This window comes from Nicotiana sylvestris, chromosome 5 (genome assembly GCF_000393655.2).
Source record: "Nicotiana sylvestris chromosome 5, ASM39365v2, whole genome shotgun sequence".
Lineage (NCBI taxonomy): Eukaryota > Viridiplantae > Streptophyta > Magnoliopsida > Solanales > Solanaceae > Nicotiana > Nicotiana sylvestris.
Genome location: NC_091061.1, coordinates 181143471 through 181214782, shown reverse-complemented (window position 1 = coordinate 181214782; position 71312 = coordinate 181143471). Strand labels below are relative to the sequence as shown.

The 71312-nt window shown below is 36.1% G+C and overlaps 7 protein-coding genes across 9 annotated transcripts; 3 read left to right on the top strand and 4 right to left on the bottom strand.

Moving 5' to 3' along the window:
- The first annotated feature begins 29786 nt into the window (after positions 1–29786).
- Positions 29787–31620, top strand: LOC104217809 (acyl-CoA--sterol O-acyltransferase 1-like). Its single transcript, XM_009768141.1, has one exon. It carries the CDS (start codon positions 29891–29893, stop codon positions 31430–31432), a length of 1542 nt encoding a protein of 513 aa, XP_009766443.1. The 5' UTR covers positions 29787–29890; the 3' UTR covers positions 31433–31620.
- Positions 31621–33347: 1727 nt separating this feature from the next.
- LOC104217810 (acyl-CoA--sterol O-acyltransferase 1-like) lies at positions 33348–34620 on the top strand. Its single transcript, XM_009768143.2, has one exon. It carries the CDS (start codon positions 33378–33380, stop codon positions 34446–34448), a length of 1071 nt encoding a protein of 356 aa, XP_009766445.1. The 5' UTR covers positions 33348–33377; the 3' UTR covers positions 34449–34620.
- Positions 34621–36403: 1783 nt separating this feature from the next.
- Positions 36404–37611, bottom strand: LOC104217811 (acyl-CoA--sterol O-acyltransferase 1-like). The gene has a single exon (XM_009768144.1). The coding sequence runs from the start codon at positions 37575–37577 to the stop codon at positions 36519–36521; it is 1059 nt and encodes a 352-aa protein (XP_009766446.1). The 5' UTR covers positions 37578–37611; the 3' UTR covers positions 36404–36518.
- A 3900-nt stretch (positions 37612–41511) lies between these two features.
- Positions 41512–46869, bottom strand: LOC104217812 (mannan endo-1,4-beta-mannosidase 6-like). The gene is made up of 5 exons (XM_009768145.2): positions 46421–46869; positions 43826–44023; positions 42794–42916; positions 42350–42561; positions 41512–42219 (listed from the first exon to the last, which is right to left on the bottom strand). The coding sequence occupies exons 1-5, from the start codon at positions 46829–46831 to the stop codon at positions 41805–41807; spliced, it is 1359 nt and encodes a 452-aa protein (XP_009766447.1). The 5' UTR covers positions 46832–46869; the 3' UTR covers positions 41512–41804.
- A 6333-nt stretch (positions 46870–53202) lies between these two features.
- On the top strand, positions 53203–55726 carry LOC104210485 (acyl carrier protein 3, mitochondrial). 3 transcript variants are annotated; one of them, XM_070145727.1, is made up of 5 exons: positions 53215–53323; positions 54129–54573; positions 54684–54878; positions 54968–55181; positions 55308–55726. In XM_070145727.1, exons 3-5 carry the CDS (start codon positions 54862–54864, stop codon positions 55497–55499), a joined length of 423 nt encoding a protein of 140 aa, XP_070001828.1. In that variant the 5' UTR covers positions 53215–53323; positions 54129–54573; positions 54684–54861; the 3' UTR covers positions 55500–55726. The 3 variants fall into 3 exon arrangements, with proteins under 3 accessions (XP_009757695.1, XP_070001828.1, XP_070001827.1); XM_070145726.1 differs by having other exon boundaries at positions 54129–54878; XM_009759393.2 differs by lacking the exons at positions 54129–54573; positions 54684–54878 and having other exon boundaries at positions 53203–53323.
- On the bottom strand, positions 55693–59154 carry LOC104210486 (uncharacterized). The gene is made up of 2 exons (XM_009759394.2): positions 58811–59154; positions 55693–56361 (listed from the first exon to the last, which is right to left on the bottom strand). The coding sequence occupies exons 1-2, from the start codon at positions 59112–59114 to the stop codon at positions 56021–56023; spliced, it is 645 nt and encodes a 214-aa protein (XP_009757696.1). The 5' UTR covers positions 59115–59154; the 3' UTR covers positions 55693–56020.
- A 2981-nt stretch (positions 59155–62135) lies between these two features.
- LOC104210487 (fumarylacetoacetase) lies at positions 62136–68100 on the bottom strand. Its single transcript, XM_009759395.2, has 14 exons — positions 67800–68100; positions 66750–66828; positions 66324–66382; positions 66115–66239; positions 65861–65935; positions 65243–65318; positions 64986–65085; positions 64842–64901; positions 64639–64709; positions 64486–64548; positions 64077–64141; positions 63552–63648; positions 63279–63404; positions 62136–62443 (listed from the first exon to the last, which is right to left on the bottom strand). The coding sequence occupies exons 1-14, from the start codon at positions 68001–68003 to the stop codon at positions 62381–62383; spliced, it is 1263 nt and encodes a 420-aa protein (XP_009757697.1). The 5' UTR covers positions 68004–68100; the 3' UTR covers positions 62136–62380.
- Between the last annotated feature and the right edge of the window lie 3212 nt (positions 68101–71312).

Genomic DNA, 71312 nt, shown 5'->3' with positions numbered 1-71312 from the left:
GGTTTTCTTCAATTTAAACTCCTTTCTTTTCCTTCTTTTAATTTCTAAATAAAATTCCTAACTAAATTGTAAAATCAAAATAAAACTATACAAATATTAATTAATACTTAAACAATAATTATCACACACATTAATCATTTAATTAAAATAAAATCACTTAATGACAACAAATAGAATAAAAGATGCATATTTTTTGTGATTTTTCCGTTTAAAACCAAATTATGGTTTGATTAATTCCTAATGGTAGAACGATATCCTAAACTCACACGCGACATATATTTTTATTCGACAAAACTAAACAATCACAAACAAAACTACGAATAACTGCCAAAAGTGCCACGTAAACTCCAAAAAATTGTACAACAAAACCATTTGTTTTATTTTTCGATTTCTTTTGGAGTAATTGTCGTGTAAACAAAAATCACGTGCTCACAATGTCTGGTTAGGAGCCCCGAGGGTTCGGGTGTGTTTCGGATGTGTTTCGGAAGGTTTTAAAGACTTAAAAAGTTGCAGGTTTTCAGTTGTTGGCTTTCTGATATGTCCTTCTTCGCGTTCGCGGGAGGACCCTCGCGAACACGATCTGTTAATTTTGCTGAAGGAAGTTTCTTCTACGCGAACGCGTAGCCCAGGTTGCGAACGCGAGGCATTGGGGTGTATTCCCTTCACGAACACGGTCCTGGCCATGCGAACGAGAAGGCTAATTGAGCCTGGGCAAGGGGTGGGGCATTTGACCTACACGAACGCGATCCATTGCACGCGAACGCGAGGCTCGAGGAGTTTCTTCTCCGCGAACACGAGCCACCTTTCGCGAACGCGAAGGCCTAGCAGGCCTAACCCATCGCTAACGCGATAGACTTGTCGTGAACGCGAAGAGTAATTTCGCCCAGTTATTTTAAAAGTTGAGAAACAGTATCATTATGGGACTTAACCCAAATTTCATAACTTCTTCTTCTCCACACCTCTTGGGACGATTTTTGAAGAGCTTCTTCACCATAACCTCTTAGGTAAGTAATTTTTGACTTGTTTCCTTCCATTTTTATCATCAACCATTAGATTTCTAGGCTTAAATCATGTGATTAAGGGTAGAAAACTAGGGATTTGGGTAGAGTTAGAGCTTTTTGATTATTTGGGAATTTGACCTCGTTTTAGGTTCGGATTTCAAAACAATTTGTGTATTTGGGTTCGTGGGTGATCGGGTTTTTGTCTGAACCTCGTGTTTTGACCAAGCGGGTCCGGGGTCGATTTTTGGATTTTGGGAAAGAATAATTAGAAAGCTATAATTAAGTATTGGAATTGGATTGTTTAGCATTTATTGATGTTATTAAGTCGATTATGTATAGATACAATTGATTTGGAGCCGAATTTGAAAGGAAAGGCAGTGTTTAGGCTTGAGTTGGCCGGGGAAGTTCGAGGTAAGTGTTGGGTCTAACCTTAGCTTGAGGGATTAGGAGTTGTGTCCTATTTGCTATTTGCTTCTTGTTGAGTATGACGTATAGGCATGATGACGAGTATCAATACGTTGGTGTCAAGCATGACCGTGAGTCTTAAATTGATATTTGTTGTGTTCTTAAGTGATTCTACGGATGCTTAATTGGTGATTCCCGATATTGAGCAAGGATTTAGTTTGTTTTCGTGGAAATCGCCGATGATTTAGTATTGGTGTTAACTGAGATGAGTAGGAGTTGAGTTAAGATTTGGTTATAGCTGATTCTCCCTTGCCGGGACGTATATACTTTCACTATTGAATTCCCTTACCGGGATAGTGTAGTTTATTGTTGATCCCTTGCCGGGACTCGTGGTACAATTGAGTTTAAGGTATATAAATATATTGGATCGGGTTGCACGCCGCAATAACGTTATATATATTGGATCGGATCGCATGCCGCAACAACGTGATAGATATTGGATCGGGTTGCAAGCCGCAACAATGTTATATATATTGGATCGGGTAACACACCGCAACAACGTTATATATATTGGATCGGGTTGCGTGCCTCAACAATGTTATATATATTGGATCGGGTTTCACGCCGCAACAATGTTATATATATTGGATCGGGTTGCACGCTGCAACAATTTTATATATATTGGATCGGGTTGCGCGCCGCAACGGTGTCATTATTACTTGTCGTAGATTTTGAGTTGTTTCTCTCATATTTCTCTTTATTTCTGCTGGATTTGATGTGTCCCCCCCCCCCACGAAGCATGCACCCCCTCCCATTTAAACTGTTTTTACCTGTTTATTTTCCGTTGTATATTATATAATTGCACAGGTTTTATCTGGAGTCTGGTCCTAGCCTCGTCACTACCTCGTCGGGGTTAGGCCAGACACTTACCAGCACATGGGGTCGGTTGTGCTAATGCTACACTCTGCACATTGTGCAGATATAGGAGCAGCACCAGGACAGTATCACTTGGGGAGCCAGCCTTCAGTCCACAGATCCCGAGGTAGTCCTGCAGGCGTCTGCTGGACCGACGTCTCTTCTATCTGCTTATCTGTTCTATTTTCATTTGTATTCGTGACAGACTGTATTTCTTTTCTTCAGACATTTGTATGTAGTATTCATAGACAGTCCGTGAATGTTGTGACACTGGTTTCTGGGTAGAGACACATGTTGGCATTTCCACATTTATTTTGGGTATTATATTAATCTAAGTCTTCCGCTTAATTTCATCTTCCGCTATTATTTAAATGTTGCTCACCTGTTATTACAAGTTGTTAACAAGGATTAAAACGAAAGAGTTAGAATTTCTAAATTTCGTGGTTTGCCTAGCTTCTACGAGTAGGCGCCATCACGACTCCCGATAGTGAAAAATTCGGGTCGTGACATATATATATATATATATATATATATATATATATATATATATATATATATATATATATATATATAAATGTCGTCCGTATCTTACCAACTTATGAATTACCTTTTTGTTTTTTGTAGTATATATTAAATTACTGGTATCCAAGCTGAACCAGCAGTGAGCTAAAAATTACCAATTTTTAGAGCTAGAATTTCAGCTTCAGTGTGACAATCAATAAATATTTTTTTATATAACTAATTTATCCTATCTATCTCCTAATAAAATAATAATATTTCTTTTCTTTTGGCAGCAGTATTCTACAACAACTTACAACATATCCTAAACCCAACATCATTCTAAAGTTACAAAAATACTAAGAATCCAGGTAAGTGACTTTTGCATACGTTTTCTTCATCATTTGTTTCCAGCTTCTTCGTCGTCTTGTCTCCACTTAGGTTCTTTTTTTTTCTTTGTACTTATAGGCTTTACTCTTAATTATTTATACACTGCTTTAAATGTCATGTATTTATCTTCTTCTTTTTCAGTTGATTGCACCTCTTATAATAATATCGGTCATATTAATTGCGTTCCAAATCTCAAAAAGAATCAAAGAAGACATGTCTGCTCTTCCTGTGACCACTAAAGAAGCCCAAGAGTCACATAATGCGATGGCTCCTTACAAACATCATCTTTGCTTGGAACCCAAGAATCCAATTGAACGTTTCCATAAAAAAAAACCCTAAAATAGGTGTGGCTTTTTATTAGCCGGTGTTCCTTTTTGCTCCAACTCAATTCTTTATGTTTATGTTAGATTCAGTTGAAAATGTCATGCAACTTGTATGTTATGCATGATAATGAAACACAGCTACATGAAACTGTCACGACCCTAAATCCGGACCCGATCGTGATGACGTCTCTCGTGAAGACAAGTCCAGCCAACGCTTCCCATATCCAATTATTAACAGTTAAAACATAAGAAATAAATCTAAATCATGATAAGATAATCCAACATTAACAGGTAATAGCATAATTTGCGGAAAATAACACAACACAGCCCGATACCTGGGTGTCACTAGTCATGAGCATCTAACAAACGGAATACTCCAATATTTATATAACTACAGAGTTTAATACAGAAACTAAGAACATGAAGAAGTAAGATAGGGAAGAGCTCTGGGCTGCGAACGCCACCAGCAACCTAGAGACTCCTCGGGTCCGCCTGAGCCGGAAATGATCAGCACTCGGGAGCGGGACCAGATACGCCTGAATCTGCACACAGGGTGCAGAGAGTAAAGTGAGTACTCCAACTCAGTGAGTAATAACAGGAAATCACGTAAGGCACAAAAACATGCTATAATAAAGCAGTAAAACCATTAAAACAATAAACCACTGAAAGATAGGTAAAAATCCTTCAACTCAAATTTAACTTCATGAAAAACCTTTTTCAACAATTAAGCAGGTAATTTGACAGTCAATTATGAAAAATAAACATATAAAAATTCGCCCCTCGAGCACAGTATCAACAAATCCGCCCCTCGGGCAACATCTCAGAACAATACCAGCCCCTCGGGCAATCACATAGAACAATACCAACCCCTCGGGCTCAATCTCACATCACAATGGATACCCCCGCACATTGGGGGTGTACAGACTCCTAGAGGGGCCCTTTATGGCCCAAGCGCAATATCAAGCCACCTCGTGGCATCATCACTAGGCCCTCGGCCTCATATCAATCAAGCAACCTCGTGGCGTACATATCTCAGGCCCTCGGCCTCATATCAATCAAGCCACCTTGTGGCGTACATATCTCAGGCCCTCAGCCTCATAATCAGTATCAAACGTTTCCTCACAACATAGGCCCTCGGCCTTACTCAGTCAAAATCCTCACAAGCCACTCGGACAATAGTAAAACATGATTCTCAACCCAAAAATATCGTTTAAAAGATCATGTAAGTGTTAAAACAGAGTAAACATGGCTGAGTACGAAAACAGGAAAATATAACATGACTGAGTTCAAGTATAAAGTCAAAACGATAAGGAAATACTGGTAAAAATCCCCGAATAATTCAAATAATTGGCACAAGGCCCAAATATGGCATTCAACCCAAATCATGATGATAGCAAATAGGTTTCAGTTAAATACACGGTAAAATAGTCATTCGGGACGGACCAAGTCACAATTCCTAATAGTGCACGACCCCACGCTCGTCATCAAGCATGTGCGTCACCTCAATATAGCGTTACGATGTACCATCCGGGATCTCAAACCATTAGAACATCATTTACAATGATTACTCACCTCTATCCGGTCCGAACTCTATCCCGCGATGCCCTTGCCTCTCGAATCGGCCTCCGAATGCTCCAAATCTAACCAAAATCAGTACAAAACCATCAAAATATGCTAAGGGAACAAAGCTCACTCGAAAATATCCAATTTACATCAAAAATTTCGAAATTGGTCAAACCCGACCCCCGGGCCCATATCTCAGAATTCGACAAAATTTACAAAACTAGAATCCTCATACTCTCACGAGTCTAACCATACCAAAATTATCCAATTCCGATACCATTTGGTCCTTCAAATCATCATTTTACATTTTTGAAAGGTTTCACAAATTTTCTTTCCAAATTTCATCCAAAATCATGAATCAAATGATGAATTCAATGATAGATTCATGTACTCTAGCCAAATCCAAGTTAGAATTACTTACCCCGATGAATTTCTTGAAAAACCTTCGAAAAATCGCCAAAATCCGAACTCTTTAGGTTAAAATATGAAATAAAACCCTAAACCTCGTATTTATAGAGCACCTCCCGGATTTCCACCACTGCTGACCGTACAAAATCGAGTGCGGATCGCGGTGGAGCACTGCTGACCGCACAAAAACCAGTGCTGACCGCGGTGGATTTGACTGCAGTGACAGACTTTGGTATTTTGCCCATAACATTCGCTACAGATATCCAAATGCCTATTATAATATATTTCTAAAAACTAGATTCAAAGATCTACAATTTGTTTTATGAATCATCTCAAAATTCTTTTTAGATCAAAAGATATAAGCTTCCGAAGTCAGACTAGTGAAACCTTCCTCACCGCGGACCGCACAAAATCGAGTGTGGCTGCAAAGCCCCCACCGCAGCTGCAAAATCCCTTGCGGACCGCACTGGTGTCTGCAACCTCTCTGAACCTGCAACAACTATGTTTTTAGGCCTAAAACATCTCAGAACCTACCCGAAACTCACCCGAGCCCCGGGACTTCAAACCAAATGTACCAACACATCCCATAACATCATTCAAACTTGTTTAAATCTTTGGAACACTCACAACAATATGAAAACACCAATTTAACATAGGATTCAAGCCTAAGAACTCCAAAAACTCTTAAATTATGTTTTCGATTAAAAAGTCTATCAAATCTCGTCTGAATGACCTGAAATTATGCAAGCACGTCACATTCAACGCTAGGGAGCCACTCCAACTTTCGGACTTCTATTCCGACCCTTAGATCAAAATCTCACTATCGGACCGGAAACTTCAAAAATTCAACTTTCAGCATTTCAAGTCTAAATAAGCTACGGACCTCCAAAATACAATCCGAACACGCTCCTAAGTCCCAAATCACCTAACGGAGCTAACCAAATCATAAGAATTCTGATCCGAGATCATATACAAACAAGTCAAATCTTGGTCAAACCTTTCAAATTTCAAGCTTCAAACTAAGAACTGTTCTTTCAAATTCATTCTGATTACCCTGAAAATCAAAACCAACGATTTACATAAGTCATAATACAACACACGGGGCAAGTCATGCCCGAGAACTGGCGAGCGAAGTGCAAAAACTTAAAACGATCGGTCGGGTCGTTCGGGTCGTTACAGGAACATAATAGGGTGGCTGACGTGCTAGCAAAGGAAGGAACAAAAACCAATTTTTTTAGAAGAACAAAAATACTGAAAGTTCCTCCAGTATTTGCAAATGGAATTTTTTGGATAGATATCCTAGGAACTGTAGTACCTAAAACTATTTTGGATTGTAATAGTGAGAGTTCGGAACAATATATGTGGAAGAATACCAATACCGCCTAACAATCATAAGTCTGCTTACTAACTATTAAAATAAGCTAATCCCTTTCCCAAAAAAAAAAAGATAGACTTATTTTTTGGATTTTTAATATGAAACGTATTTGTCTTTTTGATGTTATACAGTTATATGATATACTAGTCTTGAGGTCGCACGTTGCGCGTGTACTTGGTCTCAATGAGTAATTTTTTTTAAGGAATTACATAAATATTTTATTAAAATACTTTTACTTATTTACTTTCAACATACAAATTTTGAAGTCGTCCGTATCTTACCAACTTATTAATTTATCTTTTCATTTTTTGTACTATTATTTGCAACAACTTTAAAAATTGATACAATAACTAAAACGTAATATCGTAATGGATTATAGGTAAAAATTACTAAGAATAGTACCGCCGAAGTTAAAATTAAATGATGCAATAAATCAATGGAAGAAGAAGAAGCAAGAAACCTGTTGAATAGTGGAGGTGGAGTGTCGAGCTTCATTGAGGTTCTAGGACAGTAAGGGAGAGCTTTTGTAATTCAAAGGGAGCAGAGAAAACAGAATTTGGAAAGTCAAATAAGATTAAATAAAACAAACAAGTCAAAAATAATTAAGAAAGAAAAACAAAGGGACAATTTAAGACTTAAAATTAACGTTAAGAGCAATTGTGGTTCACATGTGGAATTGAAGGGCCCACGCTGCCATCTTTTCATTTTCATGTAATGCATTTTGTTACATGAAACCAATAATTTTGGTGTATATATATACTGGCTATGATACCAATATTTTTTATGCAACCAACCTAATTTATTTTATTGGCTGATCTTGCATTATGATTGGATAAGCCACCAAATTTATTTTGTTATATTTTATTTGTATGGTCAACTCAGCCGCCCAGTTTAATTTTTGCACTCTAAGAGGTCATTTGGTAGAGTGTGTTAGAGAAAATAATGCATGCATTAACTTTGTATATTAGTAATAGGCAAAATACATAAGTTATCACCTGAACTATAGGCCAAATTCCTGTTACACACTTTCTGATGATAAAAATTATATTACACACTCACCCTTCAAAAGTGTATCTATGACACACCACTTTGTTTAGTTGGCACTCGCGTGTTATACACAGAAAAAGGGCAAGTGAACTCAAAAAATTACTTAAAATTTTAAAATAAAAATAGAAAACTTAAAACTTTAACTAGGTTTTGAACTCATAAGAACTCAACAGTGAAAGTTCAGAATGCCTCCTTCAATCCGTCCATTCAAATGTTTTTAAGCTCAAGAAATTAGTTCTTAATCAATTCCAAGCAGTAAACAATCCACTTAAAGTGTTAGATCTCAAATTCGCATCAACCTAGAACCCAGTAACTATTTTAACATTCTATTCACCAGTGAAGTCTTTAAAATCAGCAGTTGATTTCGAAATTCAACCCAAACTATTGTTACCCAATGATGTCAACTACAAATTCGAGTTAGAAATCGAAGTTTATCTGTGGCTCGAACAATGAAACCCGAATCTCAAGTTTATTACATTAAAATCAATATTTTTTAAATCAATATTTCTTTTTAAAAAGTGTGGCATCGTCAGGATCGAAAATTGAATTGCAATCACTGTTTGGGAAAGATTTGGGTGGAGTAATGTTCAAACCATCATTGCCGGCAAAACTTCAAAGGTTGAAGTCGAAAAATTACATTTGAATATGAAATTTCATGTTCAAATTCAAGTGAGTGCTATAGGTCCTTGATGGATGTACTTTTACAAAGCTGAATTTGATGTTTGGAATGAACTGAAAATTGAAATTGATTAGGGGTGGCTTTGAATTAAAAAAAGTAACTAAAAGGGAGCTAAATCCTAAAAAAAAGTTACAGACCTAAGAAGGAAGAAGACGAGGGTAGATTTGCAATTCCAAATATTAAAATTTTTATGTTAAGCACACGTGTCACAACCTTATTGGTGTGTGAGTTAGAGATGTTTTATGAGACTGGTCAACTACAAAAGTAGTGTGTCATAGGCACACTTTTGAAAGGTTGAGCGCGCAAAATAATATTTCTCGTCATAAAGTGTGTAACAGGGATTTGGTCCATAGTTCAGGTGGCAATCTATATATTTTGCCTTAGTAATGCTTTGTTTGGTACACTTTTTCAACCTATGTATAACTAATACAAGCATTAGATATACACTCTATTTGGTATTATCATATGTATAGCTAATGTATAGAAAACCATGGCATTAGCTATACAAAGGCTATTAATGCATGCATTAGCATGACTAAAGACAAAATTATCCTTAAAGTCCCTTAAGTTAAAGAATATGGAGGGCATTTTTGTAAACAATTAAATTTCGTAAAAATTATGCAATGCATTTTAATTTTTAATACAGCACACCAAACAATGCATAAGAAATAATCTCTGTATAACTAATGTTTGCATTACTAACTCATGCATTACTAACCCCTGCATTACTAATGCACCTTATTTAGCATTATTCTTATACGCCCTACCAAATGACCCCTAACTGTATCTTCTGCATGTTTAATTATCTTATTGTTACTTGCTTCCTGTCCTTGCTCTTATTTAAGACATAATAGCCTAGTAGACTCTTGTACTTGTTCTGGTTTGTCATCCTTATTCTTGTACTCAACGAAGCTTTATCTAGACATTTCTACTTAATTAAACCATATATTTTACACCCCTCCGATACTACGTATTCCTCACTCGCTCTTACATGCACGACATATCATATCCACATCAAATAATAAATATCACGTCAGAAAAGGAAAATCAGAGGCTGAAAAATCTCCTTCACCTGTTTTTGCTATCTGTTTTCCTTCAAACCACCCTTTTTCACCTTCTTCTATTGCTCAACTATAACCTTCAAAACCGTGGGTCATCACTTATTTTGAAAGTAAATTCTGTGTTACGAGGCCTTAAAAACCTCTTTCTATCTTACCTCGATTTGTGTGCATGGTCCGAGTGTAAATCCAGAAAGCTTTTATATGAAAATTTGATAAAAATGCTAATTTTGCCTTTAAAATTAAATTTAAGTTGAGTTCGGTCAATATTTTGGGTAAACGGACTTGGACCCGTGATTTAACGGTCCCGGAGGGTCCATAGGAAAATATGGGACTTGGACGTATGCCTGGAATTGAATTCTGAGGTCCCAAGTACAGGTCTTATATGGTATTTAAGTTGATCCTGTAAAATTTGGTAAGAAATGGACTTCATATGACGAGAATCGAACCCTCGGTTGTGAAAATTTGAACTTAAGAGTTACTGAAATTTTTCTTTGATTTTGATGCTAAACTCGTAGTTCGAGGCATTATTTTGCGATTTGATCGCACAAGTAAGTCCGTATGATATTTTTAGGGTTATGTGCATGTTTGGTTTGGAGCCCCAAGGGCTCGGGTGTGTTTCAGATAGGCCACGAGATGTTTTTACACTTAGAAAAGTTGCAGGTTCTGCTGTATCTGGTGTCTCATGCACCATGCGTCACGATTGTGTAGTCACTCTCGCGATTGCGAAAGGGAAACTGGGATTGAGAGTGGATTTGTTCTATGTGAACGCGTAACCTGGATCGTGAACGCGGAGCATTAGGGGGGCTTCTCTATGCGAACGCGACCTGTGGCATGCGAAATCGTAAAATAAATTGGAGGTGGGCTAGGATTCATCATTTCTTCTATGCAAAGCGTACCGTGGTCCCCGAATGCGAAGGTCAGGGGGCTTACCCTTCGTGAACGCGTAGGATAACTCGCGATCGCGTAAGCCTAAGGAAGGCGGCCCTTCACGAATGCGGCAGGCCTTTTGCGAACGTGAAGAAGGCCTGCCCAGTCTTCTTAAAACAGTAGTAAAAACGGGAATTAGCCCACATTTTCATATTTTCAAAACTAGAGGGCATTGAGGTGATTTTCAAGAAGCAAGTTCTTCCCTAAAGTATTGGTATATTATTCTAAAGTTTTTTCTTTCGATTTCCCTTGGCATTTCATCAATCTTCATAAAATAATCTAGGGTTTTTATGGTAGAAATTGAAAATTTGGGTAGGGTTAGGGCTTTTTGAATAATTGGAATTCAGACCTCGTTTTGGGGTCGGATTTCAAAACTAATTGCATATTCGAGCTCGTGGGCTCGTGGATGATCGGGTTTTGGTTCGAACCTCGAGTTTTGAGCAAGCGGGCTCGGGGTCGATTTTGACTTTTGGGGGAAAATGATAGAAAACCTATAATTAGGCATTGGGTATGAATTCCTTAGCATTTATTAATGTTGTTAAATTAATTTGGGTTAGATACAAGTAAATTGGAGGCGAATTCTAAAGGGAATGTGGAGTTTGAGGCTTGAGTTGGCCATGGAAGTTCGAGGTAAGTGTTTAATCTAACCTTAACTTGAGGGAATAGGTATTGTGCCTTATTTTCTATGTGCTAGTGTAGTGTACGACGTATATGTGTGGAGATGAGTATCTATACGTTGGTGTCAAGTATGTCCGTGAGTCTTAAATTGTGATCCTTGTGTTTCTTAATAAGTGCTACCAATGCCTTAATTGTTGATTATCCATGTTGAGCAAGACTTATGATTATCTTCTTGGTATTTGTTTATTGTTGAGCATTGGCTTCAGTTGAGGTTCATTTGTGAAGTTAATTGTTGGTACAAGTTTGGTTATAGCTGATTCCCTTGTCGGGACGTATTTAATTCTTATTGTTGATTCCCTTGTCGGGATGTATTTATTCTTATTATTGATTCCCTTGCCGTGATGTTGTTGTTGCTATTATTTGGGTGAGGAAAGAGAGATAAAGCATGAAGGGTGATGCCGTGCACATTCATACTTATGCATATGGTAAGGAAAGAGTGATAAAGCACAAAGGGTGATGCAATGTACATTTACATTGATATTGATGCATATGGTGAGGAAAAGAGATAAAGCACGTAGGGTGATGCCATGCACATTTCTAATATTTATATGGTGAGGAATAGAGATAAAACACGAAGGGTGATGTCGTGCATATTTTCGTTACTTGATTGCATTGGTGAGAATTGAGAGTAAAAACACGAAGGGTGATGTTGTGCACTTATTGCCTGTTTGTTATGATTTCTTGTTGTTATCGGTTCTAGTGCTTTAATTGTTGTATTCCGTTATTACTGTGATTCTTTATGTTGGTATTCCCCCATAGCATGATACCCCTCCCCATTACTTTTGAATTACTGTTTAACTGCAGGTTATGTTGTTTGTTGTATCCTAGCCTCGCCACTACTTCGCCGAGGTTAGGCTCGACACTTACTCAGTAAATGGGGTCGGTTGTACAGATGCTACACTTTGTACTCTTTTGTGCAGATCCCGGTACTGGAGCATACTGACCTTAGCCAGGGGTTGCTGCCTTTAGTCCATCGGAGACCCTAGGTAGTCCGCAGGCCTTTGCGTCCCCTTCCTATCTTCTTTCATTATGTTCTTTTCTATTCAGAGACAGATATGTATTTATTTTGCTCAGACCTTATTTGTAATATTCTTAGATAGTCCGTGAGATTGTGACACCAGTTCTGGGTGTTTATGTTTATGAATTCGTATTGGTATTAGCTTAATCGTTAAATTTCGATCTTCCGCATTATTATTTTCGTTGTTTATAATATGTTAACTCGCAATTGTTAAGAGATTAAAAATAAAAAAGGTAAATTAATCGGAATTGTTGGCTTGCCTAACTTTCACTAGTATGCGCCATCACGACTCCCGAGGGTGAAAAATCCATGTCGTGACAAAAAATACACTTCATTCATTCACACTCTTGAAAAAATTGGGGATTCTTCAATGGTTAAAAAGAATAAAAATCTGAATTTATGTCATCTTTTTTCAGCAACCAAAATCCTACTTAAATCTTTTTCCACTTTTTGCAACCAATAAACCAAGAAAAATACAATCTTTATAAATAATTTTGAACATAAACAAATTGAATCGAAGTGAAAATCTTGGAGAAGAAAATCGAAAACTTTATAGTGACGGTTTGTGAAAGATGAAATCTCAAGTGGGGGTTTCTCTCCTCTGTTCCGCTAATTTTCCTTTGGTGGGTGATAAGAAGAAAAAGCTAAGGGGCAAGTGGTGAATGTCGCCGGAGACCAGTGATGATTTCCACCGAGTGATCTCTCAATTCGATGGAATATTTGGGAATGGATGTTTTTTGCTTGGGATTTATCTTAGTAAAAGAGAAAGAGCAGTAAGAATAGTGGAGAGGAGTTGGAGGAAATACAATGTCTAACCTTTTTCGATCTATCTAGCGGCGGTGTAGTAGCTGCCTCAGGCAATGAAAGATCTCCTTTACCATTTATGAGTCAATGGATGAAGGAGAGTAAGTAAACGATTTTTAGTGGTGCAAATATAGTGTTAGATTTGGCGAGGTGAGATTTTCCTTAAGATTTTCGGTAGGGGATTTAGGAGTGGAGACATCAACGGGGAAGAAGAGAAAACGATGTACAAATATTTTTGTTTTTCATTTTTTTCCTCCTTATTTTAGTCTCTTTTTAATCTAGTCTATGAATTCATGCGCTTTGTACCTGTAAATTACACACATTTTGTCCAACTCTCCCCTTACATTACCAGATATGCTCAATCAACAATCAAAACCTAAAACATAGGTTTTAATCAAGCAAGAATGTCTAAATGAAACTCCATAGAGTATAGGGACCAGGATAACAAACTCGAACAATTACAAAGGTCTACTAAGCTATTCTGACTTTATAAAACTTATCCTTTAAGTGCCTCAATTTTCAAAAAAAAATTCCTAAACTTCTTTCAAGAGATTTGATCTTGCCTCTGAAAGACTGCTTTTCATAAAGGTTCTCAATCCAGAGTATAGCATCCTTAAGACCCAGAGAAGAATGAAAATCTTCTATTATCTCTGTTATATAATCAAATCCATACGGTTGAACCAAGCGGCCAAACCTCTCCTTATCGCCAAGTTCAGCTGAGTAGGTTTTGATAGCGCATCCTTGACAGAAATCACCTTCCCTAAAATTTACGCATAACGGACAATAAGGAGAAGGTGTGGGATCTGCTATTGTTTGCACAAATTGTGGGATCTAAGGTTTAGGGTTTGGGGGAAGAGATATAATGATCTATATATATAGGTTCAGATTTAAGGCTGAGCCGAAATTTGGAATGAGCTCATATTAGAAACTTATTTACCAATGTTCTCTATGTTTTGTGGTTTTTAATAAGTATCTAGATTTTTCTTACAAATTATGTAGATTACTCCTTAAAAGACTCCCAGCCCATTATTAGTGCCTTTAATTAAGGGATTCAATTATATACTTTCCTTTTTTTTCCCTTTCCTCTTCTCTCTCCTTTTTTTTACAATAAAATTTCTTAATCTACGTCCAGAATCTCAATCTTCTCTCTTCCCACCATTGCCGATAATTTTATATTATTAAATCATCAATTTGCATCGTTTTTTGCTGGAAGATCGGACAACACTGAAAATGAAGAAATATTAAAAAATTGTATGATAAATGTATAATAATTGTATTTAAATTGTATCAGATACATCAATACGTAAAACGTAATTGTATCATAATTGTATATAACTTGTAGATGGTACATTAATATCCAAAATAATACCTAATATAATACTAATAATTTAATATATAATTATCATATATCTGTGATACAAACTGTGAAATTCATCACGATCTCACAACTGCTCATAATTCAAATACAAATTTGATACAGTCTTGAAAGAATTCTTACACAATTCTGATACAACTATGATACAACTTAAACCGGCTCTAAACTTAAACTGATACAATATCGAATTATACTTGTATTAATATTGTATCATGCATTGTTTTAGGTACAAATTGTGTTACAGTTGTGATACAATTCTAAATTATGATACAACTTTAATCTTCATCTTTTTCAATTTTCAATTTAAGACATCCAGCTAGAACCAACTCTAAACTTAAATTATAACACAATATTGTATTTTAAAAGTATTAGTATTGTATCAGAATTGTTTTAGGTATTGATGTATCAAATACAACTCAGATACAATTATGATACCTTTATCATACAATCGTAATACAATTCCGAAACTTCATCTTCCTTGAGTTTCATTATGAAATTCAACCTAAAACCAACTTTAATGTAGAGTGAAGCTTACCCACTGATAACTAGGGGTTTTGATGCATTTTATACTCCTTCTTGCTTATGTTTTGATTAGGAATTTATACAAAATAGTCCCAAAAGGCTCAGAAGTTCTGCTTGATTGCAGGTTTGATCAACAAAGTGACAAGATGTCAAAGATCAGCTCAAAAAGGAGTGAAACTTGCACAAGTACCAAAACAAGACAAAGCTCAGGCAAAACATGCTCAATGTGGCCGCACGCCATTCTGTGCGGTTCGCATGAGTGAGGTTCAGAGAACATGACATTCAGGCAAATAGGCAATGCGGCCGCACTAGGTTTTGTGCGGTCCGCACTGGGATCAATGCGGCCGCACTCGATTTAGTGCGGTCCACAATGAGAAAGATTAGAGAGTTGCCAATTCCATTTTCAAGTCAATGCGGTCCGCGCTCCATTTCATGTGGACCGCACCAAAAGCCTCCGCGACCGCACTCCATTATGTGCGGTCCGCATTGCCAGAGTTCAAAGACATGAATTTTCATGTTCAGAGCCTTAGTGTGGCCGCACTCCATTATGTGCGGTCCGCATTTCCAGAGTTCAAAGACATGAATTTTCAAGTTCAGAGCCTTAGTGTGGCCGCACACCATTTTGTGCGGTCCGCACTAGCCCCGCAGGGGCATTTTTGTCCAAATTTTTTAGCTAAGTATAAATAGCTTCTTTTCCCATTTTTAGGTCATCGGATAGTTTTAGAAAAGAGCTGCGCTCGTGGGTTCGATACTTTTAGCTATTTTGGGCAATTTTATCTACATTTCAACATTGAATCTTATTGTTTATCTTAGTAATTAGTTAATATGAGTTGCTCTTCATATCTTTCTTGCTTTTCTTCTTTAATTAGGAGTAGCTAGATCCATAAGCTAGGGTTATAGCTCAACCCTAGTATGAGTAATTAATGGGTCTTGTATTTTAGGATTAGATTGACTATGGGTGTTTGATATTTGGGCCAATTTCATATTTTATGGCTGAATTAGTAGTTGCAAACACTAATTTGTGTTTAGTTGACTTGAGCTCTTCTTGAGAAAGAGAGCCAAAGTCTCCGAAATAGGTCCAACAAGGAATTGGGGCATACTCAAGAGATTGACAGCCCCAATTAAAGGGTTAAACCTCGAGAGAGTAATAGCTGACTTGAACCTTGATTGTTTGTGCAAATTTGCATACCCAATTGGTCTTGAGAAAGTCAATTCGGGCAAAATCACTCAAACCACCGAGGGGTGTAGAGTGGGTAAAATCGTGCAACGGTTATATCATATTCCCCAAAATATGTCAATCATGACTTAGACTCAAGTATCCGTCAATTGACTACCTAAGCGAAAGTCACTACCCTAGTGCCTTGTAAACCATTTGAACAACTTTTAGTTTAACTCTTAGTTTAATCTAATTTCATTTACCATTGTAGTTTGATAAAAGTAGAAGTAAAACAAAAACCCCAAAAATGTATAGAAGTGCAATTTGGAACACATGCGCAACTCTAAACTAGATAGATACCCGATTTCAAATTCTAGCTCTCTGTGGAAATCAGACCCTAAATTGGGTAAAAGCTCTTCGACCCTCTCTCGCTACTTAATAGTAGTGCAGAGTAGGCCTCGATCACTTTTTGGCACCGTTGCCGGGGAGCTAACGGTTTTGGCTATTTATTTAGCTAGTTTTGTGTATTGTTCTTCTTTCCTTTTTTGTTACTAATTCGTTTGTATGACAGCTGAGGTACGAAATGGCAACGAACAACGCAAATGACCCTCTTGGAAATGTGACTACAGGGGAGGAGGTAGATGATGTAGGAGATGATGAGGTGACTCTTGTACCTCAAGGACAACGTAGAGGATGCCAAGATAATGCTAATATTAATAACAATATTTCATACCCTCCTCTGCCACCTCCAAGAGTGGCTCCTAGTGCTTTCAAACCAAGGTTATGCAAGTGCTATTGTCCCACTCTAAATCCGGGCGGGCAATTTTCAAATAACCAATGTGATGTTGACCTTACTAGAGCAACACGGGTACTTCACGGGCGCTGCAAATCAAAATGCTTACAAACATCTCAAGGGGTTCGTGGATACATGTTGGGGGAGCAAGCAGACTAATATGTCCGAGGATGCTCTTAAGTTGAGACTCTCCCTATTCTCACTTAGAGAGAAGGCATTAGATTGGCTCGAGCGACTTCCCAACCATTCCATCACTACTTGGGATGAGTTGGCGGACAAGTTCATTGCAAAATTCTTCTCACCGGGGCATATGGCGGCACTGCAAGATGAGATATTAGCTTTCAAGCAAGAGCCCACGGAACCTTTGCATGAGATTTGGGAGCGTTATAGAACAATGGTGAAGGAATGCCCCAACAATGATATGACTGAGGCGATGATCCAACAAACCTTCTACCGGGGCATTAATACAACAAACCAATGCATAGTGAACAAACTTGCTGGGGGAAACTTCATGAAGTTGTCGTATGATGAGGCTTGTGACATTCTTGACGAGATGGTTGACACTTCTTCCGCTTGGCAAAGTAGAGCCAATGTGCCCCAAGGTGACCCCACGGTTATTCATTTGCACAAGGAGTTACATGATCATGGGCAGGCTATAGCTAAGTTGACAACCACGATGAACCAACTAGCGAAGTTATAGTTGCAATACGTTCAAAATTCTCGCCAAGTGAATGTCATGGAGGGTGTCAACATGCTTGTCAACAAAAGAAGACAAAGAGGGCAACAAAATCAAGGGAATTCAGAGCAATTTGATAATGATTGTGGTGGATTTCAAAATGATGGTTATGATGAACAAAGTGAAGAGGTGCAATACGTGAATGATTATCAAGGCCAAATAGGCAATTCTTCCAACCAACAAAAATGGAGACCCTAAGGCAATTGGGGCAATTAACAACAAGGCAATGATAATTGAGGGAACAACAACCAAAACAACAACTGGGGCAATCAGAACAACAATCAAAACAACTAAGAAAATTAGAATGGTAATAACAACAATTGGGTGGTAATAACAATCAAGGTGGATGGAACAACGGAAACCAAGGAAATCGAGGGCAAGGCTTTCAAAGGCCCCCAATGTACCAATAACCGAACAATATACCTTCATTTCCATCTCAAGGTCCTAGTTCTTCTAGCAATGATATGGGTAGAATTGAAATGATATTCGAACAGATAATGAAGAAGAATTCGGATTCTGATGTGTAGTTGGCTTCCCACAATACCTCAATCAGAAACTTGGAGGTGCAATTAGGCCAAATCTCACAGTCTTTAAATACTCGCCCTAAGGGTGCTCTACTAAGTGATACGGTAGTGAACCCGAAGGGTGGGAGCAATCATGTTATGGCAGTAACAACAAGAAGTGGGAGAGGCGGTGATGTGCATGCCTCCAACCAAAAGCAAATTGTGGATGATGATGTTGAGTTGCAAGAAAATGAAGTTCCTTTGGTGGTTGAAAATGTGATTGATGAAAATGTGAACGAAGAAGTGAGGATTGATATTCAAGATGTCGAGGTGGAAACTCAAAATGATGTGGACCCGTCTAGGGACCACATAATAGACATGCCAAAGTCGGTTGTGCCTAAAGCCAAGGCTCCTTTGACAAGGCCACCTCCGCCTTATCCTCAAAGGCTCGCAAAGCAGAAAAATGAAAATTAGTTTAAGAAGTTCATTGACATGATGAATAACTTATCTATCAATGTGCCTTTGGTGGAGGCTCTTGAACAAATGTCGGGCTATGCTAAATTCATGAAGGACTTGGTAACAAAGAAATAGTCTATGAATTGTGAAACTATAAAGATGACTCACCAAGTTAGTGCAATAGTGCATTCAATGGCCTCGAAGCTTAAAGATCTCGGTGCTTTCACCATTCCTTGCACCATTGGGAGTGCGGATTTTGCTAAAGCTCTATGTGATTTAGGGGCTAGTATCAATTTGATGCCCTATTCCGTTTTCAGGACTTTGGGTATTGGGCAGCCGAGGCCGACTTCCATGAGATTACAAATGGCAGATAGAAAGATGAAGAAACCATTGGGTATTATTGACGATGTGCTTGTTCAGGTGGACAAATTTATCTTGCCATCTGACTTTGTAATCTTGGATTGTGAGGTATATTATGAAGTTCCTATCATTTTGGGGAGACCTTTCCTTGCTACGGGGAAGACTTAGTTGATGTGGAAGCAGGGGAACTCACCTTCCGGGTGGGTGACGAGAAAGTGGTCTTTCATGTGTGTAAATCAATGAAGCAGCCCAACACTACCGAGGTGTGCTCTTTTGCGAACCTCGTTACAGTAGTGATAATTGATGACACTAGTGCAATGATCAGTGTGGAGGACCCATTGGAGGCCGTATTATTTAATCTTGATGTTAATGAGGATGCAAACCGAGTGGAGTGCGTGAATGTTTTACATGGAATGGGATCTTGCTCTTATGAGCCTAGGAAATTATCTTTGGACCTCAAGAATAGAAAGACTCCACCAACAAAACCTTTAATTGAGGAGCCTCCGATGTTGGAGTTGAAACCTCTGCCTCCACACCTCATAAATGCGTTCTTAGGCTCAAATTCTACTTTGCCAGTTATTCTTTCTTCTTGCCTTACTAACATGCAGGTTGATGCCACATTGGCAGTGCTTCAAAAGCGGAAAAAGGCAATTGGATGGACTTTAGCTGATATTCGGGGAATAAGCCCTGCATTATGTATGCACAAGATTATTCTGGAAGATGATGTAAAGCCATCCTTGGAGAAACAAAGGAGGCTGAACGAGGCAATGCAAGAAGTTGTGAAAAAAGAGGTGATCAAGTGGTTGGATGTCGGGGTTGTGTACCCCATCTCTGATAGCTCTTGGACTTCACCGGTGCAATGTGTACCGAAGAAGGGTGGCATGACCGTGGTTACAAATTCACAAAATGAGTTGATTCCTATAAGAACTGTTACCGGTTGGAGGGTATGCATGGACTACTGCGGGTTGAATAAAGTGACCCACAAGGATCACTTTCCTTTGCCTTTTCTTGATCAGATGTTGGATCGACTTGCTGGGCGTACCTTCTACTGTTTCTTGGATGGGTATTCTGGGCACAACCAAATCTTGATTACTTCGGAAGATCAGGAGAAGACCACATTCACTTGTCCATATGGCACCTTTGCCTTTTCTAGGATGCCTTTTGGGTTGTGTAATGCACTGGCTACATTTCAGCGATGTATGATGGTCATTTTTACCGATATGGTGGAAGAAATTTTGGAGGTGTTCATGGACGACTTTAATGTTGTAGGGGATTCATTTGATGGGTGCTTGAAGAATCTTGATAGAGTTTTGGCCCACTGTGAAAAAACCAATCTTGTCTTTAATTGGGAGAAATGTCACTTTATGGCGGAAGAAGGAATAGTTCTTGGGCATAAAATTTCGAAGCATGGTATTGAGGTAGATAAAGCAAAGATCGATGTAATTTCAAGGCTCCCTCCCCCTACATCTGTCAAGGAAGTTCGAAGTTTTCTTGGGTATGCGGGGTTCTACTGGAGATATATCAAAGACTTTTTTAAGGTAGTGAATCCCTTGTGCAAGTTGTTGGAAAAAGATGCTAAATTCGTCTTTGATGAAAAGTGTATGCAAGCCTTTGAACTTCTCAAGCATAAGTTGACCACCACTCCTATCATTACCGTGCCTAATTGGAGCTTACCCTTTGAGCTCATGTGTGATGCGAGCGATGTTGCGGGTGGGGCGGTTTTGGGTCAAAGAGTGAACAAAATGTTTCATCCGGTGTATTATGCGAGCAAGACAATGAACGATGCTCAAGTGAACTACACGGTGACCGAGAAAGAACTTTTGGCTATTATGTTCGCAAAGGAAAAATTCTGGTTGTATCTTATGGGTGCTAAAGTTATTATTCATACCGACCATGCCGTGATGGAAGCTGCCCAAATCTAGACTGATGTGATGGGTCTTGTTACTTCAAGAGTTTGATTTAGAGATTGTGGACCGGAAAGGTAGTGAGAACCAAGTTGCGGACCATTTGTCCTGCTTGGAGGAGGAGGGGAGGCCTCGTGATGGCCTAGAGATCAATGATTCATTTCCCGACGAACAACTCCTTTCGGTGTCGATGAATGATATGCCATAGTTTGCCGATGTTGCTAATTTCCTTGTGACTGGTATAATCCCATGTGAGCTCTCTTCTAACCAAAGGAAGAAGATCAAGTGGGATAGTTTGGATTTCTACTGGGATGAGCAATACTTGTTCAAGATTTGCACGGATGGTGTGATCCGAAGGTGTGTCCCGGAGGAAGAGCAATTGAGTATTTTGGAGGCTTGTCATTCCTCTCCCTATGGTAGCAATCATGGCGGGGCGAGGACGGCTTCCAAAGTTCTTAGTTGTGGGTTTTATTGGTGAACTTTGTACAAAGATGCAAGTGAACTTGTGAAGAGGTGTGATGAATGTCAAAGAGCGGGTGGAATTTCGAAGAAAGATGAGATGCCTCTCAATACCATTCTTGAGGTTGATATTTTTGATGTGTGAGGCATTGACTTTATGGGCCCATTTGTTAGCTCGTGTGGGAACACATACATTCTTGTGGCGGTGGACTATGTTTCAAAGTGGGTTGAAGCCGTGGCTTTACCCAACAATGAGGCCCAGAGTGTTGTTACATTTCTCAAGAAGAGCATCTTTACAAGGTTTGGTACTCCTCGTGCAATCATAAGTGATGAGGGGTCTCATTTTTGCAATAGAGCTTTTGACACTTTGCTTTCAAAGTATGGTGTCAATCACAAAGTTTCTACTCCCTATCATCCTCAATCAAGTGGTCAAGTTGAAGTCTCCAACAGGGAAATCAAAAGCATATTGTCAAAGACGATCAATACAAATAGGACCGATTGGTCAAAGAAGTTGGATGACGCTCTATGGGCTTATAGGACTGCTTACAAGACTCTGATTGGTATGTCTCCGTATAGGTTGGTGTTTGGGAAAGCTTCCTATCTACCGGTTGAGTTAGAGCACAAGGCCATGTGGTCTTTAAGGAAGCTAAATCTTGAATGGGATGTCGCAGCCAATCTTCGTGTAGAGCAGCTTAATGAACTTGATGAATTCCGATTCCATGCCTACTCTAGTTCGTCCTTGTACAGGGATAAAATGAAGTACCTTCATGATAAATATGCTCGTAGCAAGGAGTTCAAAGTGGCGATTTGGTTCTCATGTTCAACTCCCGGCTACATCTGTTTCCGGGAAAGCTCAAGTCAAAATGGAGTAGACCTTTGGAAGTGGTGTGTGTGACCCCATTTGGTGCTCTTGATTTAAAGAACAGAAATGGTGAAGTTTTCAAAGTGAATGGGCATAGGGTCAAGCACTACTTGGGAAAAATTGATGACAGCCACGTGGTGGCACTTCTTCATCTCAAATGATGTGATGGTAACCTGCATCGTGCCGCGACGTTAAATCAGACGCTTCTTGGGAGGCAACCCATGTGTTTTTCTTCTTGTTTTTATTTGATTTTCATTGTAGTATATGATTGATTTTTGAGCTAACTGGTTGTGAGATGCTACAGGGTTGCGTTGATGCAGTGCAGGACATAGTGGAAAAAGTGTTTAGGTCTCTGAAGTTGTCAATGCGGCCGCACTACATTCAGTGCAGACCGCACTGATGAATGGTGAAATGCCTAACTCTCTGAAGTTTGCCACTGCGGCCGCACTACATTTTGTGCGGTCCGTGGTGGACCACTGCGGCCGCATGACATTTTGTGCGGACCGCAATAGGTTGCCTTATCAATCTTCAAAAGTGTTGTGTGATGCAGACCGCAGTCCATTTTTTGCGTTCCGTATTGGGGTAGGCGAGATGGGCCTCGGGACTTTTTTTATAAATAGTACCTGAGGCCCAACGTTTGAACTTTTCGATCCTCTGACTCTCAAACCTCATAAAAACACTATTTATCATATCTTTTACTCGTAACTAGCTGCTAGGACTCATTAATCATCTGTTAATCTCACATCTGGTAACTCTACTTCTTTTTAATTGCTTTAATTTCGTTATTTTCTTTTCCTTTTTGTTTTACTTATCTATTACTCTTTCTTCCTTTAATTTCTTCCATTGGTTAGGTTAGGGTAGTTAATTTCTTGATTAAAGTAGACTTAGATAGTTAAATACACTGGTCAAACATGTAGGGACACTACTTAGGTGAAAGATTGGGCTTGAATCAAATTATTTTGAACCCTAATTTAGTGCCGCAACTGGGCACTCAGTGCGGATCGCGTTCGATTCTGTGCACTGCGGTCCGCAATAACATTTTGTGTGGACTGCATTATTGAAAGTCCTGAAAGCTGAACTTTAGGGACTGCGGCCGCAATACATTTAGTGCGGATCGCACTGATCCCTGTGCGGCCGCACTACATTTTGTGCAGACCGCACTGCCTGGATACAAGGAGTGGGTCGTCTGAACCCCACCTCTGTGCGGACCGCATTGCTATTTTGTGCGGTCTGCACTAATCTCTATCTAGCCGCACACCATTTTGTGCAGTCCGTACTGCATATCTTTTACAACTGTCTGCAATTCTTTCTGCAACTCTGTTTTTAATTATTTCTAATGATACTAACAAGCTTATTGGATTGTGTTTGCAGAAAATGGTGAAACAACGAGGTAAAGGCTCTAAACAATCAGGCAGAGGAGAATCCTCCCGGGTAGGGAAACAGAAAATGGTAAGATTGACTGTTCAAGCCCAACAAAACATTAAAAATATGAGGAAGATGATTAAAGTTGCTGATAGGGCCATTGATATGTCTGGGAGTGAGTACGAGCCCTCTCGGGAGATATCTTCAGACTCAATCCCAGAGTACATCCCTGACTGGCCGGAGAGAAATAGACTAAAAGGCATTCCTCCCACTTCCCCCACTGCCCAAGCGTCAGTAAATGTATCTTTTGGGTCGTCTGAGGGCTCAACTAAAGGCGATGGAGATGAATACTCCACCTCTCCCACAGCTTCATTATCCGAAGAGGGTGCAGTAGGAGATGAGGAGGAAGTAGGAGGAGAAAAAGTAGTTGGAGAAGGGGGTGAACCTCAAGTGGGGGGTGTTGCTAGAACGAGGAAACTGGAGGCGTGGCAAGACCGATTTGTGAATGAGGTAGCGTATCATAAATTCCGGGAATGGTGGCCGGTGAGGAAGTTGATCCCGTAGAGGAGTTTTGTGGATAGAGACTTGCTATCTCACAACCCCAATGTGAGGAGGTAGTTTAGGGAGAGAATTAACTGGGAATATTTTTTGGGTGAATGTGTAGATTCCAACGAGCACTTGGTCAAGGAATTCTACACCAATGTTGCCCATATAAAAAAGGGCACAAAAGTGACCAAGGTGCAAAATCTGAAGGTGTTGTTTGATGATAAAACAATAAATGACTACCTTAGCTTTGATGAGGAGGATGAGACCCTATATATGGCGAAGATGGAAAGGGGAGAGGAGGTCCGTCCCTGGTTGGCACAGTATCTATCAATCCCATGTACCACCCCCGATTAGTTGAATGCAGGCGTCAAGATTCTGAGAAGAAGTTTGAACTTCGAGTCAAGGGGGTGGGAAACACTTGTGTGCAGCAGACTGGACCCCACTACACATGACAACTCCCTCCCTCTACACCGGTCAGTTTTGGTGGTTTCAATCATGGCGGGGTACCCGATAAATGTGGAAAATGTCATGTCTAGGGTAATCACACTTGTGGGCAGTGAGAATGACAGACACTACCCTTTCCCCAGCTTATTCTCTATGTACTTCCGGGAACTCAAAGTTAAAAAGAGGTCGTTTGATATAAAGGTCAAGGCGAAGGCCCCATTCTCGTGGTATAGCATGTAGGGGGTGACAACCCAAAGAGCAAGAACTTCAAGGGAACAACTACTGCTCCAACTGGCCAGTCTGAAGAGCCAGTTGTGATAGTGACTCCTGCTCAACCTGCCTCCACCTCCATAGACATTCCTCCTGGCCCATCCACTTCAGCTGACCCAGAGATACCCTCTTCCCGAGTGTATCCAGTAACTGCACACCGACTGAGCCAAGCTTTCCTCAGTATCAACAATTGGATGCAGACAGCGTCATCCAAGTGTTTATCCTTACTACTATAGTTGAGGCTCAGTCGACACCTCTGCCTCCACAGGTCCCACAATCCATAGAGGATGCCCTCAAGGAGATTCTGGCCAACCAAAAGAAAATCCTCGACACTCAGAAGGTGCTCACAGATGCAGTTGATTCACACAGCAAGGCTCTCAAGGAGCTTGCTAAGGAGCACAAGAAGTTGAGGAAGAGGCGGGCTTCCAATGAGTCCGTAAAGGCGTTGAGGGTTGATGTTGACAGGATGAAGGCAGATCATCTGCCTTTGGACTTATTGCTACAGGACCCAGTACCATCAGCTCATCCCCAGCCCGAGCAGTCCTAGAGGCCTCCCAAGAGGAAAAGGATGATTCCCAGAGCGAACGATGCAGTCATTCAGTTGGCAGACCCACCGGAGGCCTCCTCCAGTCAGCCACAAGATGCACCTCAGGAGCCTATCCAGGTCTAGGCCCAAGTCCCAACAGCAGAGCTGCAGGCCATAGGGAACCAGTCTGAGGTTCCCGAGCATAGTGAGGACCCAGGGACCACTCAGGAGCCCATGCAGGCAGATGGTCCATAGGGAGTCTATATATCATTTTCCCTTTTCTTTTTGGTTCTTATTTAGTTTAGTTGGCATTGAGGACAATGTCAGCTTTCATTTGAGAGGGTATGCCCTACTTTTATGGATTTGAATTATTGTAAATATTTGACAGTTTTTAGGCTTTCTTTATTTTTCATTTTTGGTTTGTATATAATTTTAATATTTCGTTGCATTTTGCGTACTTTTATTTTACTTTAGGTCTGTATATAAAGTTATGTTACATTGTACATATTCATCTCATCTATTGTATATTCGATAAATTCCCTCTTGTATATATTTATTTTACTTTCCGCAATTTTTCGTTCTTAGCTTCTTATTTATGTTCGTAACTTCTTGTTTTGAAAGTTTGCAATAAGCCTTTGATTTTTTAATGTCACGGTTCTTTCTAAAAGTGGAGTCTATGTGAACCGGGTGGCTCTTCCTAATGATGGATGGCGTGACAACCTTCTTAAGGGTTTGAGTCTATTTTTCTTTTTGTTTTTAGTAGTTAGTAGTTAGTGGTTAAGGGTGCCTCAAGCAAAGCTTCACTTGAGCCTAGAACATTTGCCTTTGATCTTATGGTCAAAAATAAATTGTTGTGTTTAGGATGGTGAAAGTCGTGACTTGGAGACTCTTGTGTTGACCAATAATCATTAAGTGGTTTTTCGGGACCATTGTGTGCTCAAATCTTATCTAAAGTTGTTGTGGGCCCCCGACTTTATATCTTTAGCGATCTCATAGCTTGTGGTAAGAAATTGCATAGCAAGTCCAAGTCCCGATCCATTTGTCTAGAACTTGCCCTGAATGTTTGTTGAGGCGAAATCCTAAGTTAATTTTGACTTGAGACATGATTATAGGCTCTCCTTGTTCCAAATGATTGCTTGAACACTTTCATAACCTACCAATGAGAAGATCCTTAGTCAACCCTTTTGAGCCTTAGACCTTTTTCCTTCAAGAACCATGATACAAGCCTATACCCGTTCTAAAAAAACCCTCTCTTGACACCCGATCTTTCCTGTAGCACATGGAAAAAGTATAAGTTTGGGGGGAGAGGCGAGGATTGCAACAAAGTGCTAAAAAGGCACAAAAATGAAGAAAAAGAAAGGCAATGAAAAAAAAAAAAGACAAAAAGAATGTTCAAGGTAAAAATAAATAAAAAAAGGATTCAAGAAAAACAAAGAATGAAAGGTGTGGAAAGTTAAAAAAAAGTAGAAAAGATTTGAAATGTATAAGAAAGAGTGACAGTGTGTCTCTCTAACCCCTTAGAAAGAAGCGAAATGACTCCAACAGTCAAGAGAATGTGTGCCAAATGAAACAAAAGAAGTGCTTAGGGGAAGATGGAACCTACTTAGACCAAACATTTCCTACCCTGAACCAAAAGCCTTCACCATGTCTCCACAAAAGCTCTATATGATCTTGAGTTGAATGTAGCTTACATTAGTGGTGACTCACATAAGGGGCAAGCATATGGTACTTAGAGTCGGACTTGTGACTTTTTCTTGAGAGAGATGAGCAAACTTCCATTGACCTCGTTCTGAGTGCTACTATTATAAAGATGAGGGTTGTTTAGGGAGAGTTGATGATTTGTGAGTTTGGGTTCCACAATGACCAAAGTAATAGAAAGAGTTCTTTGATATGTTGAGTCAACTCTTGATGCTCTTGTGTCACACTTAATCCATGGTGTTTCGAAGAGTAAATGTTGTTAATGATTCAATTGTATTGAGGGCAATTGTTAGTCCCAAATTGATGTTAGATAGGTCCAACAAGGAATTAGGGCGTACTCAAGAGATTGACAGCCCCAATTAAAGGGTTAAACCTCCAGAGAGTAATACTTGACTTGAACCTTGATTGTTTGTGCAAATTTGCATACACAATTAGTCTTGAGAAAGTCAATTCGGGCAAAATCACTCTTACCACCGAGAGGTGTAGAGTGGGTAAAATCGTGCAACGGTTATATCATACTCCCCAAACATGTCAATCATGCCTTAGACTCAAGTATCTGTCAATTGACCACCTAGGCGAAAGTCACTACCCTAGTGCCTTGTAAACCATTTGAACAACCCGTTTTAGTTTAACTCTTAGTTTAATCTAATTTCATTTACCATTGTAGTTTGATAAAAGTAGAAGTAAAACAAAAACCTCAAAAATGTATAGAAGTGTAGTTTGGAACACATACGCAACTCTAAACTAGATAGAACCCGACTAACTCTTTGTGAAAATCGATCCCGACCCTAAATTGGGTAAAAGCTCTTCGACCCTCTCTCGCTACTTAATAGTAGTGCAGAGTAGGCCTCGATCACCCACAACTTGATTGTAGAGAAAATCTTTGAATTTCTTCTGTATTATATAAATAAGAAAGAGATTTTGGACGATTAAAGAGAGAAATCGTATATCAACAGCTTTGGAAGAGAAAAGAATCTGCAATTTTGGGAGATAACAATGGAAGAGGAGTGAGTAAGCGAGATTTTTGGGTTAGAACGATTATGGTTATCAATGGGTTTCTTACTATGGGTAAGTACAAAGAGATGTGATGATTTTGGGGTTTAGTGGGTTTCTTACGTTGATGATTTTGGGTAAGTACAAAGACAGATATAGTTTTTCTTGGAAAAAGGAAGAGTATCTTAAATGTAGGGGATTATGTGTAATTGATACCCAATATTTAAGGTATGTTTCATTTTCTCCTTTTTATGGTTTTGTATAAAACTAGTAAATATAGGTATATAAAGTAATTAATAAGGAATCTAAATAAATGTAGTAAATAGGTTTCTATTATAGTATAACTAGGTAAAAATCAAACCTGAGTAGGGGTGTTCGAAACCGATCCGAAACCGAAAACTAAACCGAACCGAAGCTTAATAGCTTACTGGTAACGGCTTAACGGGCGGGGAACGGATTAAATTTTTTTTATTAACGGCTTATCGGTTTGGGGGCGAATTATTCAATTTTCTTAACGGCTAATCCGTTAACCCGTTAAGAATATATATATATAAACCAAGGAGTTTAAACGGGCAACTAACAACATGATGTAATCACAAATCATAATACCGTCAAATTGATATCAATTGTGCGTTCTCATATTTAAAGCAATCATGTTATTGGTCAGCGCTTTATTTTTCAAATAGCAACTCTTTTGAAAGAAAGTGAAATTCAACGGAAGAAAATCTAATGGGTTAAAGCATTTCTTATGGTTTTTCTGAGAATGGTGAAGTGGTCTTATGGTTAAGAATAGAAAACATTGATATTGCAACCATTTTGGGTTTTCGAAAGGGGGTGGGTGTGGAGATTGAACTCTCTTCCTGCACTTCTCTATTATCCCTGATATTACGAATAGAAAGCTACAGAGTTTGATTCCCAAGATGGTCACTGATGTCCCGTATAACTTGCATAATTCTTGATCTTTGAGCGAAAAAGTTAACTAAAGGAAACCCCATCTTCACCGTAGATCAAACCAGCCATGCTATCATCTGAACCTTATTTGCAGAAGCCAACATATAGTGATACAAAAATTATGGAGATGAACAAGTATTTGCCATGTCGGAAATTCTTGCTGGTTAGCAATATCCTTTTAAATCAAGTTTTAAGTTAACAAAAATAATCATTGGCATGCCAATGTCTGAGGCTCGTGAATGTATAAATGATATATATATGAATTTCTAGGCCGATAAACCGCCCGATAAGAGCTAAACCGATACCAATCCGCCCGATACCTTATCGGGTCGCTAGCGAATTAATACATTTAAAAGCCGATAACTGATAAGCCAAACCGTTAATAGTAAATAACCGTCCAATCCGCCCCAATAAGCAGCCCTAAACCTGAGGCCCAAAGGCAAGCACATATCTATTATTTATTTTGTTATTTTCTTTTATTTAATATTATATTTTTATTTTCTATATTGGGGACATTATTTGAAATTTCTGAATATAGAAACCGTAACAATTAGCTTTCTGATTCAATAAACATAAAGCCACAAAATTTGACTAGTTAAATTTGATGTTAACATAACATAGGTTGGTCGGGAAAAAATAATTCCAAAGAAGTCTGCCATACATTGAAAATTATTATAATACGCAACACTTCCAATTACACGTGTCAAAATTCGATTGGCTTACTTAAATATATTCTAATTTGTGGACTGATTAAAGGAAGTTAGAGCAGAAAATTTTATCTTATGTCTCCTTCTGCTTTTGTTCTCTTCCTTTGTTGTTCTTCTTCTTTTGAGGAATAAAAGGAGGGAAAAAAGTAAATAAACAAAAGAACAGAGTTGTCATATGGAGGGAAATATAAGTAATGTGATCAAATATTGGATTGAAGGAGAAATTGAAACTTTTATTAAGGTATGGTTATCAATTTATGCATCACTATGTTACTGTTATTTAGTTACTAAAATTATTCCAAAAGGTTTATTTAGGCTCTTATCTTTTCTCCCTATGATTTGTATTTTCCTATATCTCCCTCTCAAAATTAACTCTGTTCATCTCTGTGGTAACACTGCTTTTTTCATTTCTTGGCTTTGTAATTTTAAGCTTCTTCTCCTTGCTTTTGACCAAGGTCCACTTTTTGATTCTTCACTTTCTATCACTAAATTTCTAATCCTTGCTTGCCTCCCCATCAAGATTCAGCAAAAATCCCTAGAAAAAACTGAATTTTATGTGCAAAATGGGGTTAATAGAGGTAAACTTCATCAAAATGGCCATTTTCGTAAAACCCCATCAACAAAGTCAGCTGAAAAAGTTTCTGGTGTACAAACAAGAAAGGATTTTTGCAAAAATGACCATTTTCAAGAAACCCCATCAACAAAGTCAGCTGAAAAAATTTCTGGTATACAAACAAGAAAGGGTTTTCACAAAAATGGGCATTTTCAAGAAACCCCATCAACAAATTCAGCTGAAAAAATTTCTAGTGTACAAACAAGAAAGGATTTTGACAAAAATGGCCATTTTCAAGAAACACCAGCTCTCAACTCAGCTGCTAAAAGTGAAAATAACCCTTTTCAAGATGGTCATTTTCATGAAACCCCATCTCAAAAATCAGCTGAAAAATGTATTGGTGTTCAAAATGGGAAGTATAGTCATCAAAATGGCCATTTGCAAAAAAAGCCATTTCCGTCTTCTGGAAGATCCAAGTCAGTTCTGAATTATGGCATAAAGGCACTTCTTTTTGCCTTAATTATTATAGTGTATGACTACAGTGACTACATACATCCCTATATCATTTTGGTTATTTATTGCTTCCACATATACCTTTGCTTAGAAATCATTCTAGCCATTGTTTCGGGCTTGGCCCGTGGGCTTCTCGGGCTTGAGCTCGAACCACAGTTCAATGAACCATATTTATCTACCTCACTACAAGATTTTTGGGGCCGGCGTTGGAATCTCATTGTCACTACTATCCTTCGCCCCACGGTATACAATCCATCTTTAACCCTCTCCACAAACATTTTGGGCCGGAAGTGGGCCCCACTTCCCGCCGTGATGATAACGTTCGTTGTATCGGGCCTAATGCACGAGCTGATATTTTACTATTTGGGCCGGGTTAGGCCCACTTGGGAAATCACCTGGTTCTTTTTGCTACATGGAATGTGTTTAAACATTGAGATTTGTGTTAAGAAGGTGATTAGTGACAGGTTTAAGCTGCCAAAGATTATTGGGACGATCTGGACCGTTGGATTTGTTATGATCACGGGTTTCTGGCTGTTCTTTCCTCAGTTGTTAAGGTGTAATTCTGATGTTCGAGCATTTAAGGAGTACGAAGCTATTGGTGCATTTTTTAAGGATGTTACAAAGGCTGTGAATTTAACATTTTTGAGATAATCCCTCAACCAGGGGCGGATTTAGGGGGCGCAAGGGTGTTCGCCGAAAAATTATATTGTATATATAAGGCAAAATCTGTTTTTTATTTCTATATATTAAGTTTTTTGAACACCTATAACACAATCCAAAATTGTAGTTTAGTGGTCAAGGGGTTCAAAATTTATATAAGGTCATGAGTTCAATTCCCACTAGCTATAATTTTTTTTTGAACCCCCTTCGTGGAGATCCTGCCTCCGCCACTGCCCTCAACACAAATTCACTTACATTTCATGTATTGTGTTATGTCAAAAGTAAACTAGAAAGAGGAAAGCATAATGTCCCTTAAATGATGTTTACTTTGGAAGAATCCTGGGTATACAAAAATCCTTGGTAGGGAGCGCTTCCCCCGAATAAGGCCCTATGTGACGCGAATCCGGATATAGTCGGGCTCCAATGCGGATATTAGACACTAGGTGAGAAACCAAAAAAAAAAAAAAATTGTATCTTTCGTAGTTTCATTCCTTATTGTATTTGCCAATATTGAATTGTATATTACCTTTACCTCAAAAATTAAAATATTGAATTTTGGATGAACTTTCAAATATATCTTTTGAAGTTGTGGTGAGAAGATGTATTTGAAAGAGACCCTTCACCCACGCACAAAAGCAATATAATTACTTTAATATTCTATTTTTGTAATATAAAAAAATACTGCTATCCTGACATATAAAACTGTTTTTTTTTTTTTAAATAATATCCAGTTTAAGCTGGAAAACAAAGAAACACATTTTAATTTGGCCAAATACATACGTGTCTAGTTAAATTGTTGCAATTTATTATTTTGATACCTAGACTAATATTTATTTCCATAGACACTCCAACATCATTAAAATTGTGCCTATTAAATACAAATTAATGACAAAGCACATTATACGAATTTACACTTTTTTGGGGGGCTTGAAATGATGAAAAGGTTGTATTTCCCTTAATGGTGTTGGAGTATCTAATAAAGGAATATCCTAATTTAGGTGTCAAAATGAAAAATATTGTCAACTTTAAGGGATCGTGTATGTATTTGCCTGTTAATTTATTACTTTCTTCGGTTCAAAATAAGTGATTTTTAGTTGTTTTCACACACATTAAAGAATTCACCTTTTAGCATTAATTAACAATAAACTTGATCAAATTAACCTTTATTATCTCTTCACATACACACTCCTAACATATACTCCAACATTAATTATTCCAAGGGCAATGCAGGAAAAAAATAATTAATTCATTCTTAAAATCTGAAAAAATCACTTATTTTGGACCACAAGAAAAAAGCAAATAAGACAAGACACCTACTACAAGATATTATAATACACACTAAGATTGTACAAAATTTTGTATTATCAATGTATACAAATTATATTGATAGAAGATTATTTGAATTGTTAGTGTAAAAATACTAGATCTGCTTTATATATACCAGATCTCCTTGATCATGTGCCATATATCTGTCCTAATTATTAAATATATCTCAGATGAAGACTAATCTAATTATGTGAACCCTCCCCAACCCCACTTCAAGATGTCCCCTAGGTCAATCATCATTACATGTATTTTTATTCTTCTATCAGAAATAATACAGGGGATTTTAAGGATCCGTTTGTCCATAAAAAAAATTAAAAAAATATGTTTGTCCATGAAATTTTGCAAGTTTTTTAAAATTTTTGGAAAATAAAGTTTTCAAAAATCAAAAAGTGTTTTTGATCACTTTTTTCAAATAATTTTTAAAACTTTTTTTCCCACTCACAAAACTACAATATTTTTTCAAGTGAAATATATGTTTAAAAATAAATTTAAATTTCAAATACCATTTTTCAACTTAGCTCCAAATATTTTTTTTTAAAATACAATTTTTATGTCCAAACGCCTACTTAAATCCAGCCATCTTCCCAAAATAAGAAGAAACAGAAGAGAAATGGAAGGGGAGATCCACAATTTCATGGTGATATGGGCTATTGTTTTAACATCTTTATGTTACTCTCACACAATTGCCAAATTCTTTCCCAAAGGCAAATCAAGATTTCTTGCTATAATTCCCATTGTTTGTCTATTTTTCACTCTTCCTCTCTATCTTACCTCTATTAATCTTGGTTCTACTACTTCATTTTTCATTGCATGGTTAGCCAATTTCAAGCTTCTTCTTTTTGCTTTTGGTAAAGGTCCTTTGTCATCAACTCCACCTTTGCCACTTTCAACATTCATTCCTTTGGCTTGTTTGCCTATTAAATTTCAATCATCATCAACTAAAACCATCCAAAAGAACACAAAATCAAGTTTAAATCTTGTTACCAAAATTGCACTTCTAGCCATTTTGATTAAGGTGTATAACTATAAAGACCATTTGCATCCAAAAATCATTCTCTTCTTCTATTGCCTACACATTTACTTCGTGCTAGAGATCATGTTGACCACGGTTAGCACCATGGTTCGAGTCGTGAGTCGAGTTGAGCTCGAGCCACCCTTTGATGAGCCTTACAAGACTAGCTCACTTCAAGATTTCTGGGGTAAGAGGTGGAACCTCATGGTAACCAATATACTTCGTCCGGCCGTTTACGATCCTGTCCGGTTTATAATGTCAGATCGGATCCCGAGGAAGTGGGCCCCAATTCCTGCCAAGTGGGCCCCACTTCCTGCCGTGCTCGCGACGTTTTTCGTGTCCGGGCTAATGCATGAGCTGATTTTTTACTACATATCAAGACTAAATCCTAGTTGGGAAGTCACATGCTTCTTTATCATTCATGGAGTGGCTTTAACTCTTGAAATTATGATCAAGAAATTGTTGAATGGCAAATTTTTGGTTCCTAGGATTATCTCAGGCCCATTAGCATTGGGATTTATAATTTTGACCAGCTTTTGGTTGTTCTTTCCACCTTTATTAAGGGGTAAACCAGATGTTAAAGGATGTACTGAATCTCTTGCTTTCTTAGAATTTATTAGGTATGGTAAATTAGTTAATCCTTCCAATATCACATGTCCATTCTTGTAAGATTAGGTTAGTTTGGTCATTTAGTGATAAATTGTTTATACTAAGTGGGTGTTTGGACATAAGAATTGTAAAATTTCAAAAAAAAAAAAAGTGAAAAAAATTGTCAGTGAAGATGGTATTTGAAAAATATAGTTGTTTTTGGACATAAATACAATTTTGGGCTATTTTTGAAGTTTTGTGAGTGATTTGAAGTGAAAGATCTGAACAATTTAGAGTTTTCCAAATTTTCAAAAACTTCCGAAATTCATCTTTAAGTGAAAATGGAAAATTTCATGGCCAAACACTGATTTTGGAAAAAATAAAATTAAAAATTAAAAAAATGAAAAATTGTGTTTGGCCAAATGGCTCCTAAATGTCTGTCAACATCATGGGAAAGAGTAGCGTGTAACTTAAATAATTTATAATTAAAAGAAAAAGAAAAACGAAAAAAAAAAGTCTCTTAACCTTGGCTTACTTTAGAAGAATAATGCGAATTTGACTTTGACGGGGTCAAAATCAAGAGCATAAGATGTGCGTTATAATATATTTTCCATGTGTCATTATTTGAATAAATTATTTAAAATACATAATATATGAACATTCTCCTTTTATAATAAATGTATTATTGTCACTATAGGTTGGTGGTTCAATTAGTCTTCTCTTTTTTGTATTATCCCTGGATGATGTATTAAATCCTATAAATGCAAATAATTAAACATATTTGAATTTTGAAGGAATATTTATTTGATCATAGTTTTAAATGTGTTATATGTGTTATGAATTCATAAGCGGTCATAGTTAAGACTTATTGTTATACTGTTACTTTTCAAGAACGACATATGATAAGATGGACGAGATCCATTTACATTTAATCGAAGACTTACGGTCAATTATTTGCAATGTGAAGAGAGGTAAATCTAGAATTTTAAAGCAATTTAATAAAATGTTGTAACAAGTTATTAATCTTATCTTGGAGTTACTTATAGTTGAATTTTAAATATTTGATTTAAGAAATCAGATCTCCTTGATCATAAGTTATCATGTCCGTATACATTGTATGTTAGCTTTTGACAAAGACAAAATTAGTGGGCGTTTGCAAAAAAAAAAAAAAAAAAAAAAAAAAAAAAGTGAAATTTTTTTCGGTATTTGAGAATTTGAGTTGTATTTGGACATGAATATAATTTTGAGTTGTTTTTTAATTTTAGTGAGTGATCTAAGTGAAAATTTTGAAAAATAGTTTTTTTGGAGTTTTTAAGTTTTCGAAAAATTCCAAAATTCATCTTCAAGTGGCCAAACACAGATTTCGAGAAAAAAAATGAAATTCTTAAAAAAAAAAATGAAAAAAATCTTATGTCCAAACGGGCTCTTAGTTTTATCACGAAAGTGATCTTAAAATTCAATGACAGTAGTAGTACAAGACACATAGATGTTTGAACAGTAGGAAATTTCACATGGCATACAAATTAATTATATCATAACTCACAGGGGCGGATTTAGGGGGGCGCAAGAGGTTCACCTGAACCCCCTTCGCCGAAAAAATACACTGTATATATAAGGCAAAATTTATTTTTTACCTCTATATATTAAGTTTTGAACCCCCTTAACACAATCCAAAAGTGTAGTTTAGTGGTCAAGGGGTTCAAAATCTACATAAGGTCATGAGTTTAATTCCCACTAGATACAATTTTTTTTTTGAACCCCCTTCGTGGAGATCCTGCCTCCGCCACCGATAACTCATTCAACCTTGGTATTAAAGGAGAAGAACAATTGTACATGTGAAAATTAGCTAGACAAGGTCCATTGTGAATAAAAATCTGATAAATTAACTTGAATAGTCATCCGTTCAAACAACAACAACAATAACGACCCAGTAAAATATCACAAGTAGGGATTGGGGAGAGTAGTATGTACGCAGACCTTACCCCTACCCCGAGGGAATAGCCAGGATGTTTCTGATAGACTCTCGGCTCAAAAAAAACGAGAAGAGACAAATTTATATATACATTATTTGTGTATAATGTACATCTATTAGCTAGGGGCTGTAAATATTATTGGTCGAGCGGTCAAATATGTAAAAAAAAATTCAAGATCTTACAAGAGTGGACATGTGATATTAGTTGGACTAACTAGTTTGCCATGCTTGAGGAATTCTAAGAAAGCTAGAGATTCAGTACATGCTTTAAGCTCTGTTTCACCCCTCAAAAATGGTGGAAAGAACAACCAAAAGCTGGTGAAAATTATAAAAGCTAGTGCTAATGGTCCTGAGATAATTCTAGGAATCCAAATTCTGCCATTCAACACTTTCTTGATCACAATTTCAAGAGCCAAAGCCAATCCATGAATGAGAAAGAAGATCATGACTTCACCACTAGGCTTCAATCTTCCAATGTAGTAGAAAATCACTTCATGCATTAGCCCCGAGACGAAGAACGTCGCGAGAACAGCAGGAAGTGGGGCCCACTTTCTCGGGATCCGGTCTAACATTATAGACCGGACAGGATCGTAAATGGTCGGACGAAGTATATTAGTTACCATGAGGTTCCACCTCTTACCCCAGAAATCTTGAAGTGAGCTAGCCAAGTAAGGCTCATCAAAGGGTGGCTCGAGCTCGACTCGAGTCACGACACGAACCATGGTACTAACCATGGTCAATATGATCTCTAGCATGAAGTAAATGTGTAGGCAATAGAGGAAAAGAATGATTTTAGGATGCAAATAGTCTTTATAGCTATACACCCTTATCAAAATGGCTAAAAGTGCAAACTTAGTTACATGATTCAAAGTTGACCTTGTTCTCTTCTTGGTGGTTTCAACATCACTAGTTGAATACTTTTGAAACTTTATAGGCAAACAAGCCAAGGGAATGAATGTTGAAAGTGGCAAAGGTGGGGTTGATGACAAAGGACCTTGACCAAAAGCAAAAAGAAGAAGCTTGAAATTGGCTAGCCATGCAATGAAGAAAGAAGTAGTGCCACCAAGATTAATGGAAGTGAGATAAAGAGGAAGAATGAAAAATAGACAAACAATGGGAATTATAGCAAGAAATCTTGATTTGCCTTTGGGAAAGAATTTGACAATGGTGTGAGAATAACATAAACTTGCTAAAACAATAGCCCATACTATTATGAAATTGTAGATCTCTCCTTCCATTTCTCTTCTTCTTCTTCTTGGAAAATGTATTGAAAGAAAGAGATGGTTTTTGTTATTTTTTGATAGAAAAAAAACATATATTATATCATGGTTGACTTAGGGAACATGTGAAGTGGGGTTGGGGAGAGATGGCATATTTCACATAAAATAATTAAGTAGTTGTCATCTAAGATACGTTTACTAATTAGGAAATATATTCTGCACATGATGATCCACGTAATCTGATTTTTTGGAAAGAGTTTTAATTGCTCTTTATACTGTCATTGTAATCTTGAGGGATAAGTACTCATTCTTTCTTAACCAGAGGTCTCGGGTTCGAGTCTCTAGGTATGGAGTCGTCTTTGTTAGGGAGTGTTTTACCCCAATTTGAAATTTTCCGGCGCGAATCTTTATTTAATCGGATCCTAATGTGGATACCGAAACCGGATGAAAAACCAACAACAAAAAAATTTAATAACATAGTCTATAGGTAATAGTAATTAGTACGTGTAGACCATTTGAGAAATTAACTCTTTATTGTTCTTTTTCTATGTAAACAATAAAGGATCCAAGTTATCCAAATTATAGCCTGTTTGATCAAGCTTTTTTGGGGTCAAAACGCTTTTTTTTTTAGTCAAAAGTATATTTTTTTCAAAAATTGAGGTGTTTGGCCAAGCTTTTGGAAGGAAAAAAAGAACTTTTGAAGAGAAGCAGAAAAAAATAGTTTCTCTCTAAAAGTACTTTTTTGAAAATCACTTTTGAAAAAAATGCACTTAGAAGCAGTTTTAAAAACTTGGCCGAACACTAATTGTTATTCATAAGTGTTTTTCAAATTAATTAGTCAAACACAAACTGCTTCTAACCAAAAGTACTTTTGAGAAAAGAACTCTTGAGAAAAAACACTTATCAAAATAAGTTAATTTTTGCAGCTTGGCCATACAGGCTATAACGATATATAATTTTTTTCACTATCACTGTTGTATACACTGAAATTTCAACAGATCAAGATAAATCCTAAATTCAAGACAACTCGTGAAATATTAGGAGTCTATTAGGGTTACTTGGAGGCTACTCCACCCAAAATCCTAATTCATGACTATAAATAAGGTTACATATGTCCTTCAAAGAGGATCTCATCAAATTCCATAAACTCTCGGAATATGCACAAAGAGATCACATATGAGATCTCCGAAATTCCATGAAACTCTTGGAATATATTAGGAGATCAAAGACATGTCAAATATGTCTTGCTTAAAGTCCTACATTCGAGAAATACGACACCAAGGCCCTCGAATCACGTAGAATAAATCGGAGGGAAGAATCAAGGGATAAATAGAGTTGCAACCTACAATGTTTATCAATAAAATAATTTTTTTTCTTTATAGTTGTTTGTGATTGCAGTTTTATTTTTATCTGCATAAATTTGTTGCAACAAGTATACTTTAATATGTTATAGTTAATCAATTATCATTTTATGAAGTTACTACTTGATGTTTATCATAAAAGTTAACCTGTAATTACGTTTCAAGTAATTTGGTCGTGTAAATATAATAATTCTTTTTACACAACAAAAAAAAAACAGAGGAAAACGGCAAAATAAATATAAAAATCTTTATAGAATCAATTTTTTTTATTCAAATTATATATGGTGACAAGAGATCATTTCTTTGCCACACTAGCTACCCAATTGAAATATTGAACTCATTTATGAAGCATTATTCATTGATAGTGCAGGACAAAGTCGTCAACATTTAAGACTATAACAAGATGATGAGTCACTATTGAACAACCCAAGACATGGCCTTACTATAATTGTTTGGAGCAATAAATGGAAATTAATGCTGTTTTAAAAGAGCAATTCCAGAGTGTAGGTCTATAGAGACGGAGCCGGAATTTGAAGATACTGGGTTCGGGGTTCTAGCCTTTTATGTTATTGGGTTCTAAAATAAGAATTTGTACTTATTCAATAGATTTCTTAAGACAAATATACATTTTGCATTAAAGCTACTAGGTTCAGCCGAATCCGTTACTGAAGCTCTAGCTCCGTCCCTAATTGGCTAATAGGAGAAAAAGGACATGCAGATGCACAAAATATTACGCATTTACACAGGGTTTGAAAAAAGGCAATATCCGTAAGAATGTAATATAAGAAACCTATCCTAATAAACATTAACATTGGTCTAATAGTAGTATTTAGGATAACTCCCTAGAGTGCCAAATAGCTATTTTTGTCCCGTTTAAGCTGAAGAATAAAAATGACGGATTTGTGTCAAGTATGTGATCACAGCCGGTATCGCATTTCTTTTTTCTTGGGGGGGCCTTACAGTGTGAACTGATTTTTCGAAAATTTTACGCCAATAATATTGTCTCAATTCTCAAGTTGGGGTGAGCTATACGAATCCTCACCGATTATATCATTTCATTTAAGCTCATCAAAACCGATATTGTACAAAATAAGAACGTAAATTGTAAAATTTTCTCTATATTTTCTATTAGCATATAACTCCTTCAAAAATGTTGCTTTGTAATAATTGTATTTGCATGTCTAGCTTTAAAAGTTTGTGTATTTTTACATAAACACATGTCGTATTACACCGTTGAAATTACAGAAGCTCTAATCCCCTATTTAAGGATCCTTCCATTTTTTATAACAACAAATAGAGGAGATTATATGTCAAAAGTAGATATTATCTTTGCCAAATCAATATTAATTCATATTACTCCTGACAATAGGGTAAAATTGGTTCATATTAAATGTTCGTATAATAGAGTGACACGTGAAATCAGAGACAGATGGAAAGCAAGACGGGTGGAAATCAAGCCCGGAGACAACAATCTTGGTTGTCCCGGAAGAAATGTTGCTCATACAGACAAATAAATACCGGTCATCCAGTGACATTCAATGGGGAATATTTTATAACATTAAGCACATAGGCCGTTACAAAGAATATGGCATTCATAGATTGTTGTTACATATTTTTCAATGGCTCCCATAATTGTCATTTAAGAGGGGCTTGATCCTAAGACCTTGTTTCCTAGATGCAAATATAAATAATGAGTTCAACAGCCATTGTAAGGAGACGAATTTTCTGACAAACTTATGCTATATACTGCTCAAAGCTCAATAACACTTTATCTTCTTGCTTATAAATCTGTCTCTGGAAGCTCTGCTCCCGGAACCAAGATCTCTGCTGTCTCATTTCGATTCAACGTTAAGTCTTATATTCTTATTTAATTTATTTATCATTTTGGTATCAAATCGATTCGCTTGTCTATAAACCGCATATAAATTCAACTGACCATTTTACGGGTAAACACCTATGATGTTGTACACAGTTCAGTGTGTTATATTAATTATGCATATATTGCTCTAACACAATGAATTTAGTAAGACATTATCAATTGATAAATAGCATTATTATCTTAATACAAGGCTAAACTATGAGTTGGACTGCTCTTATAAGAAGACCTCTTCACCTCTTGCAGTTGTTTTTTCTCCTTTTTTTTTTTTTTGGCTTTATGCATCCTGCATCTGAATTACTATTCCAGATTCGCGCCGTATAAGGTGTATAGCCCATTAAAGGGAGAAGCGCTCCCTACCACATGTCATGTACTTCTGTCGTGGAGAACATTAAGTGCCAAATGATGTACAGAATTGATGACACATGACTTGTGATGTTACAGAAAAAAATCACTTATTATTTCAATTGAAATGGAATTAACCACTTACATGCTTTTGCTATTGTAATATGTACCACCACAACAGCAACGACCCAGTAAAATCCCACTAGTGGGGTCTGGGGAAGGTAGTGTGTACGCAGACCTTACTCCTACCTCGAGGGGTAGAAAGGTTGTTTCCGGAAGACTCTCGGCTCAAGAAAACGAGAAGAGACAATATATCAGTTCCATCAACAGAAACCAAAGGAATAATAACAGCAACATAAAAGCCAGAAAATAGACGAAAACAATAGCAATAACCAGTAAATAGACCCGGCACTATAAAACAAAAGAGTAGGGAGAACTATTGTAATATGTACAAACGAGATAAAATATACATCAACAGAAACCTGAGTTTATGTACCTGATAAAATGAGCTGATTGTTGCACTCCTCCAGCTAACACTTGCTCAGAGTTGCTTCTTTTACATACCATTGATCAATGTCAGAAAAAATCAATCAAGACTGGCTATTTCTAGAGGTAACTTTCATCGTTCGTTTATCCGTCTCCCCAAGGAAGATGAATCAACTATCAAGATGCATTAGCTAAACAATGATCTTTTCGATTGAGTTTTCTATGTGAGACGCCTTGAGAAGATGTATTGAGTAGCCTGCAAGATTGCTGTACTATCAGTTTATACGTAGAGGGATGCTTCCACGCTATAAACGAGAACTTGTCACCATATCGCTCCATTCCTTCCACCAACAACTGCCAAACTAAGGCGCCTGCACCAGCTTTCCTCTTCTTTGCTGACTCATAAATCTTGTCATAAACTATTTTCAGATAAATATTTCTGTCATGTAATCCTTCCTTTTGCGTACTTGAGGGAAACCCGACTTCTGTGAAGAGAACTGGCTTTTTAAGGATCTTTTCAGCTTCACTAATGTGAGAATCAACCCAATGAGATAGAAACTCTACTTTCGCGTCTGAATTTATACCTTGAATCCTGCAACACAACATGGTTTAACAGAATCAATAAGGAAATAGTGATAAACACATAAGTATTTCTGTTTACACTGCATGAGAATATGAGACAATGTATCTGGTTCAGAACAAATTTATTCTGCTTGACTAACCAACTATGGGGGTAAGCATGAACAGAAGTAAAATCGATGTTGTCAATAGCCGAGTTCTCAATGAAGTCCACTCCAAGTGATGCAGCCCATTTCCCGGGGTTCACTCCAAAGCTTCCAGTTTTTTCCACACCATAGAAGCCCTCGAGTCCAATAGTCACAAGATGCTTCTGATCCAGATTTTTGACAAATCCAGCCATCTCAACGATCCATGCCTGTTCACGAAATCACTGTTCAAGCTAAATATAAGAAGGTACTAGATGCATCATGATGAGTGAATCTATGCCAGATGCTTTATTTTCCTGAATAAGGAAAACCAATTTACTACACAAGATTGTTCCACCTAAGATAAGAGCATGTTATTCGCTCTTGCTTCAATATTCTGTTTTTCCTGTGTCATTGAGGGGCAAATCTTACTAACAATCTGTATAATCCAAAAAAACTCACCTGAAGAGCAGCAGCTGATGAACTGGATTCACAGCGAGGTTCATTTATGAGTTCCCACGCAAATATGGCTGGTTCTTCTGAATATTTAACTCCACTTATGGAGTTTTTTCTTGTCACAACAGCCTATCGTGCCCAAAAAGAGTAACGAATTATAATGTGCTCATTTGATCACATTCAAGTATACAGAAAGAAGTCGCTTAACTAAGAAAGACAAGTTAAATTAGGAGGTTAGTTGGAGCACATTGGAGATAAATTTTAGTACAATCTCAGTAGCATACAAGAATATGAATAATTGATAGAACTATCAGAATTTGGACGTGGAAATGCATCAAAAGTTGCTGAAGTTTTCATCGCAAAGTGCTTTTATGACGCCCCCTCCAGAAGAATTTCAACGATCTAGGTATTTTTCCTCAGTAATTAGAATAGGTAAACCAAACAATGACTAGTACGCTATGTCTCCAAAATCATGTCCTCTTTGCTTTGATCAGTACAACTTTACTGGAACAAAGAACAATAGCTACCAACAGTTTCTCAAGGAGAAAACTTAGGATGTAGTAAGAATGGCAGAATGATCTCATTTCTTGGATCGTTACTCTTAGTTGGAAGTAGTAAGAAAAAAGCAATAATATGAAACTTGAGCCTCATACATTTCAGGTTATACATGTACTTCTCCGGATCCTATACTGATATTATGCAGCAATAATTAAAATTTAAACGTGCATCTAAGACATGATATTGGTGCAACTCCTCAGGAGATTCAGAAGATACATGTCAAGTTAGAGCGGATCAAGACTATTGAAGGCCTAAAACAGATCTTAAACTAGTTAGATGCTGCAAACTGTTTATAATACCAATTGGATGCTTGCACATAGTGTCGAACCTTCTAAGTGAACAAAAGATGCTAACAAACGGAGAGTATAAGAAAAGGAAAGAGAGAGCTGGTCGCCAGGAATTAAAAAAAAAAAAAATGTTTTCCAAGGTATATTGGATTCACATTATTCACTGGAATAATAATGCTCAATTTGAACTTACCTTGACAAAAGACTTGTAGTACGCTTTGACCGTTGGGTTGGTAAAGAATGCATCACCTGATGAAGACACATTGGTACCAGCTTCTTGCGCCCACCTCACATATTGAGCAGTGCCACCATAAGCATTTAAATTGTTTACAAGACTGAGGATTAATCTGATGTTATGCTTCCTTGCCTCAACAATAACATAATCCAATCCCTGAAGTTGATAGGATAATTAGACTATATCAAAGTGAGAAAAACGGGTGGCGATTTCCAGTACTAGGATTGGACTTGTAAATATGGCCTAAAACTGCATCACTAAGAAAGGCCAAGCACAATAATTTGTAATAGTCCCACTAAGACGAACAGAATTCTATGGATATTTGCTTGCAGATACAGTGGCAAGATAATCGTTAGAAATTGCAAATGCCGAACTATATTGTTTGCTTTTTCTAGTGGTGCTCTACTAGTCTGTTGTAGAGTTGTCAATATGTGCCGGGTCGGGCTAGTCCAACCCAGCCCACGTAGGCTTTAGCAATTGACGGGCTGGGCTGGGCTAGCCCACCATTTTGATGGGCCTTATAATGGTCAGCCCACCCCAGCCCTATGTGGGCCACGGGCCCCACGGGCCGGCCCATCATTTTTAAAAATATAATTTTATATTTTATCTTTAAGTTCTGACCTAAAAAAAGATAATTATTTAAAAGTTAAAAAATATCTTATTGGAAAAAATACGCAAAACTTAATAACTTTTTATATTGTTCCAATATATCACAATAAATACTAAAAAAGTAAAAGACATGACTATATTTCATTTAGTAAAAGTCAAAACTTAAAACAAATTATTCAAGAGAACGTTCATGATGCTTATGAGATATCCAACACATCATCTTCATCAAACACATTTGAATCCGCTTGTGACAATGTTGTCTTAACATCTTCACTTTCATCTACAATTCATATGCAATATTAATTAGTTAAATATTAAAAATAATTAAATTTTAAAAAATAATAATATTTAAATTCACATAAAAAATATTACCAGTTTGAGTTCGGGAAAACCTGTGCAGCCAATTTCAAGTAGTAACAAGTGTTTGGACATTTTCATAATAAATGCAACTTCTGAACACGCCACCGATGCTAAATGTTGATTCCGATGGTACAATGGTAATAAGAATGCTAAGTACATCACGTACCATCATTGAAAGATCGGGATATTTTCTAGAATGGTCCTTCCAATACATGACAACATCATATCTTGAAACTTCTCAAGATCAAGTTTTCCTCTTAGTAAAGATCCAATTCTGACTTTCCATCTCTAAAGGCAGTATACTTTTATTTTTTATATATTTTAAATAAATATTTTATTAGGCCCACGGGTCAGGCTGGCTCAGCCTCAGTCAAGCCTCACGGGCCACGGGCTTACTCTGGCCGGGCTTAAAAACCTCGTTTTTAAACGGGCTCCAAAAATTCTAGCCCAGCGCTACTAAATCACGAGCTGGGGTGGCCCAATGGGCCAAGCCCATATTGACGGCTCTAGTCTGTTGTTTCTGTTGCTACTTTTTGCAGCGTTCTTATGGCATTGGATTTTTTAACAAAGATTGAATATAATGGATTAAGATTGAATATAATGGATTTTGAACAAATACTAAGTAAATTTGTATCTTCTTCCATCTATAACACAATCCACTATCAGCACAAAGCTAAGTTGCATGGATCTGCATAATAGCAGTTGGTACTCGGTACTCATGAATGCTGATATCCAAGTACATTTTGCATTACTACTATCATTGCAGAATAATATGTGCTAGCTATTTGTATTGCTAGATGTAGTAATAGAAACTATTGGAAGTGATTCCAGTAGGCTTTAGCTGACGTTTCAGTATGTTAAACACCAAAAAGTTGAGTCCTCTCAGTGTACTCTTGCATAAAACCCTTTCGGTTTAAGTTATGATTTCATAGTACATCAATGGTATGACCTAAAGCTAGTCTGTCCATAGTAAAGCTTTGCTAAGTTTTGAATGTTTAACTGAATATCCAAACCCAGTGAGAACAAGGTACTATAAGTTGGTTGATTCTTCATTTTTTTAAATCGGAAATGTTCGGGACAGTTTGCTGACATCTCGAGTATTTTATGGGTACCTAAAAACTAGTAAACGCGTTACTCAGTCCACCAAGGTTGAGGTAGACTGGAAGAAATTACATATTTTTCTTTTTTCAATTCCCTGGTCACCCATGATTTTCGTCCCACCTCATTGACTGCTAGACCGCACCTTGGTTACTTATCGATTACTCACTTACGATACAACTGAAGGTAGAAATACTACCAAATATTGCAGCATAGCATTTAAATGCAGGGTAAGGCTGCATACAATAGACTCTTGTGGTCCGGCCCTTCCCCGGATCTCGCGCATAGCGGGAGCTTAATCCATCGAGCTACCCGGTTATTGCAGTATAGCATTTAACATATGCCTACCTTATATAAAGACTCGGGCCTTACCTTATAATTGCTATAAAAATAAACAAAAGCCAAATACAACCTAACATAAAGTAAAAAACATAATTCAAATAAAAACCAAGAAAAATTAGCAATTTAGAAATAGAAGTGAAGAACCTTAAAGACTCTTTCATTAAAGACACCAGGTAGTAGCTGAAGATCATTGGGCCCACCACCATCACTAAAAGCCCAAGTCCTACAAACATTCAACCCCATTTCAGCACCTCTTCTCAACATCTCAGAGACTCTATACCTTGAAGATTCCCACACACTTTCTTCCATTAACCAATAAGAATTCCACCCATTAATATACAATTCTTGAAATGTTAAAGAATGAGTCTTTGGGTCCTCATTCTTGATCACAAATTGAGTTTTATTAACTCCAACAAAACCCATCTTTGGTTGCCTTAGAAAGATTTGTGGGAAGGAAAAATTAAGGTTGTCACTGAAGCTGAAGTATAAAAGAGAAAGAATGGTGAAAATGCCTAATGCTGGATATAGTTTTTTGTCCCTCCATTGTGTGTCCATTTGGGAAAGTAAGTTGGTTTAGTTGTTCAGTGTTAGTTATAGGGGCTTTATTATTTTAAGCCCCCACCGTCTCAAATAAGGAGTAAACTTTTTTTTCCCAAAAAATGAGGAGTAGGTGGCTTTTTTTTTATTTTAATTTCTCACGCGGTGTTCGATACCTGTGTAAGACTCATTGAAGAAGAAAACATTTCCGAACAAGATTTTTCTTTCTTTTTAGGATTCAAACACGAGATTTCTGATTACGGATGGAGAAAACTTATTCATCACACCCAAGGGCGGAGCTAGAGTACTGGTAGGAGCGGGTTCGGCCGAATCCAGTATCTTTATTTTGAACCTTGTATTTATCTTAAAAAATCTATTGAACATGTATAAATTATTAATTTAAAATCCACTAACTGAATCCCGAACTCGTAAGCTTGAAATTCTGACTATACCTTTGATCGCACCATAATATTTTGTAATAAGTAGCTTTGTTATTACTCCTATGAGTGCAAATACTATTGTTTATAGTTAAGTCTGAGGAGACAAGATCTCTAAATCTCACCTTCTTAAAAATGAATAAATATCCCTTTTGATGACTCCATAGAGTTTGGAGTAAATGCTGAGATTTCTCAAACGGCTGCCCCTTTAATGTAGTTTTCTTTAATAGGGGTCTTGCTTTCAATTTTACTTTTTCGATCTTTATATCGCATAATACAGATCACGTATTTGTATTCGGTATCAACTAACTCATATCTATTCTATCACCACTGCTACGTGTCTGCTCGAAAGACGTACACTTGTAAATTCTAAATTTTACCCAATACAAATATTCTAACCTCTACCACCGTAATAGAAACTTGGCAGTTTATACACTGCTACACTAACCTTTAAGATTAAAAGGTATATATATATATATATATATATATATATATATATATATATATATATATATATATATATATCAACTTGGTATTATTAGTATTTTTTTCTCTTTTCTTTGTCCCTATTAATTGTTTCTTAATCTTATGTAAGGAGGTTTGGCAACTTTCCACAGGAAAAGGAGATGAACACAAATGCTAAAATAGAGAAGGTTCCAAAATTTATGGACGAGGATGAAACGTATGGTTTAGTGTCTTTTTCTGTCTTAGTTTGAGGTTGTTTTTGTCTCAATCTTATTTTCTGTTTAGTGGCTTTTGTTTCCTATTTCCAACTTAAGACAAAGGGGCTTCATATTTTGATATGGGCAGTGTTCAATGGGCTTCATTGTTTGACATTTGTATGGGATTTGTATTCAAATTCTTAGAGCTCAGACCTAATGACTTAATTTGCGGGGAAAGGCACGGTTAGCCACTAATAACATATGTATTTACTTTTAAGCCACTGTTTAAAATATTTTTAGTCTTTAGCCACTGCTTTAGTAAACTTTAACTGCCCGAAGGAAAATACCCTTCTGCTCATGTCCTTAACTTTTGAACTTAACTTCAGGACTACATGTCCTTAACTTTTGAACTTATAACTCTAAGTTTAGGACCTCAGGACTACATGTCCTTAACTTTTGAACTTGTAACTGTAAGTTCAAGACCAAGTGTCCTTAACTTTTGAGCTTGTTAGTCTAAGTTCAGGACATATTGTCCTTAACTTTTGGGCTTCTTAGCCTAAGTTTAGGACATATTGTCCTTAACTTTTGAGCTTGTTAGTCTAAGTTCAGGACCTATTGTCCTTAACTTTTGAACTTGTAACAGTAAGTTCATGACCTATTGTCCTTAACTTTTGGGCTCTTAGCCTAAGTTCAGGACCTATTGTCCTTAACTTTTGAGCTTGTTAGTCTAAGTTTAGGACTTCAGGACCTATTGTCCTTAACTTTTGAACTTGTAACTGTAAATTCCGGACCTGTTGTCCTTAACTTTTGAACTTGTTAGTCTAAGTTCATGACCTATTGTCCTCAACTTTTGAACTTGTAACTGTAAGTTCCGGACCTATTGTCCTTAACTTTTGAGCTTGTTAGTCTAAGTTCAGAACCAAGTGTCCTTAACTTTTGAACTTGCAATTCTAAGTTCAGGACCAAGTGTCCTTGACTTTTGAACTTGGAACTCAAAGTTCAGGACCAAGTATCCTTAACTTTTGAACTTCTAACTGTAAATTCAGGATCCATAACGTAGCAGAAAACCAAACGTTATTTATATCTTTTCACAAATAAAAATAATAATAATTGCAATTTACATATAAGATTGATGTCAAATTACACAACAGAAAGCTAATAACAAAAAGAAACAACTTTATTTTTGAATTTTTTTTGATTTTTTTTTTTTTTTTGAAAATTTAGATCTCTCAGTTTTCCAATCAAAATTCAATTCCATAAAATGGTAAAGGGTCCCATCAACTAAATGGAAACAGTACAGTCAAAACCACGACATATAACAAATAATAACTATCAGATTAATTAAAACATGAAGCCTAAAAAACAACAAGAACCTAACCAACCAAAAGAAAAAGAAAAATAAATAAAGTTGGAAAAGTGGTCTGCCTTTGAATTTAGGAAGTGGGATGAAGTTGGGGAAGAACTTACTGCATGGGGGAGAGAATTAACGAGTTTTAGAAATTTTGATCAGGAGAAAGGGTTTTGAAATTTTGATACAAGGTTTGGGATGGAAAAGAGATAGAAGAAAGGGTGACTTCGTCTTCTCATATTAATTTTAATAGAGTAGTGGCTACTTTTGCTCAACATTAAAAATACTGGATAAAAAGTTAATACCACTTTAAAGAGTGACTACCCCACGCCATTTCTACTTAATTTGCCACGGCTGGAGTTTCGATCTTTTTTGGGCTTCCCCTTTTTTGTTGGCATTTTAATCGCGGGCTAGCAGCATATGGATAGTAAATATATATTTGAGGAATTTACATAAAATACAATATTTTAAAGACTTATTTATAATCCCTGTAATTACTTTTAGTACAACTTATTTTAAATCTTACCTTTTTAATTAAACTATGTACAACTTTTCATATCCTAAAATTTCTCCCTTGAGATTTTCTCTCACTTAAAAGATATCTCTTTCTGATTCTCTCTCATCTAACGTATCTATCACTATCAATTTTCTCCCCGATTTCTCCAATAAAAGATATTCCAGTATATTACAATCGTCTATCCCCCTTTTCTTCGTCCCATATATTCTGTATAGGTCAAAATAGATTGCTCAGAAAATCATGAACAGTGATAGTAGAGATAATGTTCAGATTGAAGAAACATTGAACTGGAAAAAAAAAACAAATATTATTAACAAGTAATACACAATATAATATATACATATACTATGTATTAATGTATATTTTCTTTGAGATTTTCATACCTAAAACATATCTTTATATATCTCGCTTGAGATTCTCTCTTACCTAAAACATATATATCCATATTAAGTTTTTTTCAATTTCTCCATTAAAGGATTCGAGTATATCCCAATGTCCCAAGCCTCTCCCCCATTATTAAAAAATATATCTCCTGTATACTAATAATAAATATAGCATATAATATATTTTATAGTATAAATTTATATGAAAATATATATAAATATACAATACAACATACCTTCAGTGTATAGTATCACTTTAGTTCATCTGACGTATACGTTGAGGGAAAAAAAATATGATGTATACTACTAATAAATATCGTATACAATATATGATATAATATAAACTTATATGACATTGGTATAAGTATACAATACAACATACCTTTTATTGTATAATACCATTTTAGTTTATCGGATATATACCACTGTGAATATAATATACAATACATTATATAATATAAACTTATATGACACTTGGTATATATATATAATATACAATACTTCATATCTTTGTTATATGATGGTACATTAGTTCCTATTGAATTATTTTAGTATTAAAGTTTACATGCTATATATTGATTTTGATGTATTTTGTTTCCTTTTTTGGGCAAATTTTATTTAAAGATTATTTCTCCTACTAATGTAACGAATGGATTGTTTGTTGAGAATGTGGTTGAGAAGGAGAATAAAATAAAAATAAAAAATGAAGAATTTTTCGTATTTAGTTTCCTTATGGCCTTTCCTTATTTATAGGGATTGTGATAGAGTATTTTTAGGGAACAATTGATTTTATTAAATATGTTTTGATATTCAGTTTCTCATTTATAGGATGCTACCATATATAAGAGCTATTTCTTTTATCCTTTTACCGTGTTTAAGTTGTAGAATATGTTAATTACTTTATAGTTGTAGATTATGAAACATTTTACGATTCTACATGTATTTATGTAAACTTCCCATTTTTGGCTCGATTGTTCGAATTGAAATTGTCAATCAATAAATTTCAAAGGTGTTTGACTCTCCACCATTGACAGACATTAAAAAAAAAATTCGAAACCTTGAATTCAAATTAGGATTTTTTTAAAAATTTTATTTGTTTGGATTTGGTGTTATTGCAAACGATTGAGAATATTCTATGGAGTTTATATCTCGATTTTGAGGATATTTGGTGAAGATTAGATTTGATTTTGGTTGGATTTTCATATTGAAATTCGAAAAAGAAGAAGATGAAGAAGAAAAAGACGACATGATATATAATATACATATAAAATTGTATTAGAGTTTTATAATAGTTTTATGAAATTTGTATGTAAATTATATTTGTTCTAATTATGACTTAAAATAGGTAACACACAATTGGAATGAGTCTTGTTTAGATGGAAGGACAATTTGGACTTCATTCCCTTCAATTACGCCATTATTCAAGCAAAGAACTCCATAATTTAAGGCAATAATAATGAATTGTATATAAATTGTACGAAAAATTTGTTTAAGGCGGATAATGTACAAAATTTAAATAATTTTGGCAAATAGATTTAAAATATTGTATAGAAATGAAAAAATCCTAATGAATTCTATATTTAAACTCCCTATAAGAAGAAGAGATTACAACTCAATTGGGTTGATTAACCACGAAATCCAATTGGGCTGGTGCTTAGTTGGGCTATCTCATACGCGGCCCAACTTGTATGCACAAGGGGTGAAAATGACACCAGGTAGCCACTTTTATACATGTTGTTTAAAGAATATCCAGAATTTATAATGTATTTAAAAAATTAGTCATTTCGCTCAATCTTCAGGACACGACATCCTAGAGTTTAAATCTCAAAATTCAAATTTTAGAACATCGTGTCCTAAAGTTCGAAAATTGTGTTCATAAGTTAGAACCTTATGTCCTGAATTTTAAATTTATAGTTCAATAATTTAGGACACTTAATATTGAATTTCAAATTAGCAGCTCAAAAATTCAAAATACTAAGCCTTGAATTTCCAAATTCAGGAAACTTAGTCCAAGAGTTTAAACCTCAAAATTCAAACTTCACGATATCGTGTCCTAAAGTTCAAAAATTGTGTCCAGAAATTCGAATCTTGTATCCTGAATTTTAAATTAGTAGTTTAGAAATTCAGGACAATTAGTCCTAAATTTCAAATTAGCAGCTCAAAAATTCAGGATACTAAGGATACTTAGTCCTGAAGTTTGGGTGAATTGACTAATATTTAAATACAATGTAAATTATGAAAATATTTTAAATAGCGTGCTTAAATATGGCTTTTGCTGCACTTCGCCCTGCAAAAAGGCCATCATGGTAGAAATAACATCAGGTAGCCATTCTAGAGGGCTTCTATCTAAAAATTAGGCAGCGTATCTTGCATTTCAGTTTCTCAGGTCAATTTTTTCAGGATAGAAAGTCCTGAAATTAAGATTTTTAGTTCAAATTTTCTGGACAAAATAAGTACGGGCCAATTCCTAAATAACAACCCAAAGAATGGCTATTTATGTATGTAAAAATAGCATGGTATAGCCAGTTTTCAGACTGGTCATTCAAAAATAGCCAGCATTTACGAAGTCAATGAAAATAGCCATTATTTTGCTGAAACAGAGACCGGTCCAGAATAATATATCGGAGTTCGGTGCACCCACGTATGAACTCCAACATATTATGCTGAACCGGTATACTTTGTTGATTCCAGTATAATATACTAGAGATTGGAGCACCGGTGCTCCAAACTCCAGTATATTATACTGGACAATTATACTTGCTGGAACTCTAGTATATTATGTTGTAGTTCTAGTGTACTTATGCTGGAACTCCATCATATTATGCTAGAGTTCCAGCATACTTATCCTGGAACTCCAGTATAATATACTGGCGTATTTTTCGGGTTTGAACAGTGTTTTCGCTCGGATTTATCTTTACATGAAAAATGGCTAAATTTCGATTACTTTTGAAACTGAGCTATTTTTGAACGACTAGTTGTAAATCTGGCTATTTTTTAATTTCTCCCTTATGTATTTTCCCCACGGGCCATGTGTTCCATATCCCCGGCCCAGAACCACCCCCGTGCAAATTTCAGTTCGTTGAGGCAATAAAGCAAACAGAAGAGTATCTTAAAATTACACTCCCTACAGAATCAGAAACATCTAAGAAGAAAGCTAAAATTGGTAAGTTTTCTGCTACTTTCTCAGCTGTTTCATTTCTTTCTATATATATCTTTTAGCATTCTGCCTAACAAGAACGTGGACTTTTACTATTTACTCTTATTATTATCACTTGAAAACTATGTGAGTCGGTATTTCAAGTTGTAATCTTTAATGGGTGCTATGAAAGCTAACATTTCGAATTCGGTGCTTTGGTTTATCATGAATTAATGGGTGTCATTAAATTAACACTGTTCAGGTTATAAACTTAACATTTTGAATTTCGTTCTTTGACTTATAATTGGAGTTATAAAGCTGATTATCAAAAAAAATTATAATTGGTGTTATAAAGTTAATATTTTTAATGGATATTTTGAAAGTTAGCATTTTGCACCCTAGGGTGTGGCCTAGTGGTAACTGGTAGGTGAGAGCAAACCTTGGATATTAAGGTTCACACAAAGGACACTAAGTGATTCTTCCCAATATGCTAAGCCTTAATAGGCAGAGTTATCCGGTACTTGTGCTTGTGGGAGGTAGCAAGTACCAAGTGGAATAGTCGCAAGCTGGCGTTGACATCATCGTTATTTAAAAAAAAAATGGAAGTTAACATTTTGATTTTGGTTCTTTAGTTTTAATAGGTTTTATGAAAATTAACATTTTGAATTGGTTCTTTTATGTGGATTTTGAAAGCATAACGGGGCAATTTTGATGCCCTTTTGAATTCGGAGTTTTGTTGTTGTTATAAATCTGATAGATATCTTCATAACTGAGTAGTTATGGATTGAGTAGCACTTTCACTTGTTTCCTTTGGCATTATCCTGATTGGCAGGCAATAAGCTCCAGCAGTTTAGTTTCTGTTATCTAAGACTAGATCTGAAACTTCAATCTGATTCAATGGTAAGTTTGAAATAATTATAGTGGGTTGTGGATTGAGAAATTTATGTGGGACATTACGGGGTTGGGATCATTCTTGTCGTATGTAAGGCAATGATGTTTTCAAGGACATCATTTCGTGGAACAAGTAAGATAAGTATATTTTCAGGATATATTTTCAGGGCTAACAACAAAGAAACATCTCATATCAAAAGGCAAGGCATTCCAGTCAAAAGAGGTAGTAACACTTTCGCGTCATATGATCATATACTTGTGGAGAAAAGGCGTGTTAAGTCTTAGAATACCATAGACATGTGAGTGTTGGCTGTTAAAATAAGCCTTGTTATAAGATACATGGACTACAACATGTAAGTATCAGTATGTCAAGACGGGTACTTAAGGTACATTACTTTCTCTTCTCTACAAATTTGTTTATAGCACGTGGTTGTTAAGCAAACTTGCTGACAGTTTTTCATGTCAGAGACTTACAGTTGTCAACTATTTTACTCAGACTCGGCAGGGTAAACACAATTGTAATTGAAGGATAAAATGTGCAACGGCTATTTGGATTTAACAGATTCTTCAGACACTTGACAAACTTATCTTGGTGAATCTCCTAATACATAGATATGAAACAGGAAACATTGAGAATAAATGCCTAACCTTGATGCTAGTACATTTGTTATGAAATGGAATTGCTCTATAGGTCGTGCTACATCTCTTCGCCTTCTTTCTTTTGCATGTTCTAATCTCCTAAACTGCTTTTGCACATCCTAATATGTCGACTTATTGTAGGTTCAAAATGCAAAGCTTGAGATCCTCTATTCTGAAGTATGTGAGGGTTAGGATCCCATTGCAAGTACAGTTTCAAGCTGAAAATCGGAATGTGTTAAATATACTCAATTTGCAAATACGCACTTGCAGCTTTTCTGGTGCCACCAATCAGGATGAGATAAAAGAACGAGTGCTTAACCTGGTGAAGAAATTTGACAAGATTGATGCAACCAAGGTACGGTCATCTATTTTTGTTATCAGAGTTTTTCTCAAGCTTTCTTAACGGATAATGTCAACTCAACACTTCTTTTGTTGCAAACTATGAGTCAAATAGTGGAGCTGAATTCTAAATCTTTTACAGGTTAATGAGAGTGCTGATTTCCAGAAGGATTTGAGCCTAGACAGCTTAGATAGAGTGGAACTTGTCATGGCTTTCGAACAAGAATTCTCAATTGAGATACCTGATGAAGAAGCAGACAAACTTAAATGTTGTGCTGATGTCGCTCAATATATCATTTCTGGGGCTGAGAAGAAAGACGGGAAGACTTCATAAGTAATTTTTTAGTTAGCATCATATCATCGAAAAAGACAAGGTTTCTTCTGAACATTTCGCCTGGATAGTTTGTATGACAAGCTGTTGAGCCCAAGTATTACATCGTCCTCAACTTTCTTCTAGCTCGTCTTTCAGTTTTTGTGGATCCATGTGAATGTTTGCTACATTTACTCACCACAATTTAAGTAATTGATTCTGCAGTGAATATGCTTATATATTTCGTCGAACTTTTGTGCATCTGTATGACTATATGAAAGGCTACTCATATTCTGAGTGGAAATACATGTACCTGTTACACATCGTTCATACAAGAAACTTGTATTTACATCTCTCTCTCTCTCTCTCAAGAAACTTGTATCTATATATTTCTCTCACTCACACACATACATAATCTTGTCGTGGGAGGAATCACAAGACAAACTGCGGGCTAATACCAGCATGTTCCGAGCTAAATCCAACAACCCAATATTTGTGACTGAAGCGCCAACAGAATGAGTTGTTGGACATGCTCATTTTTTGCCCTAAATGATGCTTACAGTTTCTTGTTGCTTTTTGTCAACTCTCTTTCTGCACCTTTGTGAAACTTTAGGGGTCAGATGAATTGTATCTGTCGTGTAAGTACGGATGCCATCACCGATAGAAGTAAGCTCGAGTCCTTTGTGTTTTCCTCTAAAAGCATGTCCACAAATGGTGTTTCTTGGCAGATGTAGTACTTTAACTAGACATGTTTTTTCCAAGTTTGGAATAGCATGAAGATGAGAAGGAAGATCAATAAGGAATTCTCCATCTTCATCTGTAGTGTTTCTTGCCCATGATCTTCTTGCCTTTCCACTAGATCCACAGAACACAGCCACTGATGCACCTGAAATATGTTGTCACATATATGATTAGTAATGAAGGGAAGCCCTGGCGTAACTGGTAGTTGTTGCCGTATGATCATGAGGTCACGGGTTCAAGCCGTGGAAACAGCATCTTACAGAAATACAGGCAAGGTTGTGTACAATAGACCCTTGTGGTCCAACCCTTCCCCGTACCCCGCGCATAGCGGGAGCTTAGTGCACCAGGCTGCCCTTTATATATGATTAGTAGTGAAGGAGAGCCTTGGCGTAACGGATAAAGTTGTTGCAGTGTGACCATGGGGTCACGGGTTCTAGCCGTGGAAACAACATCTTGCAGAAATGCAGGGTAAGGTTGCGTACAATAGACCCTTGTGGTCCGGCCCTTCCCCGGACCTCGCGCATAGCGAGAGCTTAGTGCATCGGGTTGCCCTTTATATATGATTAGTAGTGAAGGTGAGCCTTGGCGTAACCGGTAAAGTTGCTGCCATGTGATCATGAGGTCACAGATTCGAGCCGTGAAGCATCTTACAGAAATACAGGGTATGGCAAATTACTGGAGATTTAGTATATGAATCCTCTGTATCTACGGCTATTAATTCAGCTTTCTAAGGACTAATGTTTGTTAAATTATTTTTACATTTTTTATCAACCTATTGCAAATTTTCTACTTTATCAAGTTACCGCAATACAACAACTAGTCAACTACTGCTGCTACGCTTCAGTTCCAAATGCCATATGATTTTTCACTGAACATATTTCTCCATGTAAACTCTATCCAGCTATGGAAATTCATCGCATATGGCGAGAAACCAATCCATTAATTTTAACACGAAATATAGATATATATATATGCATATGCAGTAATACTATATTGGCCTATTATTTTATTTTGTTTACTATTTTTTGTTCCAATAACACTATCCTTTGGTAGAATCCTACCTTACTAAAAACTCCATGCCACCTACCATGGGCGTTTTTCTGATATTTACGTTGATAGCCTCAAGTCAGTTCAAGCTACTACAAATGAATTACAGACAGAAAAAAAATACCTAATATTTTTTGTTTTCACTGAGAATTGAACCTGAGACCTCATGATTTTCAACCATGTGGAAGCAACGTGAGTTATCATATAGATTCTCCTACAAGTTCCAAAATTTTATATTTGTTCCTGCCTTTTCTTAATACTCTCTCTGGTCCACAATAAGTAACCAATTTACTTTTTTATTTTGGTCCAAAATAAGTGTCCATTTATATAATCAAGAAAAAATTCAATTTGTTTTTTCAAAATTACCCTTATGTACGTATCCCTAAAAAGTCATTTACTCCTCACATTTGAGAAGAGAATCAAGTACTACTATAACTAATTAACTATGGTGCAACATTTAATAAAGGGTAGTTTAGTCATACTAACTATTTTCGTCTAGAATTTAGTATTTTCTTAATGGGTATGCCAAAAGCAAATTGGTCACTTATTATGGACCGGGGAGTAATACCTTTTCTCTTTTCTGTTTTTTTTTTTAAACTTTACTTTTAGAAGCATAGGTTCAATAAATGCAATATCTCTCTGATATAATAACTGTTAAGGACTTTATTAAAAGAAAGTCATTTCTATGCAAAGAAACGTTCTAAATTAAATGAATCCTAATGTTCCATGAATGGAGTAAGTTTAACATTAAACTGAGTTTTATTGATGATACAGATCTACCTATTGTTTAATTAACAACACAAACTGTCCTAATTTAATTTTAGGACGTTTCAACTTTCAACTATTAATTATTTATCTGCAAATTAAAATGTTCAAAACTAGATAACTAGTACTATATATATACACGTAAAAATAAATTTGATAAATGTTGAGTTTTGGCTTCAAATATACAGTAACACAATTATGCATGCCATTGCACTAAGCTAAGAGAATTTTAAAGAATATTTCTATAGACAATTTATAATAAACTTGGACACATACATAATCCTAATGAAACGAACGATTGTCTCACTACACTTTTTCCAAACATTATTTTTAACAAGAAAAAATCATTAGTCCTAGAATAAGAAAGACACAGATTAAAGATCTACGTCTTTAAACTATGATGTCTCAAGTTCAAATACTAGCGGAGACACGCGGCTTTTTTTCATTTATCCAAATTTTGATGGACAAAATTACCAGATATTTGTGTTAGTGGAGGTAACAAGTACCTCGTGAAAAAGGCGGAGCCAGGGTTTGAAGTTTATGAATTCTGAATCTGCCGCCGAACTGGGTTCGCAGTTAAATATTTATACATACTAGTACTTAATAAATTTTCTAATATAAAATAGGGTCTAAGTAAAAACTATTGGGTTCATCCGAACCCGTAAACCATACACTACCTCCGCCCCTGCTATGTGAAATTATGCAAGGTGCATGTAAGCTAGCCCCGACACTATAATTATATTTATAAAAAAAAAGATTATTGAAGAGAGAAAAACACAAACCTGGGATAGGTCGAGGACCAAGTTCTGAAATCTCATCCTTGATATTATTATTATTACAGCCAGAATTATTATCACAAACAACTTTTCCATGAATAAAAACAGTTGAAAGCTTTTCTTCTCCATAACCAGCCATTTTTATCATATCTTCACTCATAATAATTGATTCAACTATAGAAACTCTCTCTATAGCCAAACTTTCAAGAACAAGAAATGAGAAAAAGAAGAAGAAAAACATAAAGATTTTGCTCATTTTTGTCTTCACAATTTTATTGTGTCCAAAAAATGTGCTGAAGAAAAAATTCATAATCTTTATATTGTTGATAATGAAAAATAAATAAAACTTGGTAAAGATCATATATCAGATGGAATGAAGAGAAAATGAAACGCTACCATCTTTGGTTTTATATAGAAGCTTTTGCATGGTTCACATGCCCTTTTCAATTACTTTCTTTATTACTACTAATATTACATTTATAACCTTGAGCTTCCTTAATTCAACAAGAAACCGAAATTTTAATTAATTCAGGCTTTTAACATTTAATTAGATGCTTAAATGCATTAGTGATCTATTAAAAAAACTCACGATCGTTAACTTTAATTTGTTTTTCCTCATTAACCACTTTTTTTTGTTTTGCATGTTATTTACGTATGAAAATGGGTTTTAATTTTTATATAGTGATACTGTAAAAGAATTTTTTATAATTATGACGTCAATTAAAATATAATTACATATACCGTCCATAAAAATGAGACTAATTAGAGCCCGTTTGGCCATGATTTTTCTTTTTTCGAAAATTTTTCACTTTTTTTATTTCTAAATCAGTGTTTGTCCATAAAAATTTCAATTTTCACTTGAGGATGAATTTTAGAATTTTTCGAAAATTTGAAAAACTTCAAAAAGATATTTTCTCAACAAAAAAAAAATCACTCAGATCACTCGCAGAAATTCAAAAACAACCAAAAATTATATTTAAGTCCAAACACAACTCTAATTTTCAAATACCATTTTTACTTGAAAAAAATATTTCATATTTTTCGAAAATTTACAATTCTTATGTCCAAACACCCACTAAGTAACTTGAAAAATAAGGCAGATTATTTCTTAAACATGATAATAATACACCTAAAATCATATAGGGTAGAAAGTATTTCATATAACCAATGTATATAAATTAAATTCAATGAACATCAACTCAAAATGTGGTGTTAGACTCTAATTCTTATTACATTGTACCAACCACTAGCTAATTAAATGTGCTTTCGAGTTTTTGCTTCTATGATCGGAATTTTTTTTTTTTTTTTTGAGTTCATGTGCAAGGAGTTATATATATATATGAAAAAGAAAAAAATTATAATATTCAACTAATATTAGAGAGAAAAGAGAAAAGGGTATTTTAGCCCTTTTAAGAAATGGTAGTAGTTGACATCATAAGATAGGGGTAAAATAGTAAAATCATTAATTTGAAAGAGGAAGAAATTTGAAGTTGGAAAGAAATATTGGAAGGTTAACTATCAGGTTGGTAGCCTAATTCTATCACTTATATATTTCTTTATTCATAAAAATAAAAATAAAATATAATTAAGGTATACAAAGCTTTAAAGCCCCACCAAGTGTTAATGTCTTCAACTACATTGAGCTCTTTGCAGGCAAGCAAAGCAAAATCTTTATTACTTACTAAAGAATTTTGAGTAGTCAACTTGTCAAGCTTAGGACAAAAAAAATTGTCAAACCTACCTCAACCATCTAGATCTTCACATAGGGAGAGTTGCGGGTACGGACGAAATCAGTAACTTTTGCTTAGACTTTATAGTCAGAGGTGGATTGATGATTTGAAGGTTGCGGGATACTTTTTTATTCAACGAAAATCTGCTTTGTATATAGGATGTCTATTATTAATATATTATTATTTTTTTAGGATATATACATATATATATGAAATTTTTATCGAACTTTTACGGGTGCTTGTGACCCTCTACCTATTGCAGAGGTTCGGCTTTGTCCATAGTTATATTAAATTTTTTATCAATTATATATAAATATTTGATTACGCTAAAACAAGCAATAAGTTTGATGATAAATTCTAAGCCTATAAACTTCAAATCCGATCTTCGTCTCTGAATGCAAAACACTAAAATATACGCACTTTTTTCCATTAAAATCTTTAGGTTTCTTTGCATCATAAAACATCCATAAGATAAGAGACCACTTTTTTGTTGAACAAATTCCACTAAAGTAAAAGACCGGCTCTCGGGTCTATTGAATTAAATCATCTATATTAGTATCAATTTTCTAGTTCCCTTCCTTTTCATAATTTAACAAATATTTAAACAATTACGTCAGTTAAAAGGTCAAATACTGCAAGCAAGGGTGGCGCAGAATTGGGGGGAAAATAAAAAATAGTCAGATTTATAACTGATAATTAAAAAATAGTCATAGTTTCAGAAGTAATTAAAATTTAGCCACTTTTTATGTAAAAATAAAATTTGAACAAATACACTTTAAAAATCTGGAAATATTCCACCATAATATGCTGGAGTTTGAATTTTTTTACATATAAGCTTCTAGCATCGTGTGTTGGAGTCCCAACATAATATACTGGAAGTTTATATGCAGGAGCTCCATAATCCCGCATATTATGCTGGAACTTTTTGTGTTTCAACAAAACAATGGCTATTTTTCAATGACTTTGTAAACGCTGTTTATTTTTCGGATCAATCCGAAAACTGGCTAGCCCGTGCTATTTTCACAACAGAACTGGAGACAAAGGGATTCAAAAATGTTAAAATGTCACAACTGAAAGTCAGTCCTTGACCTAAATATTTTTGTGATATACACACACATAAGTTTTACTTATACACAATATAATTTTCTGACAAATGAAATTTTATTCTGCCCTCGGGCCACTAACTGGTAAATATCTGGACAAAGTATGACTCAGTAACCTGGAAAAGAATGTAGATAACCTATTTTATAGTTATCTGGGAGTGTACAAAGGCTGAATATAAAGCTTAATATATTTTATTGTCAAACCTTGGCATTTTCCTTAGAAGAATTAGTTGTCCATTCAACTACTTAAACTAAAAATAGCCGGTGGATATATAATATATGCATATTTTATATATTATGTGTATAATTGAATATAATTATTGTATAATGTATGTACATGGCTAAAAAAAAGTAAATTATGAATATGATCGGCTATTTGTGTAAAGATTTTTATGGCTTGAGTATAAAATATGATAATTGATAGAGATACGATTTTAAATGAGAACAACTAAAGCAACAAAGAAAGTAAAACATGATAGACCTGCGATAAGATTATGCTAGATTAAAAGCACACTGGCTATTTTCATTTGATACTGAGTAGGGACATTTCAACATGAATTGGTAATTGTTTGCAGTAAAATAATGTAGAATACATAATGCTCTCACTTGTCCAAGCCAAGAGTTTGCCACAATTTCTACTGATTCTACTCCTAATTTTGATGCGAAACCAAGTCTGGAATTATTCTATGCAACAGCCAACAGTTCCCAATTGCTCATGGGCAGGACAATGTAGTAATTCATGCTCATTGTGGAGCCGGGACAATCTTCCCCGAGCATCTTCCAAAACCAACTTTGTATCCATTGCCCTGATAATAAATTGCAAATCGACTAGTATCAGACTAACAATCTCTGCATAATGTTGAGATCACAGATAAGGATAGCAAAATAACACCACTTTGGCATGGAAGGAGGAATTCAACACAAGGTCCAAGGACTCTTATCAAGAATCAGTTGAGCCACAATTGCATCTCTAAGAAATTTCATTAGGGTACATTTGCCATATTCACTAGATTCCAAAAGCGCCTTTCAGATAGCATTTATATATAAAACACAAGTACAAAGGATAGGTAACATGGAAAGAGACCACAGACAACTGAATCTCCCAAAAGCAACAAATTATAACACTGCCATAAAATTCACTCTTCAAGTATAAAGTGAGAAGTGAATTGCACCCAAAAAAAAAAAGGTTGAGAGATTCTCTCAGAAAAGAGAATGAGAAAACAGGAGGGTGGTCAATAGCAATTGACGACATCAACCTAGAGAGTGGAAATTTTGAAAAAACATAATATAATGGAAGTGCTCATCCCGTAACGGAAAACCAACATTGCACTAAGCAGATTTTCAAAATTTCACTCCAAATCAGAATTTGTATGGAGCATAGATCTTAAAAGAAGATTGAAAAAAATTAAAGAGAAATAAAGAACCACCACTTAATGTGCCAGTTTCCTGCTCTTATTCTTTTTTTTTTCCTGCTCACTCTTTTTAGGTGAAAAACTAACATCCAATGTCTACTCAGACCCTGGAAAAGAATCTCTAACATCTTATCTTTCCGGAGCGCTTGTAATTGAGTGTGTACACCATCAGCTACGGCCAACAAGGTACAAGCACGGAAATGGGCAAAGAAGGAAAGAAAAGGAGTACCTGGCAATAACCAAAGAAAGTTACTTCATCTCCATCTTCTAAGAATGTACGGGTAATTCCACCTAAAGACAGAGGTTTCTGTCCATTCCATGTCAATTCAAGCAAGCATCCATAGGATTCTGGTTCCTGGAGACGAATGGGCAAATAATAACATCAGTAAATAGTAAATGCAAGCAAATTATTCAGTAAACAGTAAGATGACAAGTCAATAAAACAAGGAAAGTTGGAGCAAGGAGCTGTAGAGGCATCATGCTGCTGAGTAGTAAATCTTACTGGTCCACTGATAGTTCCAGTTCCAAACAGGTCCCCAGGCCTTAGGTTGCAACCATTGATAGTATGGTGTGCTAGTTGTTGTGTAATCGTCCAATATCTGTATCACAGGAAAATCATTCAGCAATGCCATGGAGAAAAAAGAAATTCATGAAGTAAAGTTTCCTTTAGATTTATGTGTGTGTTACATCTCGTTCTAAACTTGATTACCCTTGAACTATTCAGCATTTGAAGAACCAGAATCCTCAAAAACTAGATGCTAAATGTTCTTGGACAATTTATTTTTTTTTGGCATCTAGGGGGGGGGGAGCTTGGTCGAGGGACAGGGCGGAGTTAGGCACAGGTGATTAATTTAGCTGTTACATGAACCATTATCTTCACCATCAAACTAATTGAACCCACTATCCTGCTGAAAGCTTTAACAGCAATAGGTATCATGATTCTGGTGAAAAACGAAATAGATTCCAAATGTTTTGGCTTGATAACTGAAGAACCATGAAATTGTAAGTCCAAGCTGCAAATACTTACAAGTGGTTGAAGTTGCTTCTTGTCACAACACATGAATCGGCTTGCCCAGAAGGTTTAATGAGAACCTTGTATAAAAAATCCACTCATTATCCAGATGATCCATGAAATTTGACCAAGCACAACAACAAACCATTATCTCCTGCTCATTTTTTTTCTTTGTTTGATAAATCAACACTAGGTAGGAAGATTCCTTCTACTCAACCAACTTTTTCCAAAAAAAAAAGGGGGGGGGGGGGGGAAGCCTGGTGCACTAAGCTCCCACTATACGCAGGATCGAAGAAGGGCCGGACCACATTGGGTCTGACGTAAGCAATCTTAGCTAGTTGCCTTAGTATTGAAAAATAAATCATTGTCAATTAAGTACTAGACATATCAAATCCTATCATGGGAAGCATAGAATAGAAGATACCTCCAAGGAAATGTCATAGTTTCTTGATGTCTTCTCCACAAGATATGTTAATGGAGAAGGGTTCTGCAGTTGAAAGAACAAAAAAAGTTCTGATCAATATGAATTTCACTGGTGAGGAACACAAGGTTTTAAGAGTTGAGAAGTCAAGACTACCTGCTTTGGGGCCTCGCATGCAAACGGTTCTAAGGCATCTAACGTCACAATCCAAGGAGATATGGTTGTGCCTGCAAGACCGAAATTGGAAAAGGATATTACCCTTAAGGTTATATTTTTAGAATACTTGCAGAAAAGGACATGAGAAACTTTAAGATAGCACGCAGTTATATCCATGCAATAAAGTCAATTGGATTTCTTACCAAAGCTCTTTCCAAGAAAGGGACCAAGAGGCACGTACTCCCATGCCTGGATATCTCTTGCTGTTTAGAATAGTAGCTTATCAGTTATCAGCACAGAATCATGCCACAAGAACTTCAAAAAGTCAAGTATATTATTAAGCATACCACTCCAATCATTCATCAAGACAAGTCCAAATATATGATCTGCAGCATCATTGACATCCACCGTTGTTCCTAGTTCATTACCAGGGCCAACTACAGCAGCCTTAAAGCATAAAGAATTACAGTGTACAAAATGGAATTAACAAACAACTCAGTAAAGAAAAGGAAGATAAATCAAAGTTGGACCAACAATAGAAAGAAAACTTGCATTTTTTATATAAGACTACGCATTTTCCAAGCTATGAGCCATAAACTCTTACCATTTCTAACTCAAAATCCAATTTTCTAGAAGGTCCAAAATACGGCGCAGAATTAACAGTTGGATGACCTTGTCCTCTGGAAGACACGTTTAAATCATAATTAGGAAAAAATGCCAACATTTATTTGTAATGAATGGAATAGTTGGAGAAATCAGGTGACACATAATCTATTCACATCAAACACCAAAACATGAATTGGTATGAACATAAGTACATAACATGCACTATTAGTGCAAAACTTGGAATTTAATTTTAAGAAGTACCAAACTTTATATTCTTTAATTTAATGAAAAAGAAGCATCATGTGCCAAGTCTCACGCTGCAGTGGAAATGCTTCATTACCAAGAATCAAATTAGAAGATTCCAATAAATTAAATGCCACAGAGGCAGGTTAAAAGATCGTTGATGTAGCTATTCACTTAGGTGCTGCGACATTGAGACCCTGCCAAAGGAGTGATTAAATCACAAAATATCCGTCATGACCTAAATGATTAATGCAAAACAATTTCCCATCAAATATGTCTTAAGCACTCCAGGATTATCTTCCTAATTTCTCTCCTCATAAATAAACTGATACAGATTGCTAGAAAGGACTGGAAAAACTACTTTTCTGTTCACCTGGGTCTAATAATATCAGTTCCAGAAATGACAATTGACGATGCTCTCCCATGGTAAGCAATAGGAAGATGGAACCTGAAAAGGGTAATCAGATTCCATGAGCAAGCATATAGATACAAAAGTACAAGGACATGAAAGTCCCTCCCTCCCTCTCCCTCCCCCTCCCCCTCTCCCCCAGAAAAGAAAATGGCTGACAAATATCATCCATGGTAATTTATACGATATTTGTACAGGTGGCTGTGTTGTCGGCATACCAATTAAGGTTGATAGGATTTTCGGGGCCACGAAAGATAGTCCCACAATTCTTGGCATGGTGCATTGATGAGAAGAAGTCCGTGTAGTCTCCAATGGCGACAGGTAGAAGCATTTGGACTTTGTCCTGAAGTATTAATCAACACAGCACAAGAATTAAGACAACACCAGTCTCCTAACAGACATGAAAAATCCAATTACCATGTCATACCATAGGCAGAAGAGCTATCTGCCTTAAAGCAGCATTGTCGCGCAGAGTTGGTTCCGTGGCTGCACAAGGACAAAACAGAATAACCCAACTTCAACTTTTCTCAAACTCCCTCTATTCTCAAACTCAATGGGCCTCAGGACATCCAATATCAGATATTGCTATGATAAGGTTGGACGGAGAATTTTAAATTTACAAGAGGTCTAAAATTTAACAAATTTATAATCTTTAAGAGTTTAACAAGTAGCATTTTTCGAGTTTCATTTGAATCCAAAATGAGACTAAAAAAAATGTGGTTTAAGTTTATATTCCAATCAAAACTTTCTTATGTATATCCAAACAGATGCGAAGGATTTAAGCTTATGACTTTGTCATACATACAATCTAACTCCATCCAAACAGGCCCTTACATGAAAGAGAAGCGCATACCTGATAACAGCTTTTGCAATGTCGCCCGAGCTTCCTTCCATGCAGGTCGTCCCAATCCCACAAATTTGTTCAAGTTAGGCTACAAATGCAAATAAGTTAGCTTATGACTTCACAGTCCCTCGACCTTGCCATTAACACAGAATTACACAAGGCTTAGTGGCTCGCCAAAAATTATGAGTTTAACTTCTATGCATGGGAATTGTAAAAAATATTTATACAATCAGACCAGTTAAAAGGTAATTGTAGATAACTTTATTTAATACTAGCATTGATTGATACCCTAAAATAAATGGCAAGCAACCTGCTTTAACAGGTTAAATTACACGGATTTGTAAAAAATTCATTAAATTGTCGGTGTATATGACTTAAATCCTATAATTATGTTGTTAGGAAATTTCCTACTGAATTGGCAATAGTAGCTAACATATAATTTGATGAAATCCAACTAGTGGAATGCTATCACTATGTACCCAGATATTTTGTCTTCTTCTTCATTCATTCTTCCTTTTTTAGGACATAACTCCAGAAAAGAGCAAGGGGAACTTAACCAATGGCACAGTATAACACTCACAAGAAAATCCAACAAAATCTATCACTTTCTTGAAACTAAGACAGGACATAACAGTTGAAAATAACAAAAAAGGAGCTCATAATTCGATGAAAATTAACTAAAACTGAACTGAGTAGTCAAAAAGGAATTCAAGTTATATGCACCAACAGTGTAAATAATACTCCAAGTCTCCAACAATCAGGTCATTTAAAAGGTACCTATCGCTAACTTTATTTAATAGCATTGATCGATAAGTAAACTATTATACCATGTAATTATACTGATCGTGTGAATATTCAATACACTATCAATGTATATAACTCAAATCCGTCAGGAAATTATACAATTCCGTCCGAACGATAGGAGAAAACAGAGCACAAAAATCGACGAAGATTACCAAAAAACTGAACTTAACGGTAGGAAATTTTCTAAACGTGCAATCAAACAGAATGCTTACTAATAAATCTTCAGAAATTAATGAAAATGAAGATAAAACCGACCTGATTGAAACAATCGGAGTTTTTGAGTAAAGGACCGTCAAATAAACCGGCGGAGCTAAGAGCCGATAAGTCCAAGACGTAATCTCCGATAGCGACGCCCGGTCGAGGTAATGAACCCGGTTCAGGCTTGAATACACCGTAAGGTAAGTTCTCGAGAGGGAAGTGAGATTCCGGTTCAACTTCAACAAACGACTTCAGCACCATGATTGATGAAGAGAAGGAAGATGAAAACGACGACGTTTGGAACTGGAGTTCAGAGCTCTCAGTGAGTGACGTGAGATACTGAAAGTAAAGTGATGACGAAAGTTTAAGAAGAATAAGAAGAGAATTTGTAGTGGACTTCGTGTATTAAATCGAACGGTGAAGATTGCGAGTTGAGAAGCGGGTAGATGAGATCAGCGGTTGATTGTCACCTATCATTCAAAGGAGCAGTCCTCCTTTTTCGTCGCTCTACACAATTCCACGTGGGTAAAAAAGGCTTATGAATAAATTGTATACGCGATTCCAAATGCGATTTATAATTCGCATTCCATCAAAAGTCGCATTTGCTTCAAATAAATCCTGTAACGTAAAATTACCATCATGTGTTTACACCAAATCTTGATTAAGTAATAAATATGTGTAAATATCTTGCATTTGTTGATTAAGTGATGAATGTTTTGGAGTGAACTAAGACACTTAGTCTCCTACGAGAAGGTTTTAAGTTGGAAAAGTTGATTGGATGTTGACTTATGTGTAAACGACCTCGGATTTGAATTTATATGGTTCGGTTAGCTTCGTTTGGTAATTTTGGACTTAGGAGTGCATTCGAGTTGTGATTTGGAGGTCTGTAATAGAATTAGACTTGAATTGGCCAAAGTTGAAATTCGACGATTTTTGGTCGGCAATGGAAATTTGGATATCGGGGTCGAATTGGATTTTCGGAAGTTGTAGTAGGTTCATGATGTCATTTTTTACTTGTGTGTAAAATTTAGAGTCAATCGAGCGTGATTTGATATGTTCAGCACTCTAATTTTGGTCGGATGCTCTTGGGAGCGTGGATCGTACCAAAGTGGTGCGGACCGCAGAGGTGAAATGTGGCCGCAGCAGAATTGTGCAGACCGCAGAAGGGGTGTGCGGCCACAGTAAAATTATGTGGACCGCAATGGAGGAAGGTCTGAAGAGTGCGACCGCAGTGATTGTCAAAGTGCGGCCGTAGTGGAATTATGTGGACCGCACAGTGAAGGTTCAAAGAGTACTATATAATGCGAGAATGGCTTCGCGGTCGCAAAGCACAACACACCAGAACACCAGTTGCAGCAAAACACTAGATTTTCTAAGTCTAAAACATCTCGTAGCCTATCCGAAACTCACCCGAGCCCTCGAGGCTCCAAACCAAACATGCACACAAGTACTTAAACATCATACGAACATGCTCGCGTGATCAAATCGCCAAAATAACACTTAAAACTACGAATTTAGCACCAAATCAAATGAAATTTTCAAGAAAGCTTTAAATTTTCTAACTTCATAATTGGACGTCCGAATCACGTCAAACCCACTCCGTTTCTCACCAAATTTTACAGACAAGTGTTAAATATCATAATGAACCTGTACCGGGCTCCGGAATCAAAATATGGACCTGATACCAACAAGATCAAATATTAACCAAATTCTTAAAACCATTAGATTTTTAGTCTTTCAATTTTCAACAAAAATTCATATCTCGAGCTAGGGATCTCGTAATTCGGTTCCAAGTATATGCCCAGGTCCCATATTTCATTACGGACCCACCGGGATCGCCAAAATATGGTTCCAGACCCATTTACTCAAAACGTTGACCGAAGTCAACTAAAATTATCTTCTAAAGCAAAATTCTTATTTTCATCTAACTTTTAATGCAAAGGCTTTCCGAAAACGCGTCGAAATTGTGCATGCATATCGAGGAGGGATAAATTGAGGTTTTTAAGGCCTCGGAACACAGAATTTAATTTTAAATCATAAGATGACCTATCAGGTCATCACACCTCCATATTAGTAGAAGACTTGCCTTGCATTTCTAAAGGAATATCAGAAGGCTCAACTCCTTCCTCAATCTCTGCATTAATGTCTTCATTAACATAATAATTGAATTTCTTATCGGTAGAAGAATGTCATCGGATGAAGTTATGTATAGACATGGTAATTGTAACTAGATGATTTTGAGTGTCAAACTTGAAAGATGGCATTGAGCGTAAAATAGAAATAATTTTAAATATATAAAAAAATATTTTTTTTATAAAAAATAGTTAAGTATGTTTAAATTCAAATTCAAAAAGAGTAACTAATTATTAACAACACATAATGTATAATTTAATATTTTTAAAATTTAAATTCAAAAGAAACTAATTAGTATTACCTAACTTTACTAAGTTTGTCCTAAATTGCCAAGTGGCCTATTGTCAAGCTGCCACTTGGCTTGATGTGTGATGTATTTTCTTCTTTTTTTAATAATATATAAATAGATTATGCGATGCAATTATAAATTTATTACTTATTTGTAGGTAATTTTCACAAATTAGATTTAATAACTGCTATAAAGATTCAGGAACTAATAGCATATAACCGAAGAAATTCTAAATGATTATTTGTAGGAAGAGAATTGATAATCCAAAGAAGGATGTAGATAATTTTCTTTAGTGTGAAAAAAAGAAGAAGATAATTTGGAAAGTTACAAGACATTACAAAAAAAATTGTCAAAATCAAGAAAAGTCAATAAAGAATTTAGAAAGTTACAATATGATTCATGTATATGATATCTTTAAATTTTAAAAGAATAGTAAAAACTAGAAACAAAAATGAAAAGAAAAAATTTAAATTAGTAAGGGATAATTTGGAAAATATAAATTTATGGTGAGTATAGTTTTGTCTTGAATAAATTTATTTTTCACTTATGCTTTTGCTTCTTGGAAGAAGCTAGAATTTTCTGCTTCTTCCCAAAAGCAGAAAAACTGCTTTTGCTGATGACCAAAAGTACTTCTCTATATTGACCAAACAATTTTAAAAGTACTTTTTTGAAGGAAAAAAAGTATTTTTCGCCTCCGAAAAGCTTGGCCAAACATGCTCTAAAACTGACTTAGTTATTTCATTACCCTTAACAAGAGGTCTCGAATTTAATCCATGAAAATAAAAATAAAACATTAGTAGGAAATATGTAAGAAAATCAAATATGAGTTAATCAAACTGCTAAGTATCATATAGCAAGTGATTAAGGGTGTGTTTGGTATGAACTATGAGTATCATAGAGGTGGGTGGGCGTGGTGGGAGTGGGGGTAGGGGTGGGGGTAGGAGTGGGGTGGTGAGGTAGGGGTTGGTGAGAATGAAGAATAGGATGGAGAAAGTTGAAGAAGAGTTTTGGTTCCTCCAATTGGAGGAAAATATTTTCCAAAACATTTAATCCAATCAAAAAATTGGATAACATTTCGTACCAAACACACCCTAAATAAACAAAACATACACGTATTAAGGTATGGATTGGTGTTTGGGGACAAAAAT

What these genes read in the sequence shown, in the direction of transcription:
- LOC104217811 (XM_009768144.1), bottom strand. Translation starts at nt 37,577, where the DNA reads ATGGAAGGAGAGATCTACAATTTCATAATAGTATGGGCTATTGTTTTA.
- LOC104217809 (XM_009768141.1), top strand. Translation starts at nt 29,891, where the DNA reads ATGGAGGGAAATATAAGTAATGTGATCAAATATTGGATTGAAGGAGAA.
- LOC104217812 (XM_009768145.2), bottom strand. Translation starts at nt 46,831, where the DNA reads ATGGACACACAATGGAGGGACAAAAAACTATATCCAGCATTAGGCATT. An exon ending in ACTACAAGTCTTTTGTCAAG is followed by an intron (nt 42,917 to 43,825) that starts GTAAGTTCAAAT and finishes TGGGCACGATAG; the next exon opens with GCTGTTGTGACAAGAAAAAA. An exon ending in CATGCTTACCCCCATAGTTG is followed by an intron (nt 42,220 to 42,349) that starts GTTAGTCAAGCA and finishes GTTGTGTTGCAG; the next exon opens with GATTCAAGGTATAAATTCAG.
- LOC104210486 (XM_009759394.2), bottom strand. Translation starts at nt 59,114, where the DNA reads ATGAATTTTTTCTTCAGCACATTTTTTGGACACAATAAAATTGTGAAG. An exon ending in TGGTCCTCGACCTATCCCAG is followed by an intron (nt 56,362 to 58,810) that starts GTTTGTGTTTTT and finishes AACATATTTCAG; the next exon opens with GTGCATCAGTGGCTGTGTTC.
- LOC104210487 (XM_009759395.2), bottom strand. Translation starts at nt 68,003, where the DNA reads ATGGTGCTGAAGTCGTTTGTTGAAGTTGAACCGGAATCTCACTTCCCT. An exon ending in AGATAGCTCTTCTGCCTATG is followed by an intron (nt 66,240 to 66,323) that starts GTATGACATGGT and finishes TTAATACTTCAG; the next exon opens with GACAAAGTCCAAATGCTTCT. An exon ending in CTGGAACTATCAGTGGACCA is followed by an intron (nt 63,405 to 63,551) that starts GTAAGATTTACT and finishes ATTCGTCTCCAG; the next exon opens with GAACCAGAATCCTATGGATG.
- LOC104217810 (XM_009768143.2), top strand. Translation starts at nt 33,378, where the DNA reads ATGGAAGGGGAGATCCACAATTTCATGGTGATATGGGCTATTGTTTTA.
- LOC104210485 (XM_070145727.1), top strand. An exon ending in ACAAGATTGATGCAACCAAG is followed by an intron (nt 55,182 to 55,307) that starts GTACGGTCATCT and finishes AATCTTTTACAG; the next exon opens with GTTAATGAGAGTGCTGATTT.